General features: G+C 37.6%; 7 protein-coding genes across 7 annotated transcripts; 4 read left to right on the top strand and 3 right to left on the bottom strand.

The window, feature by feature from the left end:
- Positions 1-940: 940 nt before the first annotated feature.
- On the bottom strand, positions 941-2239 carry LOC118740096. The gene is made up of 2 exons (XM_036471589.1): positions 2185-2239; positions 941-2115 (listed from the first exon to the last, which is right to left on the bottom strand). Exons 1-2 carry the CDS (start codon positions 2237-2239, stop codon positions 941-943), a joined length of 1230 nt encoding a protein of 409 aa, XP_036327482.1.
- Positions 2240-6510: 4271 nt separating this feature from the next.
- On the top strand, positions 6511-7652 carry LOC118738939 (cell wall protein DAN4-like). Its single transcript, XM_036469991.1, has 2 exons — positions 6511-6756; positions 6870-7652. Exons 1-2 carry the CDS (start codon positions 6699-6701, stop codon positions 7538-7540), a joined length of 729 nt encoding a protein of 242 aa, XP_036325884.1. The 5' UTR covers positions 6511-6698; the 3' UTR covers positions 7541-7652.
- Positions 7653-10039: 2387 nt separating this feature from the next.
- On the bottom strand, positions 10040-11729 carry LOC118738933. Its single transcript, XM_036469986.1, has 2 exons — positions 11266-11729; positions 10040-11175 (listed from the first exon to the last, which is right to left on the bottom strand). The coding sequence occupies exons 1-2, from the start codon at positions 11294-11296 to the stop codon at positions 10160-10162; spliced, it is 1047 nt and encodes a 348-aa protein (XP_036325879.1). The 5' UTR covers positions 11297-11729; the 3' UTR covers positions 10040-10159.
- Positions 11730-14319: 2590 nt separating this feature from the next.
- LOC118740094 (collagen alpha-1(IX) chain-like) lies at positions 14320-19220 on the top strand. Its single transcript, XM_036471588.1, has 7 exons — positions 14320-14419; positions 16893-17335; positions 17402-17593; positions 17667-17966; positions 18025-18553; positions 18612-18713; positions 18778-19220. Exons 1-7 carry the CDS (start codon positions 14320-14322, stop codon positions 19185-19187), a joined length of 2076 nt encoding a protein of 691 aa, XP_036327481.1. The 3' UTR covers positions 19188-19220.
- Positions 19221-21898: 2678 nt separating this feature from the next.
- Positions 21899-23497, top strand: LOC118740093. The gene is made up of 3 exons (XM_036471587.1): positions 21899-21908; positions 22657-23096; positions 23273-23497. Exons 1-3 carry the CDS (start codon positions 21899-21901, stop codon positions 23495-23497), a joined length of 675 nt encoding a protein of 224 aa, XP_036327480.1.
- A 4338-nt stretch (positions 23498-27835) lies between these two features.
- LOC118738935 lies at positions 27836-29081 on the bottom strand. The gene is made up of 2 exons (XM_036469988.1): positions 29008-29081; positions 27836-28910 (listed from the first exon to the last, which is right to left on the bottom strand). Exons 1-2 carry the CDS (start codon positions 29036-29038, stop codon positions 27913-27915), a joined length of 1029 nt encoding a protein of 342 aa, XP_036325881.1. The 5' UTR covers positions 29039-29081; the 3' UTR covers positions 27836-27912.
- A 6545-nt stretch (positions 29082-35626) lies between these two features.
- LOC118740092 (uncharacterized protein K02A2.6-like) lies at positions 35627-39688 on the top strand. The gene has a single exon (XM_036471586.1). It carries the CDS (start codon positions 35627-35629, stop codon positions 39686-39688), a length of 4062 nt encoding a protein of 1353 aa, XP_036327479.1.
- Positions 39689-72089: the final 32401 nt, after the last annotated feature.

Genomic DNA, 72089 nt, shown 5'->3' with positions numbered 1-72089 from the left:
TCATCGGTCATCAGAAATTGAGTTTTTCACTATACTATTTAACCCAGAGAGTTGTCACCCGGAGAGTACAATTATCATCCTTAGAACAGTGAAAAGAACGGAGTGATGTGACTCAGGCAGACCCACTACACTACTTTCTCCTGCGATAAGGAACTGGAAGATGTACATAAGTACTTACAAACAACTATACGCTTGGATTCGCATTAGCTTGGCCTCAAGCAGGCATTGTCGCACAACCTATTTGAAGGTGCTTGACCGGCAGCTGTGGCTGTGTGGTAAGGGAAACCGCAAGCCACTACGAACTCAGGCCGAAAGAAACTACGGCCGAAAGAGTCTACCGGTTTGGTTGAATTACAGCCAGTTTTGGGGGTGTGGAAGGTTTCAACTATCTTCTATGTGCCAATGAATTAGGTTCCACAGGCCTATTTTTACAAATAAGGGTAGCCTGGGACTTCTCGAGACTGATGTAGTTATACATATTTTGCAACTGTCGTCCATTTCAGTAGAAAAGGATGCTTATCAGTGATGAGGATGGTAATTTTAGTAATATCTGGTTGAGGTTGTCCGCGGAATGAAGTATGAACTCCTCAAGTCTGCATGCAAATTAGTTAGAGTGGTTCCCGCAATCAAACCAGTAGAATCTTTGGCTTCCATTGCTGTAGGTCATTAAACGGTAAAAAAGACTGACGTATCACACATTACATTGGATAATCCCCAGACACAGGTCTTGCGGGTAGGTTAACTTTACTCGTACCAAAGCGTCAGAAGTTTTATCGGGCAATATTTTTGGATCATCTACCTATCCGTAGGATGGTAAGAAATCACTTGCGACTTACATTTTTTTAGTTATTGAAACTCACACATTAACATTCCAATTTTTATTAAATTCAGTAAATATGTAAGCACCTATTCCTAAAACTCTTAACTATGTAAGTAATTCTTAATTCTTTCGATGACTGCTGTGAGAAATCTTTCCCGCGTAAGTACGCTTCGGTAGATGCAAATTATCATTATATCCTGTCGAGATCGAATTTTGCATTGGCTCTTCCTCCTGCTCGTACAAGGAACTGCCGCCGGCCGACATTGATGGTTTCGCTACGCCAATCGAATATTTGAACATCAAATCTGCCAAAGGTGTAGAGATGATCTGCGAGGCAGACGCAACCGTCTTGAAGGTGATGCGACGCTTGCGCATATGCACAGTGCTATTTTGATGCACATAACTGTACTTGTTTGGTGCGGCGAAATATTCTTCCTTGATTTGTGGTTTGTAGCTAGGCATGGCAGCTCCATAGCCGCTCGACACAACGTGTGGCTTAAACTGCTGCGTTGTTGTTGTGGTTGCGCTTGAGGGCTGCGGCAACTGTACACCATAACCGCCCGTTAAGTGTAACGGTGCAGCGGTAGTGCTGGTGGTGGTTGTTGTTTTTGTTGCTGCTCTCGACGGCAACTTTGGACGCGTGCCGCCGCTATGCACCTTCGACGCGCTACCCATTATCATCGGCTTTGGCAACTCCATTGTGCTCGGTTTTGTACCCGCTGTGCCATGATAATACTTCTCCGCCTCACCTTTGCGATAAGGACCTATCATGTCATCGTCTTCCTCGAAGTTTGTCGCGCCATATGCAAACACTGGACTATTTGCATTCGTTTGTAGCGCCGGCGCACCATAACCGCTCATCTCCTTGCCAATAGCGCCATTCGCTGTGGTATCGCTCGTCACTGCATTATCATCTAAGCGATACTCACTCGGCATACTTGTAGCGATTATATGTTCCATTTGCTCCTGCAGCAGTTGATAGAGTGGCGGCGCTGTATCGTTGTATGGCAGCGTTTCGCCATCCGGCACATATTGATTGTTAATGTAGGCGCTTCGCCCGTCTAAATCGTTTGTGCCAACTGGTGTGACCGCGCGTCCTTCGTCGGCTGTCTGCGCGCGCGCAGTGGACTCATCGGCGTGCACCAGTCGCGGCGCTTGATATGTATTAGGGGGCGCATTTGTGGAGGTTATGGCGGTGGCAGCTCCCTCAGTCGTTGTAGTAATATTCCCTGTCACTGGCGCGCTGTTGGTCGAATTCACCGCCGCCGCTGAAGACTCCAAGGCTACTGCGCGAGCTGCAAAGAAGAAGTGATATATTAGGTAAAGAAGTAGGCAATTTTTAACCACACCCACTGCTAACTTACCCACGCAAATTATGCAAAGTAATAACGGTGTTGTACTGATAATTCTTGCAGCCATTCTGTTAATGTATAACTGCGCAGGCGCCGCTAACACTTTTATACCAAGGCTATACCGATGTTCCCTTGCTCCAAGCAAAAAAAAAAAAAAAAAAAAAATTAAAACAGTGCCTTTCTAATGGGAAAAGCAGCGTAGCTATTCTCAAGCTTTGCGGTGACCCGTCCAAAACTTGCGCTAATGCAAGTGGAATTAATAAATTAAAATAAAATAAAATAAACGAGCCGCGGTGTTGCAAATCTCTCAAATACTCCCTTTTAATGAGATTCTCATTAAGCGGAGTGATCTTCAATTCTTCATGTGGCACACACAATCCAAACAATCAACGTGCCGCGTCATTGCGCACAATCATTCATTCATACTTACGATTACTACCGATCGATGGCATATCTAATCGAGTTTAATCACTTTGTGGTTGTGGGCGAGAAAGTTTACGATGATGGCTCAATTCAAATATAGTAGGCACTTCTGTGTAGCCCTAGGTTCTAATTTTGCTTTCATCTGCTCATTACGCTCCTGACGTTTGTAATGAAATTGAGTTATTAGCCGTTGCTGGTGCTTGTGAGACTAATAAATAGAAAGCTAAGTAATTAAGATGAATCGATTGTGGTTTACCGGCAAGCTTCGGAGCGTAAATGCATTTTCATTGACAAATACAACGATTGCACTGGCTTGGACTTGTTGCACAGAAAATATGCGCACGATTACAGTGGAAGCACCAAAGTACCGGAGCACCTGTACGCACTTGGTATGAGCAACAGGCGAATCTTCGGAAAGTAGAGCGAGTGTCAATTGCGGAGTTTTTCGGTATCGGACCAAACTGGTATGGGCAGAGGCTATAATCATGGCTGCTTATTCAAAGAGCTACCTTCTTGAGCTCAACAGATCGTCACCTGCCTTTGCACTGACATTATTATTACTATTTTTGTGAATAAAATACTGGGACCTCAAGACCTATTGTGCACCACTTCACAGATTTATAGTGTGTCTATTAACACAGTACACGAGAGAAACTTCAGAGTGGAGCCTAAATATACAGATTTTACTTCGTCCTCGGTTATTAAATATTCACCCAGGTATGTTTTGTGTTTTTGTATCAGTACAGGACATTCTTCTAAGATGTGCTGTGCAGTCTCGATATTCGTCCCGCAAAATCAGCATCGCTCCTATGAGTAAATTCCCAGTTTAGTCAGGTGATAGTTCAGCCTGCAATATACTGTCAGGATTTTTGAAACAATTTTTAAGTTATTCTTGGATAAGCTCATAGATTCCTTAAAGAGTTTTAGTTTATATGTTCCCAAAAGTGCTTTGGGGCAGAGAGTGCCCCTTTTCTTAAGGCACAACAGGGCTCTGGGCCGATGAAAGGAGTTAATGCTCCTGCTTACTTTAATACCAATATATCCACTAACCCAGAGATCCCAAGCTCGATTGATTACACCTAGAGTATTCGGCTTGTCGAAACACTCCATCATGGTGAGATGTGAGGGACCTGATAGCCGCTTGGCCGGCAGTCAAGATCGCGATGTTTTGACTGCGGTAGTTGCGCTTGGTGGTGGTCCGCGCACTTTTCTATAGCGTATATTTCAGTCTAGAAAATGAACATACGCTTTCCCACGTTTCCGAGTATCTTAACCCCGATCAAACAACGCCTACGCTTTCCAGTCAATGAGCCATCACTGCACCAGGTTATCATGTTTTGGTTTAGCTCGTGCCATAGTCTACGAATATCGACGTGACTATATGCACATGTCCTGAAGCCCCAGGAAAAATCATTCTCCTGAATAACTGATTTCAACCATATACCCCGTGGATATCATTGAGGCGTGGTCGACGAATGGTGTGCGGATTATGGTCCGGTTTATTTGAAAATTATAGCTGTAGAAATTTAGTATACGAGAAATGAGAGCTGCGGTTCTAGAAGTTCGCTTGACTTCAAGAACGTGCAGTTGGACATGTCCCGGTTTGCGCCCGGCCTTCTCTGAGCGTACGACCCGAATGTAGTCAAGAATATCCATTCTCTATGTTTTCTCGGTGAGACAGACCCTAGCGTGCTGGACAGGAAATCATGCGCAGCGCAGTTTCCTGTAATATCCTGGTACCCATTTAAGTATGACTAGAAAATAATCAGAGGCCATTAAGAGAGAGGCCAGGCATACCCCAACTAGCTTCAAGGGGATTTATTTTGGAACAAATCTCCGTTAAGTATATGTTTACCTCACTTACCATTCTGACGTAATTGGGCAACCAGTTTATTGTTGAAAAACACAACAGTCATCGAGAAGGCCAAATATAAGGTCGAAGGAAAGAAGATCGCGAACAACTACCCATCCTTTAAGCGTTCCGCCAAGCTTCGACTCATCCATGTAAAAGTTCACAGGTGCTTATTTCCAACTTCTGCCTCGCGTTCACTCATCCCCAGATGGTATGTAAGTGGAGCTAGAGTTCAGTGGTGCTAGTAGAAGCCTCTAAGCACTCAGGGCCTCCAAATCTGACCGCAGCTCCTACTGCAGCAGCCTGTGGGATTGGTCCTAAGTACCCAACTGATTCCAATGAGGACTGCCCGATGTACCCGCTACAGCTCTCTGACTAGTGTATTCTTCTCTAGACGATTCCTCCAGACGAAGACTCTATAAAGTCGCCAGTCGAATGTCTTCCATTGGCAGAATGCACAAAATGAGTTCTGTCTTACCAGGATTAACAGCGAACTCACTGTTCGCTGACCACTTAGCCACCTGAGTTACTTGATTCTGTAATATATGTATCATAAAGGATATCTGGAAATTCGCTGGGCAGCCTTTACCCATCAGCTTCTCTAGCAGGCCGCATCCGACCACAATCCAAATAAGCGGCAAGAGAACACTACCCTGAGAGGTGCCCTTGTTTAGTCTAATGTCTCAGAGCATGCGGTATACTTTGAGCTTAGTTAAGTCACTTGGGACTCCAAGTATAATTGTTATAAGTCCCATAAATGCCGAGAAATTTACCCACGGCGAACTCTTTTTGAATGAGGGTTTTGCTCTATCCACTGACAGACGCTCACGAGGAATCGTTTTACTAATATATATGTAGGTCAATAAGCATCTCCAAGATTTTAATTAGAATAGAAAACCGATGGGTCCTTGGGATAGATGTGAAAGCTTTCGGAGGCCTTCGGGATGAACTTCACTTTAACTACTCTCCAAACCCTAACCAATGCTATTGTTAAACGAAATTTAATTCGCAGCTGTGGAGGAAAAATTTTTGTTTTGAAATAAATTAATATTCCCGGACTTTGAAGTTTTCCGAATATTTTTTATGGGGAAAATACTTCTTGGGTAGAATGGCTATAAAATCCTTAAGAATAAATATTTTTTTATTTATCAAAAATATTTCCTTTCAGAACACTTTCAAAAATAAAATTACGATGCAAATTTAACCCTAAAACTTTAGGAACTATGTATTTAAAAAAGAAAACTGCGTGATGTGGTTCCGAACACATAATGTAACTAATTTTTGTAAATAACGGTTGCAAAAATGTAACTAATCGAATTTTAAAGTCAAGTATGCATCACAGATTTATTGTTTGATGATTTGTGAAAAGAAAATTTCAAAATTCTACTTCACATTTCAAGCTACTACAATTTGAATCCAGTATTTACGGAAATATCGTAGTTTTTGAATTTTATGAAAATACCGTTTATGGGGAAAAATGCGAACCATCCTAATGGGAATATGTATGAAAGTATAAATACTGGATTCCATGGAACAACTACTTCTAAAAAAGTGGAGTTCCTCGACCTTTCGATTTTATTTGTTTGCTTGGAGTAGACTACTGAACATACATACATATATAAATGTGTATTAAGGCGATCCTTAAAATATCAAAATCATGGGGACTCCTTTGTTTTGTTTTAAGTACATAATGAAGCCATGCACGACTATTTCAAAATTGAAAAAAAATACATGGTCCCTACCAAGGTAGGTTTTTAATGGAAAAATACGAAAAAATTTTACTTCGAACTCAGCAAGTGTGAAATTATTTGGACGAGATTCAATAATAAGTAAACTATTCGAGATTTTGTAAAATTTTTGCAATTTAAAAATAAACACTGAAATTTTTTTTAAACACCTTTTTTTAAATATGAAATGGGGGATTTTATTTTGTCCGGGGAACAAATTAAAATTGTGCCCCATTCAAAATTTGTATGTTGATATTATAAGGATCACCCTAAAGTTTATGTATTTACATCTGATATTTGTTCAATAAACTAAAATTTTTTATCCATAGTTATAGGTGTTAACAAAGACAATCATTTAATGAATACTGCAAATAATGCTCCATCAGAGCTACGCAAGGTGCCACCACTACTAAGGCTGGAGTAACGAAAGTGTGGAGCTCATTTTAGAAAAATTAATTAGTACCTTTCTAGCGACAATTAACACTTCCAATGAAAGATTCGCAATACTCTTCTATAAAAGCCAAATGATTTTGGCAAATTTTCAACATTTTGAAAATAGCGAGATGAAGGTTTGGACTTACGGTGGGTTGATAATTTCGAAGAGTTAATTTTACTTTATATAAACCCCTTACTCAGTTCAACACTAAAATTTTATAAATTTATAAAAAATTAATCGATATCAAACTTTCATTCAGCGCCTCATATCCTCGCTATATTTTTCATATATTCTTGCACAAGTGCAGCGGCGCGCTGTTTGCCTGATAATGCCAACAAAAAGGATGATTCAACGCTCAAAAAGTCGGCAGCAGAAACATTCACTGGAACGCAGATCTCAATAGCCATCGTCACTGCAACAACCCCTGTCGCTGAGAGAGTAACGTCTACGCCTAGTATAACAGCAGCCTCAAAGCCAGCAGAAGTTACTACAAATGTTGCTGTGCAGGAGCTGCTTACTAACAACGTCATGCGCGTGCAAGCTCCAGCAATGCAAACGATTACAAAAGAAAATTTGCCTGCATCCAACACCAACGACGTTACTTCGGATTCAATCACTCCATCACCGCATAGTCTCATCACCGGCGACGTTGAGTCAGGCAAAGCCGCCGGTCCTATAGTTTTGGGTTTTATACAAACGCTGTTGCAGAAGAAGCAAAATGCATTACACAATTTCAGCACAACCACAGCATCGACCACATCTACCACCGCTAGTACCACCAGTACTACAAGCACCACAGCTAGTACAACCAGTACTACAAGCACCACTAGCACTACAAGTACTACTACCACGACGACCGAGAGTCCGTCGACGACTAGTACTACGTCCACTACCACTACCACCACAACGACTCCAGCATCAACAGGTTGATAGGAAAATACCATATCCATCGAGGATTCCACATGTTTCCCCTTAATCACTTTGTTATATACCTACTATGTACATACATATATTTTTGTTAAGGGACTATGTTTATCAAAATAAATTTTCGAATCATAATACATATATATAGAGCTACCAGATAGATATTTTATATGTAGAATTGGAGAACTCAAACCATTTTCGATCTTTACAAGATATTTTTTCATATCGATGGTCGTCTGCAATAACGAAACAACTCAAAACTAAAAAAAAAAAACCTTACTACTGCACAGTGGCACATGTCTCCAATCCTTGTCTAATCCCTACTAAGTATTTATAACTGGATAACTGGATGAAACATCCTATTTTCTGACTGCCTCCTATTTGCCGCTAATTTCAGCACCTAACTTTACTAAGACAGGCCCAATGTAAGTCTTGAGTTGATCTACTTAGATCAAAGGTATTTTGAGCGATTACAAGATATCTTTTTAAACTGATAAGGACGGAGAATGTGGTAACATTTAATACTCTCACAATCTCCATTTGTTAAATTCAAAGTCCGTGGAAACATCGCTTTTTTTGGCCTGACGATCCAGTTTAGCAATTTTTTTTATCGCTTTTTAAATTTTTGTCAAATCACTTTGCAAAATACTTTCCTTCTACGGAGTCTAGTAGTAGACAATCTTCTACAGTTGATATCAAAATAAAATTGGCGGCGTTCGAACATTATTTGTTGAGCATCTTCTACGCTTTGACATAACAAGTCGGTGGTAACACCGTACACAATTCTTGAAAGGTAATCTCTAAGGCAATCATGCTCACTACGGATCTGCGTTAACTGGAAATTATGTGGAAACCGCACTCCATACGACCTATATTATTCTATGACATTACAAACTGGTGAACCATATACTCCGTTAGCCATGCAGTTATTAAGTCACTGAATTGTCAAAGTTTAGCTTACAAGTCTACTATCCACATTGTGTGGGAGCCTAGACACAGGGGAATAGAAGGTAACTGTACAGCTGACGAGCTTGCGATGAAGGGAATCAAATTTTTTGACCTCAACTCTTCTCATAATGCGTTCATACCGCTATCTAGGTGCAAAATGTGGCTTAAAACACACTTAATCGGAAAGGCAAATAAAATATGGTCGCTAAAACCTACGTGTTGGCAAACTTGACAAACTGGCCCAGCTTCGACAAGGAGAGATCTAGGCACACATTTTGTTAAAGCGCCCTCTATTTAGGCAAGTGACCGCAATAATAATGAGTCACTGCTTGATGAGTAGGCATGCTGACAGAATGGGTTTGCCGGCCAATAAAATCTGCCTAAGCTGACGCGACGTGAAAGAAATTGACAGTCTTTGACATTACCTATGCATTGCCCTGCCCTATTGGGCATGAAGACTGTCTGTTTGGAGGACCTAAGCGAAGCAGGCAATAACGAATTCTCGCACCTAACATAACCCACAAGTTCTGCTTCTAGGCGAACGGACTGGATCGAAAACGAGCTCGTAATTGACACCCTCCAACATTGGAAGCAGCCAGCCGATAACATAACCCAGCCGGGAATTGAGGCCTCCATATTTCATATCTGTCTACTGATCAATATTTGATCTTAGTGTGGGAGTCTTCCAACTACTGGATGAAGTTTTCCAACGTATATTGCTGGCTTTTTTATCCCATTCTAGTGTTCGTTAGCAGCACCTAACGAAATGACGGTGCTCTAATATGAGGCTCAACGTCAACCCAATTAAAACGTCAATTATACTTTTTACCAGATAAGATGTACATATGTAAATCAGGATAGTGCAAACTGTGATAACATATGTGTCAAGGCTGGAGCGCTAGAGGTAGTCTTAGAGATGTAGCCTGTACACTTAACCATAGAGAAGGCGGCAAAACGATCTCTACTTAACTTCGCCTAGACCCTAGTCCCAGAGATGGAACACTGGGAGCAATAGTATTCGAAGATATTCAGTATAGAACTGTGCAAGAAATCTACATGTATTTTGGAAACGCATTTCCAGATTTGTACCTTACCTGGTATACAGTAAGCTGAAAGTATACTAGCAGGCATAGTTGGTCCGAGAGCAAGGATATCGGCCATGAACAGATAAAAGTTGTTGATTGTCCATCGGCAATTGGTAGATAAGTGTTTTCATTCCTTCCACTCGCTAGGCTAGGCTAATTCTGAATACGTTGCAAAGCTCTTCTGACCATGGGAGAACCGGAAGCTGCCAAAGGAAGTCCTTAAACCAAAGACAGTCAAAGGAGTGGCTTAAACTACTCAGTACGCAATTATCGACATCGATGGGTATTTTGATTGGAAACTGTCGGATAAGAATTCATGTGATTATGGTCTGGAAAAAAATCTTTGGAAAATTTTCATTGACACATTTCTTGTAAGCATGCAGTGGGTTTAAAACCGCCTACCTTTATTTCCTAACGATTCGTTAAACCTGTACTCCCCCCCCTTCCTCCTTTCCTATCCTTAAAAATACACATTAAAACACCAACCATTTTAAAAGGATAAATATTTATTTTCTAATATATCAGCCCGTTAAAAGAAGTATATGTATTGTTTAAAAATATGTATGTATCACCTAACTATGCCTACGTGCAATTACTTCTTAACAGCCAGTCTGTGCGTGTGACTCCTAACTTGCTGGAAAATAGAACCACCAGCTGGCTTCGACTGATTACTCTCAACTGGTTTGAGCACACTATTCTCCTCCGCCTTTGTAGCATCGTGAGCCTTCACGAGCTTGTCGGCTGCGCTAATTTCCTTTGCTGGCGTAGCAATGGGATTGCCCTCATCTTCAGGCTTGCCAACGTACACGTCTTCCGCCGCCTGAACTGGTTTCGTAGCAATGGGAGAATTCACTTCACTTTTAACTGGTGCAGCCGTCGATGCCTCATCCAACGCCTCGGCTTCAGCTTCCGCTATCTGATCGCCAATCTTGTCTAATGTCTGTAATGCAACATCCAACATTGCGTCTTCCTCCGAAGAGTCATCTTCCTTACTTTTTCCATCTTCTGGCTTCTTCACTTTTTCATTGACCGTCTTTATCTCCCTAAAGAATGGTGATCTTTTGAATTTGCGCGCCGCGTATGCCACTTCTTTAGGGTTCGTTTGCTTGCATTCTTCGAATGGCACATCCAACCAGAGGCCATGTGTGCGACACTTAGCCACATTCAATTTACATTTGTTATAGAAAACTGCCAACTCGCTAGGCGTTTTACCGCAGATTGGATCGTACGGCTCTACGCAATCGTCATCGCAGAGAAAGCCATCCTGTAATGCGATAGCGCTTCCACTAATGGCGGCTGTGTTTGCCTTCGTGCAGGCCTCACCTTCGCAAGCATACCAAGCAATGGGTATGCCCAAGTAGGGCGGACTGCGCAGCGTTGAGATTGGGTAACTGGCGGCGGAGTCGTTGAGCGGCAAGAAGGTGCGCTTGACGTAGTAGCCGTGTTCCTCGGTGGCGAGCTGTCCACCACTGCGGCCCAGGTCGGATGAAGAGGACCACTTAGTTTTGGTTTTAGTTTTACTCGATGGCGAATTGGAGGATGCGGATGATCTGTGTTTCTTATGCCTCTTCGCGTTAGCAGCCGAAATAGCGAGTAGCACAATGAGCACTGGAAGAGAAACAAAAGAAATTTTTTAGCTGCTGCATCTAAGCAAAGTGGTTTCGTAGGGTTCTATGTACATATTTGTGTTTAACTTACCGGAAATAAAACTGATTTTGTTAAACTTCATATTTGCTTGGTGGAATGCTTACAATTAACGCGTATTGTTTAGTAGCTCTTTAATCTCTAGTAACTGTCTGAATAGATGCGCAGGCGCAATACAACTGCGACTATTGCCACGCCGCGGGCTGCTTAAGTAACTTTAAAAAAACTCATCGTGTAACGCAGGGAAAAAAAACATACAAAACAAAAATAAGAGAAGAGTTTTAATTCAAACTGGGGATTCTTTTAGTGCCTCCTTCTTTTCTGGTTTGGTCAGCTTTTTTTTTATGTTCGACTCAATCTCTGTTTATTTACCACTTATGCTGGCTAGCTAGAGCGAGATTTTTCTTCTGTTTGCTTCTCCACTTTCTCGCTTTCAGCTCTCGACGACGACGCCGCCACCGAGGAGTGTTTGGGTGAAATTTGAATGCGCTGCCGCTCCGCTCAGGTGTTGATGCTTATGTACATATGTATGTTGTGCTGTACGGGCAGTCGGTCGATTGCCAGCTTCCTAGAAGTTTCAGCTTCTTAATACTTTGGGCAAACAAATGTTGAATGTAAAGCTGCGCTTAGTTGAGATGAGTAAGGCAGCCGGTTTTTTGTTAATTGGGTCAGTGGATTTTTGTTTTGATTTGCCGCCTTTTTGCTTTTTGGCGTTGTTTTGCTTGAATAAAATAATAAAATTGAAGAACCCAAAAAGAAGTTTTGAGGGAAATTGAAATGCTTTCGTTATTGATAAAAAGAAATTGTATAAAGAGTACCTACGAATGGACATACATATGTATGCATGTCCGCAGGTACTTGTGCTTTGCATCAGTTCAAGTCCATTACTTTCACCAATTCGTCACGTTATTGCTAACTTCATCATTTTCTGAGTACATATTGCGAAAAAGTACGCTTCAAATCCACGAAACTATAATATAAAAATAAATGGAAGTTTAACCGAAACTATTCACATGACCACTCTTACTTGTTCGCTGTCAGATTTTCGTCCGGTTGTCCTCCTTCTACGATTGCCATGTCTAGATGTTCCCTAGCGAATTCGTTGAAGGCTTATTTGAAGGATCTGGCCCCTTTTAGGCCTATTTGAGGAGAACTTGTTGTTTTCGTTGTAGCGGCATTAATAAGCCTCGCCTAGATCGGTTTACCCATCAATTGCTGTCGACAAGCTCAACTAACGCTAGATCCAGGAAAGTGCCTTTTCTACGGGGTTGGACCAGAGGGAAAGTGATACTAGCTGAATGGGCTTAAGTGGGCATATAAAGAGGTTGTTTGTGTCGTGGGGGTATTTTCACATGCTGGGTACTCATTGCCTACTTCCGGGGTCGAGTTTGGTTTAATAGCTGTTGATACGGCTACAGTATCCAGACCGTAATTGGGCCAGAGTGACGCACATCTGCGGTGGTTGCTAAAGCTCTATGTTGGCAATAGATAGAGATTGGGTTCTTATCACGGCATTCATAGGTTGAGAGTCGCAGAAGTGGAGACAGACTATGAATGCCAATGATAGCTCGTTTATCGGTTCCATTGTTTTTTCTATATAGGTCTGGTCTGCGTCCTTATACTTGAAAAGATGCCTGCTGACGTGCCTGGGTGGGCCTTCTCGGGTGCTTGCATCTGTAGCAGCCTACCAAAAATTGCTTGCTGAGCGTATTGGGTTACTCCGTAACGGAGTAAATTTGGGTCACGCTATGCAGATGGTGTTCAGGCGACATTCAAAGGCATCCTGTCGCAAGGCAAGCTTCGTCCAATGCTTTCAACTTGTCCCCGGCGACCAAACAGGCGCAGCAGAATTCATTACCGGCGAGAAAATGCTCGTCCACTGGGGTTAATTCGGCATCGTAATCTGTCTTCTACTACAAATCTGACATCGAGTTTGCTCGCTTGTACATGGCAGCTCTACATAATAGACATCACAAATTTAGGCGTATTTTCTTTCTTACTCAGTCTATGGCATTTATTGGCTGGCGGTCATGTCAGCCTAAGAATTCCCGACCACGATAACCAGCCGAGCGGAGGCATCTTCTCTAACAAGTGTCTGTACAGTACTTTCAAGATTCGACGTGGTCAAAAGATGGCAGTCGCAAAAATAAGACTTCCGCACAGTCAAGCAAACTATAAGCGCATATCCAGAAGCCTCACTATACTTCATGGTACTCTCCAAGATGATAAATACCCTTCCAACTAAAAGAAGAAAAATGATTTAAAATGGTTAAAAAATAAATATTTGGAGCTCGCAATCTTGGCAAATGGATGGACTTATAACGGCGCCTCCTAAAGGCAAATGGCTTTTAATACAAAATATTGTTCTGAATGTAGAACAACTTTAAATTTTTCCTACTCAAGGTCATTGCTAAAAAATACAAAAAAATTCAGCTTGTAGGCTGTGCTGATATGCTGCTATAACATAATCGGAAGTAAATATGTATTATGTGCTAATGTATATATGCCTGCTCACATTACTTTTATATAAAATACATATGTATGTAGTGAAATCTGTAAAAATTGTGTCATGCAAATACATACATACATATGCGACCTGGAATAAAAGAACATTATTTCAATTCAAAGCTTCGCCTTCTAAAAAGATCTTTAGGATTGCGAAATGGTCATCGTATGTAATACGAATGCATACATACATATACACTGATAGAGCAACTGTTAAAACGATTCAAAACTTAAATACTTTTTCCATAGCTACGGCTAATAAAGTGGGGAGTAATAAAGTGTGGCGTCTGTTCAGAAATGGCTGGCGAATGCAAGCGGAATTAGAAGATTAGAACAAAAAAAAAAAGCATTCATGGGTCTCGATTAAGTGACAATTGCGTAGATTAGAGGTCCACAAACATACACTAATATGTACATACATACATACATATTTTTATGGCTGGTGATGGGGCTATTGGCTGCCCGAGATGATTTGAATTATCATTTCCTCAGTTGCGTGGCGGTACTTGGTGATCGAGGAACTAAATTTTAAAAATATTACAAAAAAAAAATTTAGAAATGAAATAACTTCAGCAAAAAATTTTAATTAAAAATTTTCTAATAATGACTTTCGCAAAAGTAGCGCTTTCATTCCTTCTACTGGCGTTCACGTTGGCTTTTGGGCCGCAACCAAGTTTTGCTAGGATTTCAAAGAGGCAAAGTGGTGTGTGTTTGTGTGAAATATTGTTCAATTACACCTTGCGATAAAACCAAAAAAACAATTCCAAATACTCAAAGCAATCAATATATGTACTTACGAAACTGCGGGCCAAATATAGTAAAATTACGTTTTTAGTTTTACTCTCTGAATTCAGATTTTTTTAAATAACTTTGTAGTTTCAAAGTTACAGATTAATTGCAATAGTTATTTAAAAAAAAATCAGTGCAATGTAGAATAACAATATCGGTATCAACTGAAAATTTTTTATAAAAAATTTAAATAATTTTATTTTTTTAAGCTAACAAAGTTTGAAAGGCGAAATTCGGGATGTGGTCGACTGTATAGTAGTCCTTAATATATATATATATTTTTAACAATTATTGCAAAATTTTAAGGATATTCAAGGACGCAATTTTAAAAGGACATTTTCCATACCAACTCGTACTTATACAACAAAAAATTTGGTCAGCTCTAATTCTACAGAATTTTTTCTTTAATTTGCTGCCCATACTTATTTTCTACATTACGCTGATTTTTTTTAACAATGTTTGAAGTAATCGTATTTTTCAAATTTCAAAGCCTTTTAAAAAAATCCTGGCGCCAGAGAGAAAAACTACAAAAGCAGTTTTACTATATTTGACCCATAGGTTCGGGAATATATTGATGTTCTTTTTTTGTATAAAATTTACTGTCGCACCATGTTACGAGTGTTTTTAAAATTTAATAAGTGAACGCAGTACAAAATTCACGCAAAATTTTATTTATTTTTAAATGTCGTCGGTAGAATTTCGCATCGATATAGAAATATAAAATAAAAACGTTCCTATTATCGATTACATCTTCAACGTGCATACTACCTCGTTTAATCGTTCATACAGGCGAACGTATTTTAGGCGAGACTGGCATAATTTTGTCAATCGGGGTTTCTTGATTTCTAAAAACTTTGTAAACGAGGATATTGAATCTATGCGCCTACTATGGAGAATAATTAGACTCTGAATTACAAAAAAACGAAAAATTATATTCTCAAATTAAATTAGCTTGAAAATTTTTCTTAAAATGTTACATTTCACCATAAAAAGAAGGCAGACTCAAAAAACAAAGACTAGTCCTTAGTGTTCGTTTATGTTGAAGTGAATAAAGAACAGTAAATATGCACACACAAGCGTTGATAACCTTAATATTTGACACTATTTCCTCATTCATCGAAGAGCTTCATAAGACACATATGGCGCGCTAACACAAATGTACATACTGCATACATATGTACATATATATGTACATACCAGCTTTTACCCGCGGCCCCGCCCGCGTCTTATATTATACGATTTAACGTTATGCTATAAAATTTTACAGCGCACCTCAATCTGTTATACGGAATGCTATAGAATTATGCTAATCATTTTAATGCTCTTACTCAGATGGTTATTTTAATCGCGCTAGTATAGATATGGTGATTAGTTAAATAATTTTTGTATTTTTAAACAGGTGGCAACTCGCTTCAAAAATCCTTTCGAAATAAAGTTTTTAAGCTTCTCTAGATTTATATCTAATTAATTTGTTAACCAAATTGATTTTGAATTTGTAGAAAGGTGGCAAACCTATTCGAAAATATAAGTAAACAAATAAATATTTCTTAAACTCTTTTCGATTGACTCCTACATATGTACATACATATGCATGCAACAAAAGTTTGAATTTACTTATTAGCTAAATTAATTTTAACTTTTTAACCAGGTATCAACCCCGTTCAAAAATATTTTAGAAATAAAGCTTACTGAAAGCTGTGTTGTTTGACACCCATATTAAAATATTTAATTTAACTTGTTAATTAAATAATTTCTGAACCTTTAAACAGGTGGCAACAATATTTTGAAACATTTTTCAAATGAGGCTTTCTGAAACTTCTCTTGCTTTATAATTAATGAATTAATATTAAAATATTACGTTTAAGAACATCTAGGTAAATAGATGGCAACCTTTTTCAAACATATTTTATCAATAAAACTTTATTAAATCTCTTTCGTTTGACACCCATATTAATATATTTCATATGACTTATTAATTGATTTCATACCTAATTTATAAACAGGTGGCAACCTTCTTCTAAAATACATCTCAAAATAAAACTTTCTTAAACCTCTCGTGTTTGACACCCATATTAAAATATTTCACTTGAATTTTTATTTCATTTGATTCAGAACTTCTGAGCAAGCGGCGACCCTCTTAAAAAATTGTTTCGGGATAAATTGCTTTTGAACACCTTTTCTTTGCCACCAACATCGTTGTAACGTTTTATTTAACTTTTTAATAAATTTGTTACAACTTTTGAAAAAGGTGGCAACTCTCTACTAAAAATATTCTGTATCTTAACTTAAATTTCTCAACGTTTTCGATCGATCTACCAATCGTATTTAAAGTTTTGTTGTGCATGAGTTTTCTAAAAAACTATTTCCATAATTTCTTTATCTTAAAGACGACTTCGATTTGGCTTATGATGACAACGATTTTGTGCCCGTGAGTCCTTGTAGCGTGCAACGTGCTGGCGATCCCGATCTTACCAATTATGATATCATCTCTTCATATCATTTCGATGACTACTATCATCAGTATCAGGGTGTCCGGCAAATAGTCGGTTCGACTGGCTATCAGACAGCCTATCATTTTGAGGAGTACTCCAATATGACTATCGAGTCTCGGCAAGCATTCCCGAAAGGTGTGCCCGATGCATTTTCTTTTGAATGCACGTTTCGTGTACCCGAATACGATCCGCCAAATGAGTGGTACCTCTTTGAGCTCTCAGATTACAGATATGAGTCACAAATGAGTGTAATCATGAATCCGATTTATAATGCTCTGGAATTCTCGTTACCCAAATATGATGGTTCGCTACAGACGGTCACATTTGAGGAACTCGAAGTAATTTCAATAATAATTCCAGATGTTCATACTTTTGAGAATAATACTTTTTTTTATTTAAATCAGATTTTCGATCATTCATGGCACAAAGTTATGCTGGGCGTGACTCAAGATGCTGTGCGTCTTTGGGTCGATTGTGAGCCTGTACCAGATCGAAATGGCAGCTTGCATACACCGCTTGACGTGCGTAGCCCCATCGATTCGACGGAGGGTGTCTTCGCGGTAGCACGAGATTGCAAGACTAGAAGCACTGTGCCGGTAAGTTAAGTCAATATGGACTAATCTGGACTATTTATGAATATGACATTACGGAAACCGTTTCCCTGCCTAGATTGATTTGCAATGGATGATCTTTAGCTGTGATGTTGATAAACCTGAACGCGCAACCTGTGAAGATATACCTAAATACGCGAAAGCTCCTAAAGCATTGGTGGAAAAAGAACCTGTTCCCACACCACGTCCGACACCTCGTCGTCCTGATCTAACATTCCTCACGACCAGCACTTATCGGCCCTCGTTCTTGAGTTCCACACCTTCTGCACTGCAGGGCCAGGAGCTGCATGCATGTCCCGAAGTATGTCCAAGAGGACCACCAGGCCCGCCAGGACCACCTGGTATACACGGTGTACAGGTAAGTGAATATAAAGGAGGCAGAGGCAGCTGAAGTAAGAATTAACTTTGTGTTAAAGGGACCTCCAGGTGCGCCTGGCCAATTAAGTCCGTATGCCAATCAATTGGATGGCCGCTTGAGTAAAGGTGAGAAAGGGGAGCCAGGTGCTGTTGGCTTGCCTGGCGTAACAGGTCTAGCAGGAGAGCGTGGCTCGCCAGGAGAACCAGGCTATAGTGGATTACCGGGTACTAAAGGAGAGCCTGGCGATATAGGTCCTCCTGGACCTCCGGGACCACCGGGAGTTCTTATATCAGGCGAAGATAGTGATTCTTCAAGTAGTGCATCTAGATTACCAGGACCAAAAGGTGACGTTGGCCCAACCGGTGTCATGGGGCAAAAAGGAGAGCGTGGCTTGCCAGGATTGGACGGCAGTACGGGTGAGCGCGGCGAAATTGGACTGCCAGGCGAGAAAGGCGAACGTGGCTATCCAGGTCCAGTTGGACCACAAGGACCACCTGGTCCGCCCGGTGAGTCTGGCACAGTACAAAATGAAATTAGAAATATAGAAGAGCGTGAAATACGAGAAATCTGCTTAGCTGTTGTAAGAGGTAAGAGATTCAAAGTACTTTGTTTGAAGTCTTATGATTTGTAGTATTGGCGCTTTAGATTATATCAGCGAAATTTCTTCGACACTGACGGGTCCACCTGGGCCGCCAGGTCGACGTGGTTACGGACGTCCGGGACCACCAGGTAGTCCAGGCATACAAGGTTAGTAAACATTGTTTTGAAAAATACGTCTTTAAATTTTTTTACATCACTTAATTTTTTCTAGGCGAACCTGGTATTCAAGGTCCGCAAGGTGATCGAGGCTACCCTGGTCTTCCTGGTATGCAGGGATCACAAGGTGAGACGGGACCTCGGGGGCTGGAGGGCCAAAAAGGTGATCGTGGCGAAGATGGCGTAGGTCATCCAGGCCAAATGGGTCCACCTGGCCCTCAAGGACCTGAAGGCCGTTGCGTGGATGGTTTGCCCGGTAGACCCGGTGAACCTGGCGTGCCTGGTGCACCAGGCGATCCAGGCGGTCATGGACCACCTGGACAGCCAGGCGTGTGCCCGGACTGCAATGCTTATCAAGCAGCATATGCCTACCCACTGTTGCTTGCGCAGCAGCAACAGAATAATAAAGGTCCACCGAATTACTACAATAAAGGACCACCAGTGAATTATTATAATAAGGGTTAATATGCAGAAATTCGTTCGATGTTTTTTTTTATAAATGCGTGTTTAAAATGTGTAATAAAATTAAAAAGTTTTTTTGGAATTTTTAATGCGAGTATGATTTGAATTTTAGAATAAAACCGACTACATATATAAATTTAAGTTTTCTGAAGACCAAAGAGTAATAAAAATCTCGAGGAAAGCTAGAAAGTCGTTTGGTTGTTAAAGTAATGAGATATTGGCACTATATTTTTTCACAGCGGAAGTTCACTCCAGAGACATTTTATGAGCACATCTGCGGCATAGGAAAAGAGATCTTAGGCTCTAAGTTTCTCTATTTCGCAGCGGTAGTAACAAAAGGCAAAGTTTGCATTTTATGACTTCGGTAAAGAATTCGATTTTGGAGACCTAGTCCTAGCGTGAAACGCCTGAGCCAAGAGCCTTTCAAACCCCATCGGGCAAGCCGTAAGACCTTCACTGGTACTACGCTTTCGCCTGTTGCTTACCTAACGTCACTCTCAACGGTTTTCGGCTTTCCACTTTAACTCAACGTAAAAGTGGCTTTCGAAATGCACCCGAACCTCCGAGATGTAGTAAAAGACGATTTCGTCTCCTCCCGGTTAGAACTTCCCTAGGGAAGAGCCCGCGTTGGAAGTCGACTTTGATGTCAATGGAAGACAGGTTTATGGTTTGTTTATACATGTTGATTGGGTCTCCACCCAGATCCGATATCTAAACCCGAAAGTATTGTCGCCTTCATATGATCCCACGGTTATCTATGGAATTCATAAACTACAGCTGTTTGGTTGACATGGGGGCTTCTAAGGCATAAACCCGGCATTCACTTGTGCTTAGTATTACCTCAGCTGGTGGGACATATCAACCGCCAGCTCATAAATCCAGAGTACAGTTCGAATACCAAACCGACATCAGAGAGCAAAGCTAAGTTCGTTAGCGTTCAGGTTAAAGGCCGAGAAGTTCGAAAGCCATTTAGCGTTACTTAGAACGATCTGAGCGCAGATGGCCTACTCCATACTTCCCAAGGCAGACCCATAGGCAGACAAAAATATTTTGTAAGACTGAACGTTTCTTTAAAAGGCGTTTATTAAAGCCGATGTCGCCATTTGGGATCCCTATAAATTGCCAGCAGTCTCGTCTACTTTACTGACATAGTATGAGAGCAGATGCCTACATAGGTAGACATGATAAAAACCCTGATACAAAAAAGAAGGTAGTTTCATTGTGACATTTCGGGCGCCATATTAACTACATGACAATTAAGCAGATTGTGACATTTCATGCTACCATATCTAATCCTCAAAAATAATTTGTTTGTAAAAAAAAATAAATAAATTACAAAATTGAAAGAAAAGTTTTCTTCGATTGAAGCAACAAAGAAAATTGAGTTTCATACATCTTAATATTTGCAAAACAAGCGACTTCTGTGAAACACTGGTAAATATGTTGCCCACCCAAAAAATTATTTATTATTAAATTTTTTTATTACACAGCCAATCATCCAAAATAATTTTGATGTGCTTTGCAAACGGAAGCCCAAGTAAGATTTTTTTAATATAAAACTTACTGTAAAATATGACGAAAAAATATTTAAAATTTTTATCGACATGTACATTAGGGTAAGTCGGAATTTTAATACTCTCACCCCCTAGGATTGTTCTATACCGAAATATGCACCTATTTTTTCAAATTTTAAATCAAGAAACAAGAAAAATTGAGCTGCTTATTTCCTGAGTGCAAAAGCACGAAATACATATATCTGCAAGGGGACTGATGAAAAGTTTCAGCAAAGAAATTGAGAAAATTACAACATAGATTAATGTTTTGTTACATGTTACATATTATGTAAATTTGTGTATTCGGTTTAAAATAAATAATTGTTTAAAAACTCAATTTTATTTGATTTCCTCATCTCTGCACGTCGATATTCTTCAAAAGTAATTTTTACGCTTGAGAAAAACGTTGAAATTTGTTTATCGATCACATCAACTTGCCTTTTTTACTCTTGTATTGAATTCCAAATATTAAAAAAAAAAATCTCCCTTCTCAAAAAATTCCAATGTTGCAAAGCTATGCTTAATGTTAATCATGCTCTCAATTCGTCGGCCATGATTTTTTTTGACGTTTGCAAACATTGTAAAATTCTATAAAATTGAAAATAAAAAAATGAAAATGTTCGAAATTGTGGTTGTTTGAGATTAATTAATTAATTAATGAGAATATGTGTGTGAGCTTGAGTTAGAATTTTAAAATTATATTGTTGGCAAACGTCAGACTGCTTATCAATGATTTTACCTTGTAATGTTTTTATCATGTAGGTAGCCCTTAACAGATTGAGAGCAACATAAAAATGGCTGGAGAAGTAGTTGGGATGTAGTTTCGGAAAGATGCAATTGGCGATTGTGTATCTTCGGCCAAAACCAACAATTCGTTGTGGTACCTTTTAGGTAGAAGACATATATCAACATATGAAACAACCTTCTTAAAAATCATCTGGAACTCAGAGCCAACATAAAACTGAAGGCATCATTTTTTTATTATATCATCAAGATCACTCAAATGCGCTGATGCCGAGGTCTACTGATAGAAGCTTGCCCCCTTACCAAGCTCTTTTAAGCTTTCTATATTAAATGTGTAAAAAGCCTTAAAAGAGCTTTGCTCGCGGGCAGGCCGGTGCTAACCATCGTTCTATTGTACTAGATCAGATTGTTTTAAGGATGTTTATCGGTATAATTGTTTATATCGGGCATTCGGAATCCATTCTAGTTTAATCGCTCGTACTAATAAAAACTCAGCCTCATCTCAGCTACATAAATAGTTTAGTGAAGTGTTCCAGACAGCGATACTCGTCGATTTTTTGTAGAAATCATAGATAACAGAAATGCGCTATGAATAATGTATTAATAGTTTTTAATTGCAAGCATTCAACCCACAGAGCTTTTTGTTTTTAACTTCCTACGTTCCTTTCACTTTTCCCTTTTTTTGCCGTTGTATTCTTCGCCAATTTTAAAAACAGTGGGAGATCACAAATTAGATTCTGATCGTTGACACAATTTCGATTTTGTTTTTGGCTATTCTATAAAAAGGTGAGAGGAACAGCGAAAATTGTTAGTTGTATTGAAAGTTCGCAACGATGAAGCAGTGGCACATTTTATCAGGTGTGTGGCGCATCAAATTTATCTTAGCTTAGTTTGCTTTTGAGTGGCTAAAATACACAATGCAGCAAAAAAAACTCAGCCTTATCACAAGTTTCATTTTCCCCGAACCGGTTCACTTTTCAACTTTAGTTTTAGTGTATTTACTATGGGCGGATGAAAAATTTTCGAGTGAATTTTTTTTTAGGCGAAACTCAGGATAAGGCTGATTATGTTTTGCTTGTTTTTGTTTGTTTGTGTAAATTAAATAAAAAAAATTACAATAATAAAAAAAATATCTAATTATTTTGATTTCTTAAAAAAAAAAAAAAAAAATCTAGTTTTATTCCATATCAACTCGCTTATAACTGGAACGATTGCGCTACCCTATCAGCATTTAGTCACCATTGCTCCGGATGTCACCCTTGTACCACAAGAAACCGTTGTCGCCACGCAACTACAGGTGTCGCCTAGAGCTGATGGCACGCGCGACTATGAATTCAAAGATGTGCCGGTAATTTTAAGCGCGCGTAATATGGAATTGATGCCTGCGGAAGAACAAGTCGTTGAAAAAGAAAGCGTAAACGAAAAAGTACAAGAAAATGTAGAAATGATAAATGGAGAAGTAAAATTGCAGACAGAAACAGAAAAGTCAAATGAAGATGCAAATAGTTTGAATTCAGCGGGTGAGGCAGTACAACCCGCAGTTAATGAAATCGACGAAAGCACTAAAAGCTTGCAAGATGTTGAGCAGAGTCCCCAAAGTGTCGTTACAGCGGTGGTGAGTGAAGATAGTACACATTTTCGAAACTCTTAGGCCATATGTGTAGATAAGTATTTTAGTTAAGCAGTTTTTTTAAATAGTTATCAGTTTTAATACATTTTTTCCTTTTAAGCTTATATAAAAACTAACTTAAAATGTATCTATGAATGTAATATTAAAAACATATTTTTCAGATAAAACCCCCCAAATCAAAGCGTCCTGCAATCATTGATAGCGGTAATCCCATTTATATTACAATTCCGATTTATGTGAATTCTGAGCCTGGGTTGCCATTAACACTTTCAGTAGGTAGTCAGGAGATCGCACTCAAAGGAAATAATCGTCAAAGGCCAGCAAGTAGGAGGGGTGTGTTTCAGAAAGACGGTTCACCTACTTCACAATATAATAAGCTGCTATAGAATGTAATAAATATATAATAAAAAAAAAAACAAATAAAAAAATTAGAAAACTAATTTTTTCAGCTTTTTAATTTCTTGTAAAAAATTAAAAACGAATTTCTTTTAAGTGAATTAAATACATATGTATGCGCACTATTTGTAGCAGTGCCAGCAAAATCTTAAAATTACGAAACTGCTTAAAGTAATTTTTTTAGTATTATTTTTATTGAATTTATTTTATCATATTTAATTAATCGACCTCAAAAAAGGAGGAGGTTATCAATTCGTCGGAATATTTAATTTTTAATTTATTATTTGTTACCGCATGACTTTGAACCACGTAAACCGATTTCGATAACTTTTTTTTTGTATCGGAAAGGTGGTACCTCAAGGGTGGCCCATACTAATTTGGTCTAGATGCGATAATTAGATCATGAAGAAATGAACGTTACTTCGTTGGTTAGAAATTATTTGTTTACTTTTTATTTGATTTTATTTATTTTTTTATCTGATTTGGTTCTATTTAATTTGTTCTTTTTTCATATTAGATATAAATATTTTATTTTAAATAAAAAAAATATTTAATCTTATTTTATTATAATATATTTTTTTAATTTATATTATTTTATTTTGTCTTATTTTTTTGATTTTATTTTATTTTATTCTATATTATAATAATAATACTAGATTGGCGCTTACACATATGTTAGTGTTTGGCCGAGCTTCTCCTCCGATTTGTGGCGTGAGCCTTGATGTTGTCACACAAAGCGGAGGGACCTACAGTTTTACGCCGACTCCGAACGGCGATTGTATTTTTATGAGCTGTTTTTCATGGCATAAATACACTTGGAGGTTTGCCATTGCCAGCCGAGGGACGATCGCTGTTAAGAAAAAACCTTTTTTTCTATATTTTTTGCGATGTTGCTTTGACCAGGGGTTGAACCCAGGCGTTGCGGAGTGGAAGCGCGCACTGCTTACCACTACACCACAGCGGATAATATTTTATATTATCTTATTTTATTTTAATATTATTTTTTTTTAATATATTTTATTTGAAGTTTTTATGTAAGTTTTTTTGTTATATTAATTTTAAATTTTTTTAGTTTTTATTATTATTATTTTATTAATTTTATCTTATTTCGTTTAATTTTGTTTTTATACCCGAGCGCACTTGTGCACAAGGGTATATTAATTTTGTTCACATAACGGTTGTTTGTAACAGCCAAAACGAATCGAGATAGATATAGACAAATGTATACATAAATGATCAGGATGAAAAAAGAAATCGATTAAGCGATGTCTGTCTGTCCGTCCGTCTGTCCATCTGTCCGTCTGTCCGTGTACACGATAACTCGAGCAAAAATTGAGATATCTCAACGAAATTTGGTATGTAGGTTTCCCTTAATCCAAGGTAGGTTGGTATTGAAAATGGGCGAAATCGGACTGTAACCCCGCCCACTTCCCATATAACGGTAATTTCCAGAAATACTAAAACTGCGATATTTTAGTAACTACTGAAGATAATTCACTCAAAATTGATATTTACAATAACTTTCAGACGAGAAATAAGAGTATTATAAATTTTTGGAAAATGGGAAATGTGTATATCTTGGTAACCGCTGCACCAATTTCTTCCAAACTTGGCACAGTTGTTGGCCTTCGCACAACATACCAAATGGCCGAAAATTTTTAAAATCGCTCAATAACCACGCCTACTTCCCATATAACGGTAATTTTCAGAAATACGAAAACTGCGATATTTTAGTAACTACTGGAGATTATTCAATCAAAATTGATATTTACAATAACAGCATAAATAATTACAGCATAAAAAATCGCCGAAACTCTTTAAAATCGGACAATAACCACGCCCACATCTCATATAACGGTAATTTAGAGAAATACAAAATCTTCGATAATCAGTAAATATTGAAGCTAATTTATTCAAAATTGATGCTTTCAACAATTCTTTACCAAGAAATACGTTTATGGTAAACTTTTGGAAAATGGGCGTGGCACCGCCCACTTATGATCACATATAAGTATATCGGCAACCGTTCTACCAATTTGTACCAAACTCAAAGCAAAACGTTGAAAATTATTGAAATCGGACTAAAATAACGACCGCTTCTCATATAACGGTAAATTTCAGAAATGCTTGAAACTTCAATATTTCGAAATTGAAGGACGCCAATTTACTCAAAATTGATACACCCCGGCTTACCATCTAGCGGAAGGTTTCGGAAGGGTGAAAAAACATATATTTAATACTTGCGCCGGGTATTTAATGTTCGGCTCCGCCCGAACTTAGACTTTCTTACTTGTTATATCATATTTTATTTTATTATATTTTTATTTTCTATTTAAAATTTATTTTTTTTGATTAAAATATTTTATTGTATAAAATTTCCCCCCGAGTCTACGAAAAAAAAGGTTTAATTAATTGTAAAACATTTAAAAATTTCCATTGCTCTTTTGTGTTCTCATTTTCAGTCAAAACAGATGCACTCCGCCGTGTTCATTTCTTTCAGTTGCATTGCTTAGGCGTCTCTTGCGCATGCGTTTGCTTCCATATCATTGTCGTTGTTGACTCTTTACACTCCTACTTTAGATGTTATGTAATTTTGGTTTCCAATGCAATGAAATTCCAAAATTTAATAGTTGCATAGAACAAGTTTTTCTCCGATGCTCGATATCATTTTTCATCGTCTTCGAAAGGGAAAGTGGAAGCGTTTTTTGTTTTTTGTTCGGCTCATGGTGAGGGCTTTAAAAGTGAAAACTTGTTGGTTGACTCGACTTGTCATGTATGTATATTCAGTGATGATTACAATATATACATAATGCCAAGGCTAAATATCAGATACTTTTCAAGTTAACTTTATAGTTAACAGAATATATAGTTTTTGTGTGTGGCGCTTTGCTGAGATCAGCTGCGTGTGCCACCTTTATTCACAAAGTGCTGGACTATGTGATTCCAAATGGCAGTTTATAAGGTCTGATTATATTAAGCGCCGCCAAAGGTCCAGAGTCGTTTATATTCTATAAGTGAAGTGACCACAGGCATACCCGGACTACCAAACTACCCGATATGATATGTATATAGGAAATTCAAGACATTTTCCTTAGCTGTTGTAAGTCTATATTTCCGGTGAAGACATCAAACAATTGAGCAGCTTCGTTGAATTACAGTTGGACATTTACTCGCCTTGGAAACTTAGGGTCCTGCCTCCGTTTTAAGCAGCATCGGAATCATGCACAGAAGCTGAGACTAATCTCAGAGACGTAGTGATGCTGCAGGAAGTGAGAAAATGCACGAGATCCATACGCAAAACTCTGATACATAACATGGGGTAGTGAATCCCGCCTTCACTCGGTGGGCGGAGAATACGAAGTTTGCTACAATCCAGGCCTTTGAGACTGCTCCGCCCTCCGAGTAATGCGCTACAGTGTTTTTGGAAGATATTTCAGACTAGACATAATCTCTCACGGATTCTCTGAATCCATCAAGCGATCGGGATGATGTAAGGATATTTAGATATAGGCCTGACAAATGCTCTTCTGAGTAACTTAAAGAGGCTCCTTAGCCATGAGTGAACTATTGCCAAAAGCAGTCTAACCTAAATCAAAGCTTCTTTAAATCTTCGCCAAAATTACACTTTGAACCGGGATTTTAACCTGACATTGAAGAAAAAATCATTATTATAAAACATTTGCCAAAAGAAAGCTTTGAGGTACTTAATTACTCATTAAAACATTGAGTTGGGACTAGGGTTCGATTAAAATTTAGTGGAGGAAGCAGACCACTTAGTTATCGTGACAAAGTTCGGTCCATTAATTGAGTACTATTTGGATCGATCATCACAGAAGACAAGTCTGAGCTTAGTAAAGGCTTCACAAAGATCCAAAATGTTCTCTGCACCGGTCAGGGCAAACTACTCCCAGATTCGATAAGTGCTTCACTGCAGTAGCCAGTAAGAAAAGGTGAAGGAGTGCTTCGCTTTCCCTTGTCCTTGTTCCTTCCGTAGCTGATAATTAATAACTTCGGCTAATGGAATTGATGGCATGGTTGAAGGGGTTGGATAAATAAATCCCTGTAAAGGAAGGCTCTTTTCTGGCGAAAATATTTACCACTCCTTTGCTCATACTCGGCTGTGTTACGTTACCTTAATGCGGTATATCCGGTTCCTGCAGGAGTAGAGTTATGACTGCTTAGTTTCGTTGCCTGTAGGCAACACACATTTTTGGCAATGAACTTAGCTTTCCTCTTAAGCCACTATTAAGCTGTTAAATTTTCGCCTTAACTAAACAAAAATGTTACAAGTATTTTTGCTTAAATATTTGTCTTCTATATTTCTTTCTACAAAGCTATGCAATAAATAAGTTAATAAATAAGTGCGCCTAACTAAATTTAATACAACGAATCATAGGAGGTGAACTTAAACAGAGTTCGTAACTGGCTGCTCAACATTTGCTGGTTCAGCAACAATCGCTGGTTTCTCTTCCTGCACTGTTTCAAGTGTGGGTCCACCAGGAGCCGGTTTCGTTGAACCCACTATAGTATCGCTTTCTACTGGTGCTTGATTCACCACCTCCATTTGTGTACCAGCTGGTGTCACTACCTGAGGTTGCTTGGTAACCAATTCGGGTTCCTTCAAGATTTCTTCAACACCGGCAATAAGTTCCTCCTCTTCGGGTGTGAAAATAGCATCAGGTTTGATGGTGGTCGCAGTGGCGCCAGCAGCAGCGTTAGCAGCCTCATCATCGTCATCATCATCGTCGCCGATCACCTCTTCGATGGTCTTCTGTATGAAATGTTCGAAAAGTTGGAAATACTGCAGCGCATTGGTAGCCACCTGCTCAGTGGGTAGAGTGGTGACTTTTTTCAAGGCATCGCGAATGAGTATGAGCACGGACGTGTTGCGCGGCGGTGCGCTGGTGGTGACTGTGGCAGCGGCGGTATTTACAACTGGCGCATTAGCTCCGTTGCTTTGCGTAGTTTCCTTGTCTCCGTCTATTTGTTCGCTTGTGGCTGGCGCAGGCACGGGCACGGGTTCAGGTACCGCAACAGATTCAGCTTCCTTTATTGGTAGCGCCGACTGCTCTAAATTTGCAGCCTCCGCGGCAGGTGTTTCACGACGACGACGACGTCTGCGATCGTTATCGTCATCGTCCTCGCCATCCTCTTCGCTTTCCTCTTGTGAGTGCGAGTCTGAGGCTTGTTGCTGTTGGAGTTGCTGTTGCGCCAACTGTTCTGCTTGCACTTCAGCATCCTCCTCAGAGCCATCCTCATCGGAGTAGGCTTGACGTGCGATGCGGAGATGTGGCGCATACGCAGTTTTAGATGCTGGCGTAAGCGCGCCTACACTGCGTGGATTGCTACTGATGGCAGCTGCATCACTGTCGCCACAAAATACATATAAAACCGCTAATAAAACTGAAATTGGAAATTGATAAGCGAAGAGAAATGAAATTAATAAATTATTAAATTTGAAATTTTAACTTTCTTGTTCAGTGTTTTTAGCGAAACTCACCGACACAGCTATTGAAGATACGGACACCCATTTCAAATTATACGTTTTTCAGTCTACAGTTTGCGCGATCTTTATGAGCGAATTCAGCGCGCCGCCATCGCCTTTTATATATCCAAGCATAGTGCATACATACATACACATAAACAGACAGGCATTAATATAAATATGTATATGTACTTATACGTAAAATAAAAACAAAAATATCCCAGTGCTTATCTAAAAAGAAATGAAAGTAAAACTCAAAATCAATTTCGCTTTCGAACAGTGACAACGAATGGTGACGCTGCGCTACGCCTACCGCGCAGCATGCGATTGCCGCAGGAAATAGAGCCCTACGTATTCTCTCACTCAGCATCTCAGCAGCTTTCAAGTAGCTGAATATCTTTTACGCTCGACTTATTTAGTTGTACGTTCAGTTGCTCTTCTTGTCTTGGGCCGGCTTTGCTTTTTTGTTTTATTTTCCATTGCTATTTGTTTTCAAAAGAAAGCGAAATTGTCTGCACTTCTTCTTCCTTATATTTATGTAAATTTACTTTAGTATTTATGCTTGAATGTTGTATAATACTGGGCATATTGATTTTATGTATTAATACCTCAGCTGTTTACTGCCGCGATGTTTGGTTTAACTTAGTTTGCTAATATTGAAAATGAAAGACCAGCTTTTGTCTGGCAGCCGGAAAGATTGCGACATATTTAGAGACATCATTAGTGTACTTAAAGCAAAAACAAATAGGACATTTAGTCTTTGAAGATAAATTAAAAAGTAATTATAATACATATGTACATATAGTATGGCTATCGCCCATAATGACAGCAGCGAAAACTATCCTCCAACCACGCTGAATGGAAGAGATAGACTAGGACTAGCCCAGTTAACTCATACAGTCTCCTTAGAGATCAATGATATCAAGATATCTCGTTGAGTGCAATTAAGCCCAGAAAACGCAATCTAAGGGCATGGATGCCTCTGAAAAGACTTTGTATGCTTGCGTATATCTAAGAATTTTTTAAGGCAAAATAGTGACTTCTCATCTACTCAAAGCAAAGCAAAGAGCAAAGTTGCAGCCTTCGAAATTGTTTCTCTTCCAAGGCTGGAACTATGCGGCGTTGTTCTTAACTCGGCCAAAATCGACTAGGCGGTTACAGGGCCAAAGAAAAAGAAGCCCGATTCCAACTGGATCTGTCATCGCATGAACTAATTTTGTGGTCCGACACCTTTATCGTACTGAAAACAACTCTATGGATGTTGAAGCCTTACATAGCCGCAGGAGAGGCCATATCCTTCAAAACATCAACAATTCTACGTAGCGACATGTCCAAAATCTCGTAGAAGGCCCAGTATGGCCAACGAAGCCCTCCGCACTCTATTCCAAAGTTCCACCAAACTACGCTCCCGCTGAACAAAAGGTAAATTGAAGTGTTCCACGCAGCCGAAAGCACCGGTCCGTGAATCGCTTCTCCTCCTACTCAAGAGTTCTCAGAGAGGCAGCATTCACGCTCCGGTTTATACATCAGTAAGGCTAAAACGGTAGTTTTCCTATGTTTCAAACAACTATGTCGTATACGGCGGCTCATGGCAATTTACTCATCTCTACGCTACTGACATGGGAGCTCTCTGGAAAGCAGCAGCAAATAGTTAAAAAACGTTCTTAATGAAATTTGCGGCGTATCACAAATTTGCCTACATAAATATGAAGAGTTCAATACTCTCTCCATTGGTATTAAGGTCGTTCTAAACTTTAGACCGCATCCCCAATGTCCCAAGCTCCAGACCACCTACAAACTCTAACATCAGATCATTTCCTACGCGGGATCCCACTACCTCCCTTACCTGTGTCGAACTCTGAAAATCTCTCACTTATACAATTCTATTAGGTTGGGACTCATGTCTTCAATGACTTCCTTAGTTATAAATTGTTTTTTCACGCTTTCAGAGCTAGAAGTCTTTAAAAAAATTACGGCATCTTCAGCTAAATAAACCCTTTCTTGGCGAAGTTTGACCAGATTCGTAGAAGCATCGTAGAAGTAGAGTTCTTTAGTAGAGGACATCCTAGACGAATGAGGGAGTCAGACCTTTTCTTGTCGAACTAGGGGCGGGTTTGTCGAATCGTCCCACAAAAGAAGAAGAACCATGGGAGTTTCTTGGAAAAAATGCATGTGCTGGAAATAAGAGGGGGCCTTTTGACTTTCTTCTCAAAGAAGACAAGGTCTGAAATGTAATGTTCCCTTGTTTGATCCCAGATACATAAGCTGGTATACAGGTGGGCCAAAGAGCTATAGCTTAATGTGCCTCAGGCCAAAGCTAATATCTATATCTGGTACATAGAAAAAATTTGAAGAGATCATTTACAGTTGTTTATACAGACACCCATGTCCTTCTCAATGTCTGGAATGATCATCTCTTCAAGGCAAATAACACGCCGAAATCGTAATGGGTTATTGCGTGATTGCCGGTATCAACGGGTTGGCCAGATTCCAGGCCGTTTAACTGTAGTGGACAAAGATAGAATTCCAAATTTATCTTGAAAACAATGAAATGTCAGAGTACATTGTACAATATCGTTCGGCTGTGACCAAACACATATTATTTAATATCAATTTATCTACAGCTGAATATTTTAGTACCAGAATTTATCTACTCTGGTCTTTTTAGAATTAATTAGCGAATCTGATAGTATCTTGGACTCTAGAACTTAGGACCTTATCAGCAGGACAAAAAAAGATCTCTAAGATCTGTCTGATTGCCCGTCATTGACCAGATAAAGACTAAAAAACTCCACATTAAATTACATAGTCACATCTTTTAGCATTAGTCCTTCTTCGGCGCCTGTCGCTTTAGCTTACAACAGGGAAGGTGAAGGTGTTTTGTGCATTGATGGCAGGGGTCTCGTTAGCAATATGCAGAAGATCTTCTAAGTCGCAGCGTTTCTTATTCCTTAAATCTATTGGCTAATTAATGAACACACAACAGATCGTTTTCGCTCTCTGTCGGTGTACATTTTCATTTTTTTATTTTTACCCACTAAGCACTTCAGTTAATGAACGCTTCGAGCTAGGTTCAGTGAATAATAAGTAAGGTAAAGCATTCGAGGCCCCCTCGGCGCTCAAAAGCCTGTGACTTCCCCTTGCTACTTAGCACTTTTTTTTTCTTTAAATACATTTCATCATTACCAAACGATATTTCTTATGAGCTTCACCTTTTCAACAACTTTCTTTAAGTTCACAACTTTTGTTAGCTGTTGAACTTTCTTCTTTCTTCAACAGCAACGTCACTGGTTTTATTAATCGATTTGAATATTCATTTAAATTTTTCGTTTGTGTTTTCTTCGGTTTTAATTTTTAAGCTTTTTGGTTTTGTGTAGTCAAAAGACACAATAACACACATTAATTGCTAGTAAGTGACAGAAGGTGCATTAACCTCACAAAATATCAATAATAAAAAAAATTAAAAACTTGAACCAAAACAAAAATTAAACCTCAACCACAACACAGCCGAATATCTCCAAAGTAGTACAATAGCTGTAGCCATTCGACAAGATCACTTTTTTTTAACTTATGCATACATAATTAATGATCGACGTTAAGGTGAAGAAAAAGCAACAACAAAAAAACGCCACTAGCAGTTATCACAATATGATAGGAAAAAGTGAATGTAGTAGTAATTAAAAAAAAATACAAATAAACAAGTTGACGAAAGTGGTGGGCAGATTGCCGTGAGCGTAGAAATTGATAAGAGGGTAAAGGGTTGAGTGATCTTCAAAATCGAATTTTATGTATGAATACATACTTACATACATACATATATGTATGAATATGTAGGCACATGAGTATACCAGTTTATGATTAAACGTATCATTATAGTTGTATTGTGGCGAGATTGGTGTGGGTGGAAGAGGAGACAGGCTCATAAGATTGTAAGTATGCATTTGTCTGTAGAATTGCAATGGAATAATTCACACTTCTCTTAATGCATAGCTTATTAAAAAATAAGTATGTAGTTTTACAATTTTTTGGAGAGAATAGCTAACAGATAAAGCATTAAAAATTGGGGCGAGTCATCTTGTGCTATATGAAAAGGGGGGCCTTTCTGTAATTTCTTTGACACAAAAAAGCGCATATCTAATAGTCTTTGAACCACAGTCGCTTTAAATAGTAGCCCAGTGGATGCTGGACTAGAGTGTTGTCTACTTCGCCTGAAGACAAACACACATAGTAGATGTGCAGTAGTTTCAGAGTTAATATGGTGAAAGTAAATCTATATGAACTCTGACGCGCTCTAAAATAGTGGCTGCTGCCGAATATACAGTGGGGAGCAGCAATGAGTAAACGGTGATTTTTGTTAAAATATTTGCAAGGTTTTTAAAGTAAAACTATGGATCAAGCTTTAACCAAAAGCATATAAATCAAGCTTTCAAATTTTATACGAAGCTTAGAAAAATTTAACAAATTTTCATTAAAATTTTAACTTTTTATTCGGATTTTTTTTTTAGAATTTTAATGGTTATTCATGGAAATGCGTAAATTCCTGGTAACCGCGTAAACCTCGTATATAAACCGATTTTCCATACAAAATCAGGTAAGTTTACGGGGTTTAAATGGTTACGAGGCATTTGCGCGTTTAGATGAATTGCCCTTTAATATAATAAAGTGATTTTTGAGAACTATTTTTTGTGACGGATTTTGCACTTTTTTAGATATAAGCATGAGTTTCTAACGGAATTACACTTGTTATATGAAAAATCCATAAAAGCCGTCAGCAAAAAAAAAAATATAAAAAATCATCGCGATTATGGTTCATTATAACGGGTGATTTTTTTGAGGTTAGGATTTTCATGCATTAGTATTTGACAGATCACGTGGGATTTCAGACATGGTGTCAAAGAGAAAGATGCTCAGTATGCTTTGAAATTTCATCATGAATAGACTTACTAACGAGCAACGCTTGCAAATCATTGAATTTTATTACCAAAATCAGTGTTCGGTTCGAAATGTGTTTCGCGCTTTACGTCCGATTTATGGTCTACAGCGATGAGGCTCATTTCTGGTTGAATGGCTTCGTAAATAAGCAAAATTGCCGCATTTGGAGTGAAGAGCAACCAGAAGCCGTTCAAGAACTGCCCATGCATCCCGAAAAATGCACTGTTTGGTGTGGTTTGTACGCTGGTGGAATCATTGGACCGTATTTTTTCAAAGATGCTGTTGGACGCAACGTTACGGTGAATGGCGATCGCTATCGTTCGATGCTAACAAACTTTTTGTTGCCAAAAATGGAAGAACTGAACTTGGTTGACATGTGGTTTCAACAAGATGGCGCTACATGCCACACAGCTCGCGATTCTATGGCCATTTTGAGGGAAAACTTCGGAGAACAATTCATCTCAAGAAATGGACCGGTAAGTTGGCCACCAAGATCATGCGATTTGACGCCTTTAGACTATTTTTTTGTGGGGCTACGTCAAGTCTAAAGTCTACAGAAATAAGCCAGCAACTATTCCAGCTTTGGAAGACAACATTTCCGAAGAAATTCGGGCTATTCCGGCCGAAATGCTCGAAAAAGTTGCCCAAAATTGGACTTTCCGAATGGACCACCTAAGACGCAGCCGCGGTCAACATTTAAATGAAATTATCTTCAAAAAGTAAATGTCATGGACCAATCTAACGTTTCAAATAAAGAACCGATGAGATTTTGCAAATTTTATGCGTTTTTTTTTAAAAAAAAGTTATCAAGCTCGTTACTAAAATTTACTGGGCTACCAAACTGCATACTCAAAAAATTTCTAAGAATTCAGAATAAAAAGTTAAAATTTAATGAAATATTTTAAAATTTTTCTAGGCTCCGTATAAAGTTATATATGGGGTATTCCATGAGTAAGTGAAACTTTGTGTCCAATTGTAGAGTAGCTTATTGAACATGGAATGCTTGATGAATCAATGCTCAATACCTGAAATTAACGTTTTTTCGAAAAAAAATTTAGTTATATTATTTTATTACACTGTAAATATACTCAAAACTTCAACATTAGAAAAGTAGTTGAATACGACAACATATTTTAATATAGAAGGCTCTGCAAAATCAAGTATTCACAAAGTTATTATTTTTTTGAAGGGGGGAATAAATGTCTCGATCTTTCTGCGCCCCGAAGAAGCAATATTGCATTGAAGAAAAATAGGCATTTAAATTATATAATAGGATAAAATCACTACGGTTTAGCATGTCCAACCCGTGACTAAAAAGTTTTAAACTTCGTATTGCTTAGTTACTACTTTAGGGAGTTTTCTATAATTTCATAACTAGAGTGTGTTTATACTAAGCAGCCCTATTTCATTTCTTTTATTATATTATTGTTGTAAGATTACTGTGGTGTAAACACAACGTTAGCATTAACCTTTACTAATAATCGATTACTTTGTACTATTACTGAACTTTGTAAAACACATCCCTATATTGAATATATAAAATAAAGTTCCTTTCCAAAAGTAAGCTTGAACGTAACACATGGCGTCAGGTGGGGTCAATTAAAATAGTTGCACAACGAAATAACTCAAAAGCTAGAAACGCGCAACCAAAGCTAAGCTATTAAATAAAAATAGTATATACTACGTGTATAAAAAATTAAAAATGGTAGATGAAGGCAACGCTACCATGTCAGAGGCACAGCGAGTGCTATCTATTGCTACTACCATAGCACCTTTGAACATAAGAGCGTCAAATCTGGCGGCGGAATGGAAGGCTTGGAGTACGCAGTTCAAAATATTTCTGCGTGCATCTGCTTTAGATAATCAAACCGAGCAAAGAAAAGTTGCACTTCTCTTGCACCATCTGGGTGCAGAATGTCTAAACATTTTCACTTCGTTTAATGTCGATATAGACAGCGTCCAATATGACGACTTATGGAGCAAAATGGAAATGTATTTCACTCCAAAAGTCAATATAGTAATAGAGCGCCACAGGTTTTTTACAAAACGTCAATCCTCGGAAGAGACAATAAGTCAGTACGCTGCCGCATTGCAAAATCTTAGCAAAACTTGTGAATTCGGGGATATACGTGAAGATCTGGTAAGGGACATTTTTATATGCGGTTTATCACAAAAATACAATAAAATAAAGGAGAGGCTCTTAAGCGAAGGCAACATAAAATTGCATAAAGCGATTGAAATAGCTAATAGCATGGAACTAGCAAAAGAAAATGCAGCCATGATACAACGTGAGCCAACCGAAAGCATACAGGTAGCAGCTTTGAGAAAATCTGCATTGAACTACAAGGAGAAGTGTGCTAGACAGGCTCAGCAGCAAACATCAAGAACGTGTGATAAATGTGGGCAAGTACATAAAACCAAATGTCCGGCAGAAGGTAAAAAATGCTACACGTGCGGAAAATTGAACCATTTTGCAAATGTCTGCTTCACAAAATGGCGTAAAGGAAACATGGGGAATAACGGGCAAAAGAGATATGTGAGAAACGTATACGAAGAGAGCGAGACAAGTGCAGAAGAGGAAGAAAATGAAGATCACGAGTCGCAATTTTTCGTGGGCGGAATACATGTTGAAACTGTCAGGAACAAAAACTTAACAACAAAAACGAATGTGATAGGAGTGAGTAAAATTGTTAGCAGTGGCAGAACTGGTGCGGTGAAAGACTGGAACATTGAGGTGGAGATACACAACGCGAAGCTGAAGTGTCAAATAGACACGGGGGCCCAGGCGAACTTACTATCGATCGAAAACTTTAATAAATTAAATATCGGTAAGCTAGAAAGTAAGATATGTCATAATATTTTAACATTCAGCGGGGAAAGATTGCCTCTACTAGGAAAAGTCAATGTAAAATTGTTGTATAAAAAAGTAAGTTATTCTGCTGAATTTTATGTCCTTAATATGAAATGTAAAAATGTGATCGGTCTTGAATTGGCTATTAAAATGAATTTGGTAAAAATGGTGACTACAATAAGCTGTGAATCAAAAGGCTGCGAGAGCCTGTTACAAAAATATGAAGAAGTTTTTAAAGGATTAGGGCAGTTGGAAAGTGAGTGTCATTTGAAATTAAAGGAAAACTATCAACCAGTAGTAGATGCACCACGCAGAGTTCCATTTGGACTTTTTGAGCCACTAAAAAGGGAACTGTCCAGTATGATGAAGTTAAAGGTTATAGAGCCAGTTAGTGAACCGACCGAATGGGTCAACTCAATAGTTTTAGTGGCTAAGCCCAACGGAGATTTACGTGTGTGTTTGGACCCTAAAAATTTAAACAAGGCTATAGTCAGACCAAGATTTTCCTTTCCGAACATCGATGAATGTAAGTCGCAAATGGCAGGTTCTAAAATATTCAGCACATTAGATGCTAACTCAGGTTTCTGGATGATACCATTAGATATAGAATCATCAAAGTTATGTACATTTAACACGCCTTTTGGGCGTTACCGATTTCTGAGATTACCGTTTGGTATCAATGCAGCGCCGGAAATTTTTCATTCAGAAATGATTAGACTATTCGGCCACATTAAGGGTCTAATAATATATATGGATGATTTTTTGATCCATGCTCCGAACGTTCAAAAACATAATGCCATTTTAGAGTCAGTTTTGGAAAGGGCACAAAGTGTTGGGCTAAGGTTCAATAAATCAAAATCGAAATTTTTAAAGAAGGAAGTCAAATTCGTTGGACACATATTTAGTGAAAAAGGCGTTAAGCCAGATGAAGAGAAAATTAAATCTATAGTTGAGATGCCGGTACCAAAAAATGTAAAAGAATTACAGCGCTTTTTGGGAATGATTAACTACTTGGGTTGTTTTATTGATAGTCTGTCAGCAAAAACGAAATATTTACGAGACCTTTTAAAGAATGATGTAGTATGGCATTGGGACAATAAACAAGAGGAAGAATTTCAAAATTTACTTAAAGAAATTACAAATGTACCGGTTTTGACCTACTTTAATCCTAAAAAACAATTAGTCATGTCAGTCGATGCATCCAAATATGCTGTTGGAGCAGTCATTATGCATGACAGGAACCCTGTTGCCTATGCATCTGCTTCACTAACTGAAACACAAACAAATTATGCCCAGATCGAAAAAGAGCTCTTTGCTATCCTATACGGATGTACACGCTTCCATCAGTATGTTTATGGACGTCATGTCCTTGTAGAAACGGACCATAAGCCGTTGGTTACACTTGTCAACAAACCTTTGTATAAGATTCCCGCGCGACTGCAAAGATTCATGCTCAGATTATTAGCGTACAACATTACTGTCGTTTACAAGCCCGGAAAGGACTTGTTTATTGCCGACACGTTATCCAGAGCGCCACTTAAAGATTATGCACTGACGGAAGTGGACAAAGATATTGATATTCACTGTAATTTAATTATTTCGCAAATTGCTTTGCCAAGTAGTCACTTAGATGAGTTTAGAGAGGCAGCAAAAACAGATAAAATTTTTCAAAAACTCTTGTATTTTACGAAGAATGGATGGCCCGCAAATAAAAAGCGAATTGATAAAGAATTGATGCCTTATTATCAAGTTAAAGATGAGCTTGTTGAGATAGATGGGCTATTGCTAAAAAATAACAGAGTTGTTGTACCAAAAAATCTTAGACCGAAAATTTTGTATTACTTACATGAGGGACATATGGGTATACAGAGATGCCAGAATTTGGCTAGAAACTCTGTGTACTGGCCTAATATCAATAATGACCTCCACAATGTAGTCTCCAGTTGCGAAATTTGTCTAAAATTTCGTAAATCTAATCCTAAACAAAAGTTGTTGTGCCATGAAATGGTCAACATTCCTTGGTACAAGCTGGGTGCTGACTTGTTCGAATTTGATAAAAAGACTTACTTGTTAGTTGTTGACTACTACTCAAAGTTCATTGAATGTGAAATTTTAAGTACGGGGTATTCCAGCACCCAGGTTATAATGAAACTCAAGTCAATTTTTGCCAGACAGGGAATACCGGCTGTGTTCATAACGGATAATGGCCCGCCTTTCAGTTCAAAAGACTTTGCACAGTTTTGCGCAGATTGGTGTATTGAACACATTACTTCCAGTCCTTATATGCCAAGATCAAATGGTTTAGCAGAAAGATCTGTTCAGACAATCAAAACAATGTTGTACAAATGCAAAGAAAAAGGAACAGACCCATATACTGCGCTTCTGCATTATAGAACAACACCCAAAGACGATCTTCCAAGTCCATCCGAGTTACTGATGTCGAGAAAGCTGAGAACCAAATTGCCATCACAACAAGAAAATTTAAAATCAAAATTAGTTGATGTTAATGAGTATAGACGACAAATAAACAAACAAAAGATTAAAATGTCACAAAATTATAATACGTCCGCAAAAAATTTGAAACCAGTAAATCCGGGAGAGAAAATTTATTTTAAGAAAACACCAACATCAGTTTGGTGCCCGGGTACAATAATAAAAGATTTAAAGGAGCCAAGGTCATTCATGGTTCAAGACCCTGAGGGTGTGGTCTACAGAAGAAACCGAGAGCACATATTAAAGCCGGTACTGAAACGGAGTATTGGGGACGCTTACGCTAATGGGGGAGATAAAGAAACCACCGCTTTTGATTCACAGCCTCTTGAAGGCACCACGATAGAATTAACTGATAATGCTTCCGCTGTTAGAACGAGGAGTGGAAGAAAGATTGTACCCCCAACCCGATTAAATATTTAATACTTATGTATATAAATTCAAACTTTTCGTTTTATAATCTAAATTTATATTTGCTGTATAATTCAAAAAGCCTTTTATACTACATGAATTAATTTTAATGTTAAGCCATACACATAGCTTTCTAGGAAAGAGAGATGTTGTAAGATTACTGTGGTGTAAACACAACGTTAGCATTAACCTTTACTAATAATCGATTACTTTGTACTATTACTGAACTTTGTAAAACACATCCCTATATTGAATATATAAAATAAAGTTCCTTTCCAAAAGTAAGCTTGAACGTAACACAATTATAAGTACCTACTTAAGAGATTTTGAAACGTTTTATCGTGTCCCGCCCGTGACAATCATTTATAATTTTTTTCTAATGATGCCTAACAATAAAAAAATAAGTTTAACGTTTCAAACCTATGTTTAATGCCACAAAACTCTGAAGTACAGGTTGACTAAACACCATAATACTGTTGGTGGGCTAAGCGATGTAGTAAAAAATTTCGCGTGGCCAGCTCGAAAAGTCAAGATAAGCATTACTATCTTAGAGACGCCAGAGAATTCTATGATGATGGTTGCTTAACAACAATTAAAAGTCAATATTAACAATTACCTGAAAAGTTCCAACCAAGAAAATCTAGAAGTTCGCGAAACTTATAAATTCAATCCAATAAATAGCCTTTAAGTGACAAAGATATACATATGTATCTGCTTACAAGTATTCTAATGCAGATAACTTTTCGGATTAGACATCGATACACAAGATCTTTTCTGACGTTCTATGGTTTTAAGGAATAGCTAAATTTGAGCATGATTTGTCCATGAAATCAGTTTCCAAAAATAACTCAACTCGAGCCACTCTTAAGCCGGTTACTCAATGTCTGGTCAACACTAACAGCAGGTTAGACATCTCTATCGACGTGATAACAGTAGTCGATATACATGTTTAGCCTGTAGTTAGTATTAGTCAGACATACATAGCTATTCTAAACAAACTTGAAAATCATTAAGGCACATTCGAAATTTCGTTGCAATCAAATGCACCGTGCAGAAGTGCATTAGGAAAATGCATATAAAATTTCATGCGTTTGCAAATAATCCTTTCTTCCATGCATTTTAATACATCAATCTGGCGACTTCTAGCTTTCGTTTGGTATAACTATTGCCCCTAAAATAGATCCTGGGGTCAGCAGTATATCGTGCGTCTTACAATGACTCCACTGTCATAAAAGTAGGTCAATTGATCTTGTATTTGACCTCTAACATTTATCATACCTAATCTCTTTGATATGGATCTCACTAGAAGCTTCCTTTCATGAAGAAAATCGTACGTGTCCCACCCGTGACAAAAGTTGTCCCACCCGTGACAGGAGAATTTTGAATTTTTTAATAATAAACAAATAATTCTTATTATGGTTTGTGCTTTGTTGGGATTGCTGGTTCTTTTCTGTATAGTAAAACATCTAATCCAGATAGAAATGTTAAGTAAATTCACAGACTTTCCTTAAAATATATGTTCTCCAAAAAGCAGTGTCTTTTCTTTGTCCTACCCGTGACGGAAGAAACAGCTCAGAATTTTCCAATATAAAATCAAGTTGGAATATTTTTCGTATTTGGTAATAACTCGTATATTAGTGAACTAGGTGTAGCTTTATCAAAATGTAGAATTGCTTAGTACTTTATACTTAAATTAAAAAAGAAAAACTATTTTTGCTGTACAAATGTCCCACCCGTGACGATGGAATACCCCATATGTTATTTTGGTTAAAGAATGAACTATATTTTTATGAAAAAATAACAAGCAAATTTTGACTTCAAAAACCTTGTAAATATTTAAATCACCGCGTACTCATTTCTACTCCCCACTGTATATAGATTGCTTAGAACATCTTATGAGATAGCCGATGCAAATGCGCTTAGCACATCATTTGACTTTCTCTTATCGACGTTCACTTCATGATCGCTGAGTGGTTCTTTGGTAAACAAGAATGCGGCTTAGTTAACCGAAGCTGAAGCCACAATGTCTTCGACTTCGTTATTAAGAAGCAGGGCTACCCATATTGACGCTCGGTTGTACTCTAGAAGCCTCTCCGAGATTTCTGCTGGGTTTGGTAGCTGTCATTCGCGAGGAGATACCCCGGGCTTCAATTACTTTTCGGCGAGCTCCTGGTTTGACTTCGCCTACTGTCGTTCCAGTTGCAGGCAAGTTTGTACATTTGTAGATTAACGTTCCCCTGGAACCAGCTAACGCCTGCATATGTTGGGGGCAGTTCACAGTTGAATAGATTTTTTTTTTTTGCTCATGAGGCTTAAATCTACTCCCCTTCTATGGAACAAAATGTTCTTTATTCCTTATAAGTTTGTTGCTTAAGCCTTTCGTTCTACATGGTTATGCATGTGTGTCAATAAGTAGTTGGCGCCAAATGTGTTAACTGACCTCAATCTAAACTTTATTTATTTGCTATGTGTATGTGTGTTAGATTTACTCTAAAGATGGCGCTCGAGACGCATTTAACATATTCTTGTAGTTAAGTTTACAACCAATTTTCATTGTGACTTGGGTATTTATACAGTTATGTAGTAGGTGTTAATGACACCCTGTGAAATTTTTAAATTAACCGACATTTTGTGTGTGTAACTATAGTTGCGTTTTTTTACTCATTTCCAGTAAAATCCAGTAAAAGTTTTTACGAATTTTCATGTTTTGGCGTTTTCGTATGCAAAAACTTGCAAAGTAGGGGAAATTGAGAGAGCGAAAAATGACAGCTGAAGTTGCAAGTTTTTACTGGATTTTACTGGATAAATTTTTACTTGTAAGAATTTGCCAGTACGAAAAACAGCTGATCGCATGTTGCTGTATGAAATTTAAACTAATAAGGAAACTGTTTGTGGATTTTTATTGTGGAAATTTTCAAAACAAACATATTTAAATATAAAATATATCGTTTTATTGGGAATATGCTGCGAATAAACAACCAATTTATCAGCTGTTCATGAAACTTGCAAATTATTACTGGAAAAGCGTTCGCGTACTTTTTTTGCAAATTTTTTCTATGAGAGCGAATTCTTAGAAATAAAGTTACTGGAGAGTTACTGGCAAGTTACTGGATAATTTGTAAAAAAACACAACTTATTTGAGATGCATTTGAGAATCAGTCCATTTCTCAAATCTCAAACGTTGGTTCTCAAATGCATGTCAAAGAACCGTTAATAGCGTTCTCGAACTAGTATGGAATTTTAATTTATTTTGAAATTGTAAAAATTGAATTCCAAATTTTTTTTTTCAAACGTGAGTGGAGTGAACGAAATGGAAAGGTAGATGAGTTGGAAGGTCTTCTCCGAGATTTACAGTTCAATCGTGCAGTTAAAAACTCCATTATTTTTCTGCACAATTCCTTTTCAGGTCTTTAATCGAAAACGGCTACAGCAAACCATTGGAGTATAGAGGATAAATCCGCTGCGCTATTCTTTTCACTAAAATGACCAGCAGCGGAAAACTTGCAGGCTGTTCCCGAGTGTGAAAGAGACATCTAAAATGCTTTAATGAGTGCTGTGGAAAGACGTTATGGTAGCGAGCACAGCCGAGAGATTTACCAGATGGAACTCGAGAAACGTTACAAAAAAGCCAATGAAACTTTGCAAAAATTCGCCTCCGATATTGAGAGCTTGGATCATTTAGCAATTTGAGCTGTATCTAGTGAACACCTCAAAGGGTTAAAACTCCAACGATTCACTAAAGGAATATGGGACACGTTTAGCAAGCGAGCGACCAATGTAAATCCAAAGCCAACATTTGCAGAAACTGTCTCGTATGCTCAGACTCACTAAACGGCAGCACTCCCAACTAGAGCAGCTTATAAAGCCTATAGATTGCAGGTAGAAATCCCGGACATGGCAAATGAAATTCTAAAGAAATTAATCCTACTACTGGACGAAAAAAGGGAGCCAGGTCACTTCGCCCGCGATTGCAGCACAATTTCCAACAGGAACAACAACTCAGCAGGACACAAACGCAGGGCTGAAGAAGGTGAACCAAATCCAAATAAGTCGGTAAACTCACACGAGCCAGTAGGAATGTGGGCGCGCTGGCTCCCGCAATTGAATACCCCATAATCTCCATATCACAAATAGGCAGAAAAGTCAGCAACGTCACTGTAGGTGGATAGGTGGACGGGGAAGAGCGACTACTAACTGTGGATACAAGCGCATCGCATTCCATCAGTCGATCTGATTTGATCATAAGTTGGTAAGGCCATAAGACCTGCAGGAAGGCTGAGAACAGCAATTGAGGGCACTGAGGAGTTTTAGGCGAAGTAACATGCAAAGTCGCAATCGAGAAGGTTGCAATATTACACAATTTTATAGTGGCGAAAATTGTGGACGCAGGCATCAAGGCATCAACGTCGACATGGTGTATAACATTATCGAAGTGGAACTTAGATTTGGTTATTATAGCCCATACAGCAGCAAGCGTGTGATCCTAGAGGACCCAAAAAAAATTTCATCTTCAGTTCGAGTACGTAATGAGTTCAATGCACCGACCAAGCTTCGATGAGGAGCTGTAGTGGGACAATGTCAAGAGGTGGAGGCCATCATCAACTGAGAAGAGGTACTTGAAAGCGATTACATTAGCGACAATGGCATTGCTTAAGACATTAATGCATGGAAGGAAGGCTCGATAGGAAATCACCAGCGTATCGCTAAGGAACTTCTCCGCAGATACTTCAACATAACCGACAAGGATGGTAATAAACCAGGCAGAACTAATGGTGATCCCGTTTCTAGCAAAAAATGTTGCCTTTTGGTTGCCCCTTTCTCCCTTCGTGTTCGATTCTAAATTAAAGGCAAAAAGTCAGAAAATTGTGTGTGCGTTTCTTAAAATGTCACATGCTTTGTCAGGGGAGATGGTTGCCGGGGAAGGGCAACATTTTTTGGAAGAAATGAAATCACCATAGCTTTCTGAAACATCGCATTGATATTGTCAAGGCATTTCGAAATTGATTTGCTTACTTCTTAAACCAAGAAAACTGGTTTAACCCGCTTCGGAAAAACCGAGTCTATCGCCCTACAAGGTACGCAATGCAGAAATCACCTCAGCTAATCCACTTTTTCTTCCAGCTAAACATATTTGTTGTTAACCAAAGTGGCATTTGCCTCAAGAAAATTTCATCAACTGCAATGCATATGTATGTACATGTGTATATAGGTACATATGGATATGTAAATATATATTTCATATATCAAAAGCCAAAATAAACCTAAGTTTAAATGCATACATTGACATGTAGAGATTTGCTTGGAGATTAATTGATATGTATACACTTATTTTTCTCTATTGAAAGAAAAAAGATATTTACATCAATACTTACGTATACAGACATTCATATGTATGTATGTGTATCAGCCTTCACATAGAGTGCGAATTTCTTCTCTATATGTTCTCTGATATTTGCGTCATTTCAATGCATTGTAAATTACGTTATCGCCTTTGGGCAAATGCATATGCATCCATGAGAAATTACGCATTGATGCATTTGTTATTGTGTTTTTTTTTTGGGATTCAATTAAAATATTTCAATTTTCCAAACACTTCAAAATTGCACATAACAAAAACATAACTAACTATAAAGCAATGCATGCATATTCATGCGTGCCTAAATATACATACATACATATGTATGTACATACATTACATTTGTATATAACTTTTGTATGTATGTATTGTGGTTTTAGCGTGCTTGTGTTTGTTTGCCTAAGGAATTTAAGGCATGCATAATGCAACGAATATTTGCATTCAATTTGCCTTTAAAATTAACTCGTTGCAACTAACTAACATTACCGCACAAAAATGCATAATACTACTCACACATAAGCAAGCAACTACCACGAGTATTAGATTGCTGATAGTTTTAACTAAATACAGTCATACAATAACAGTACACAGTTTCTGTTGGCTTCTACGATTGGTGGTAAACTATCAAGTTTATCTTGATTGTATTTTTGGTGACTGTAAACTTTGTAAACCAACAACTGAAAAGTACCTACATATACGAGTACTTATGCTACATACTAAATAGAGCTTGAAGTTTTTTTAAAGTGTTCGTATGTGTATGTACTCATTTACATAAATATATATGCACATACATATGTATATATGGATGTATGTACTTGCATACATTCCACTTTGAGTGTTCACTCTTATTTATACAATTACATATTTGTTAGTAAAGCATATTTTTCTTAGACATCCCTATTATTGCGAGTATTATTCTTGCCTTAACTTTGACTCTTCTATTGAAGATTATGAATATGAAAACGCGTGCATACACGCAGTCACAAATATATGTACATGTATGTATCCACATATATACCCTGCAGAAAAAAATTATCAATAGTCAAAAAAAAACACCACTTGTAGATAACGTTTTTGTGGCATTTCGATAAAATATATATCTTTTAGCTAACTACAAGAAGCTAACTTGAAACTTGTTGAAAAGTAATGCAAGAGTAATGCAGACGCAATCGGGAGATTGTTTTCTTTAAACAAGTTTCTATTTAAGTACCCTCATACAAATTTTACTTTGAATTAAATAAATAAAAAATTTTATATTATCATTTTGAAGTTTTGTGTGGGGGAAATCGAATATGGGACCGCCTGCACGAGCATATATAAACAAATATGTTATGTCAAGTAAAGTAAATAACTAAAAAAGTAAAAAATAAAGAAAACACAATTTTTTTCTTATTGTTATTTTATGTTCAAAATTATTTAGTTACAAGCTAGTTGACACCTAATGCAGACCTTGACTATCTCACGGCCATCAACATACAAATATAATTTCTTTTCTCTTTTCTCGAAGAAAATATACAGATAATAGTGATCTTTAGTTCCCTTCTAATCAACTTCAAGTTAACTTATATACAGTTAAATTTCCTGCAGGGTAAGTACTCAAGTGCTATAAAAATATTCATGGTTATTTTTGTGTGTATTTCTCATTGCCACTTTCCTTTCATTGAATGCCACCACATGCCCATTTTAAAATCAAATATGTATAAGTTTTAAAGCTAATATTTACTCTGGCAAAATTCAATTTCCTTTCGCATAAAATGAATTATTTTAATCGACACATAGCTAGTTATTTGAACGTAAATAAAGAGGCATAGTTTTCCAGATATACAGGGTGCTTGAGAGATGCTTTATTGAATTAATTTTTTCAGAAGAGTTGTGGTTGAAAAAGGAGCTGTGGAATGGTATGAAAAGGAGAAGAGTGTGGGTGCGGGTAAATATATTGATGGTGAAAGGCACTTAAATGCTATCTGCATCGCAAATCAGTGATAAAGATATTGAAATTGATGGATGATAATGTTAGACCGATAAATATATCGATTATAATATCGTTAACAACAAATGATAAATTTATCGATAAATTTATAATGCACATATCTTCTTATTTTGACTGACATCGAAAGCGAAATCTATAATAATAAAGAACACAACAGCACCAGTGTACTTATCGATTGCTAGCGATAAATTTATCGGAAATATGTATATTTTCAGAGGTAAATATAGTTTCGATATATTGATTGCTACTAATCGATATATTTGCAATTGTGTTTTATCGTTATTGTTATAGACTCAATCAAAATTTGTGTGTGTATAGATTTATCGGTCTAATGTAATTATTTACCGATTTCAATACCTTTATAAACACGTTTTCTGATTTATTTGAACTCGATCTGATGATCAAAGCATGAAGCATACGAGTTTTGCATAGCATCCACCTTATTGGATCGCCCCTTTTGAATTTCACGATTCTATCATCGGAGTCGAACTCTAAGCTCTCTAAAATGTTTTTTATCACCGTCAATCTAGACAATCTTTTCTAAAATTCGTCCCAAGAATTAAAAAAAAAAATATTCAATTCGGTTAAAAATTGACTCTTCCCGCCTTTTTTTTGAATGAAATCAGTCGATAAATTCCCACTGTGCGGCGATACTGTTCGGCGTCATTTTAGCAATGCATCTTAGATGCAACGCAATATCAAATTCCACATTGCCACGTACAGACAGACCACCACTTTTCATGTTGTCTGGTCTGTGGTGGATTTATCGGGTAAGACCCAATCAGTGCACTTCATCTCATAGCGTAATACGCTCGATAGTACCTTATACGCGGAGTCCAATAGACTAATCCGGCGGTAGTTGGCGCATGTGGCAGGGCCTCTCTTCTTGTGGATTGATCAGAGTAAAGAGTTGGGGCGAATATGACGTCTTCTCATTTGGTTTCAGTGTAATTAAGCATGGTGAAGGAAGTGCTCTCTCCATAATTTTATTGCTTACTAGGTAGCTGGTTCCGCTTACACAGATTTCTCCTCGCCTTGGAACTTAATGCTGCAAACTACCTCGATCCTTTATCTGATTTTTCGTTAGGCTGAATCTTCTCCTAGTTTTTAAAGTCACCAAGCCCATCAAGTTTTAAAAAAGGGATCTTTGACTTTTTCGTCCTTCTCTTCTGTTGGGCGTGTGTACGTACAAATACAAAATAGCATCGTAGCTCCTTTACATGGCAGCTGTGATAGACGTCGCAAAATCCTATGGTCTTCATAATTTTACCCTCCGATCGCATCGCTCGGGAAGGTATGATGTCTTCATGAGAACACCAATCAGAGGAACTTTCTTCATAAAGGGACCGGACATTCTAGATGCATGCCCTTAAATCGATGTTCTAAAAACTTTTGCAGGGGTCATCATAAAAAGTATGGAAGCTCCTCCGAGGCATGTCTAAGTTTCCCGTTGGAAGGGAGTTTTACATGCTATGTCCCAAACTCAGCGCACAACTAGTTCCTGAGGCCATTTTGCTTTGGTAAACGTTTACAACTATATAGAGCGCCGCTTGATCAAAGGTAGACGAACGACTTGCCGCCGCCCGTTTTGCTAAATAGATTCCAGTGGACTCTTAAGTAAATTACTTCGGAGCGGCACCACTCAAGCTCCTTGTCTACCCTCCGTGCTGTGACTCAAGTCTCCTCATGGCTTCCTTACGCTGCCGTTTAAATAACAATTTAGTAATTTTTTTTCTCCCTGGACACCCTTTATGTAAAGCCTCAGAAACTAATCGATAAGTGTTTTTAGAGATATGCACATGTATGTTTGTATACACACACAAGTAAGTTTGATTGGGAAATTGAACTTTGGCTTGTGGCTGCAGCCACAAAATGTGAAGTGAAGAAAGTATAAATACGAAGTCTCTGTCCACTTTACGATTATTATTTGAGAATTATTTTATTTTTTTTTTTAGCTGTAAGAGTACTTGGCAGTGACACTGGCATCTTACATATACATTAGTATATACATAAGTATATGCATCAATATGTATTTACTAAGACCACTCGATAGCTACTAAATCAACTCTTTGCTTGCATGTCGCACAATTGAATCGTTAGTTTTCTTATGAATGCACGACTACTTATCATTTCTAAAGAGACGATGGTATATACTCTGTAAGAGCGCTGACACGAAGTCTATGTATATATACTTGTCATCGTAAAAGAAGATAATCGAAGACCGTAGACCACCTGATCGATAGCGCTTTTTAGTGCAATTTTTTAGTACGAATATTTGGTACTACATACACATCTTCTTTTCAAATCCATATTTGTCTGTCCGTCAGTCAGTCTGGCGGTGCGCTGTGTGCCGTACGGCTTTATATATCCCCTAGTCAATGCCGAACGGAGTGAATAGCTTCCAAAAAGCTGTTGAATGGCTTGAATATACGAGAAACTACGAGGGTAATGAAGGAATGGTAGGTAAGCTATCGTAATAACTATGTGACTGAACGATTGAACAGTTGCACAACCGGAATGGTGTTCATATCAGCTGTTTTGCAGCAGCAGCCGCAGCAGCGCCTTGCAACTGAGCAATGCGCAATCAGTGATGCGCAAGAAACGACTGATTGAGATGTTAACTAGCTGGAAATTTTGTTGTTGCTGTCGTATTGGGTGGGGGGGCGGCTTAAATCCCCAATAACTATGGAGGCTATGTGTGCTAGTAAAATGAAATGAGTGGGCGTGCGAAGCAGAGCTAGGAACAGCTTTTTGTTGGTTGCACAGCGGTCATACATCTGTCTAAACTGGCTGCGGCATTGACAGCTGCAACAGTGAATAGGGCGAAATTAGATGCAAAAAGTTGTCTGCTTCGTCGACTTCTAATGCTGCATGGAGTCTTATTCGTTTTCAGCAGTTGCGCTTTGATAGTTTCATATTGCAGTTTTTTGTTCAAAGCCATTTGCTGTCCATTGAACATCAATGTCCACCTGTCGTTTTCTCAGTGTGGCAGCAGCAACGTCAAATGGTGAACAGCAGGCGTTGGCAAACAAATTGAGCAGCAGCGTCAGATTTTGTTCTTCTCTCGCGATGTTTTTTTTATCAGATACTCTGTAGTTAATCAAAAATACTCTGATTTGAATTTGGGGTGTCCAGCAGGAAATTGGTTTAGAAGGTAAATAATCTTTTTTCTGAAGGTGAAGTTAAAGATAGAGCTATAATTACATTAAATTAGAATTTACATGCACTCTAGAACAGGAAAGGGTCAGATCTTTAGCTACGAAAGAATGCTCGCAAAGTAGAGATATCCCCTCTACTATGGCCCGTCATGGTAAGCGAACTACTCTGCCTTCTAAATGAAAAAGGCTTCGAGGTTCAAGGATACGCGGATGTTATCCTAATCAGAGGCAGGTTTGCATTCACTATCTCCAACCTCCTTCAGAATGCGCTGAACATAGTTGCCAAATGGTGCTTCCAAATGGAGGGTTAAACGTAAAATCCAAAAAGACTATCTTACCCATTTTCTTTAGGAAAAGGCAAAAAGACAATTGTCTGAAACCATTCCTTTAAGGAGAAAAGATACAGTTCTCTAAAGAGGCCAAGTATTTGGGAGTTATATTTAATGAAAACATCTCATGGAATCCATGTCTACATAAAGCTATTCAGAAGTACAGGGCCTCTTCCCTGGTGGAAGAAGGCAAGGTACCGCGACTAGAGTGCGTGGGCATCACTGGCGCGATGAGTACAACTCCAACCACGACTCTCGTGGCGCTTCTATACCTGCTTTCGGTTTACAGCAAAACTCATCTCAGAGGCCAATAAGGAAGAAGCTCAAACACCCTTCTACTCTCAGGGTCATAGAACAAAAGGAAGGGATGCGCTTAAGCTTCTGTGGACATGTGCCTTCCGAGATTTACCTTCAAACATAATTTCATGATATTTTTTCCCAACAGAATAAACTGGGACAATGAATGACCTCAAGCCAGGAAGGAAAGCCACATTTGGTATACTGACGAATCCAAGAATGACCATGGCGTCGGAGCAGGAGCATACGGCATAAAACCGAGAAGGTTCCTTTTCACAGCAGAGCTGCACTCCTCGTCCTTGGACCACATGAGATCATCTCAAATCTGGGGTGGGACTGCCTTCAGATTTTAATACTTATCGTATCCTGGAAGCGGGTTTAGCTCAGTGGAGTCATGGCACATACTCGTGGAGCTCCGCCAGGCGAAACTACTATATTTGGCTGAAAAATTACTGATCTAAATAGTACAGAAGGTAACAGAAGAGCTAAGGCCTTCATTCTGGATATAACAAAAAAAAGAAGCGAAGCACTCCTGTACCTTAGTAGACACAAAGTAAGAATTGTTACATACATACTTTCAAACTGGCCCCTGTTGGGTAATGCAACACTTGTCTAACATAGGAGTTACAAACCCTGACCAGTGTAGGGGGTTTCACGAAGAACAGAAAAGAGCAGAGCACAATATGTCTTACTATGAAGCCCTCACTAGGGCTAGACTTCGCTTCTTAGGATCACCGTACCTAGAATCACATGATCTAACTGGCGTTCAGCTAAATGACCTTGCGTGGTTTCTCAGCAATACGTGGATCAAAGAAGACTTGTAGCCAATTAGAGGTTTGTTACAGTAGAAAGTTCGCGGCTGCGGTAAATAGGTTACTGTTCCCTCCTCTAAATCAAATTCAATCTAAATTAAAGTAAACAAAAAAAAAAAACAGTTGAAGTTAAAGTTAAAGTTAAAGTTAAAGTTAAAGTTAAAGTTAAAGTTAAAGTTAAAGTTAAAGTTAAAGTTAAAGTTAAAGTTAAAGTTAAAGTTAAAGTTAAAGTTAAAGTTAAAGTTAAAGTTAAAGTTAAAGTTAAAGTTAAAGTTAAAGTAAAAGTAAAAGTTTCGTTGGTATTCCAAATACCGCCCTTGTCATCGCCCAACGGGGTCTGCTAGCGGCAAAAGTAAATACATATGTTTGTCTCTGCTTTAGTGGATTTACATTCAAAATGATTTTCTACGGCTATTCCAATTGAAGCAAACTGAAGCATGAGCACAAATTGCACAAGTCAGCAACAGTAATAACAAAATGAGCAAAAAACGGCTATTCAATACTTACTTCGATTTGATATCACGCAGTTTTATTCACAGCTGTCTTTCGCTCACCTATGTATACACAGTGACTCAAACAAATGTTCACATGATGGCTTGTTTTACATATGCAAGTAAATTTTTCATTTTGATTTTTATTTTTTATATTGTTCATGTTTTAACCAATACCATGTAAATTAAAGTTTCAAACTTTATACAAACTTTAGAGGAAGTCATACAACTTTTAGAATATTTTTGCACTTTAGTCAATAAAAATATTATGGGCTATAAAACTGCATGCCAAAAAATGTTCTAAACTTTCAGATTAAAAAGTTCAAAATTGATACATACGAACATTTTTTGAACTTTTCTAAATTTTGTATTAGGTTTTATTTATATTGTTTTGGTTAAAGTATGTACAATATTTTTATTAAAAAATAACCAAACAAATTTTAATTTGAAAAATATTGTGAATATTTAAACGAAATCAACATGTGATTACTTGTTTGAGTCACAATAGATGCTAGGTATTTAAGTGAAGTCGCAGTCAACTAAGTAACCAATGTAATCGACAAACGTCCAACCAAACAAATCAACCGACCAGCAAACAGTCGGCGCCGTATGTACAATGAGTAGAGAAATAACAAAAAAAAAAAAAACCGGCAGAGGAAGTGAAGTCAAATTTGAGTTGGAGAAAAGATGGTTCCATGCAAGTTTTCTAATGCGCCAGCAAAAAGTCATAGCATCTTCTACTCGGATGCATTTGAAAAGAAAAGATAACTGCAGTCAATTTCTTCACGCTAAGTAAGTAAACCGTTACTGTGTTTTTGCAAAATGAAAGGTGTGCAAAAGTATCTAGATAATAAATATAGATATGCATTTATACGAACATACGTATATTTTATTTACGGCATAAACACTGATAGAAAATATATTGCATTTTATGAATGGTGGGTGATTCATATGCAGCCTGTCTTTAGCAAATAGAATATTGACGATTTTAATCTTCATTTGTTCATAAATTGTTCACTCGAACTTTGTACTTTCAAACACTTTTACTGACTTGTGTTTTGAAAGTGTTTATACTTTGACTTTCATTCATTAAATACAGGCACGTCCACCTCTTTGTCAATTAACTTAAATATTGAAATGAAAAGGATGTTCGGAACGGTGAAAAATGATGATAGAGTATGCTCTGGCAGGCAGTTTAATCAGATTTTGAAATTAAAAATATTTTTGTAAGAATAATGTTTGCTTAAATAAATTTAAATTTAGAAATTCATCTTTGATGCTCTCATGAACGACCGCAAATCACAACCTGCTCTATTCAATACCATCTCAACTCTTAATATTCTTTAATAAATCAGAGTAGGTACTATCCGACCACATACGGAATGGCCATTTTATTAACTCTAAACGATCAGTTAGAGAAGAAAACGAAAATTGTATTCATCTTAGAAAGACAATGTTAGGTTAGGTTAGAGTGGCTGCCCCGCGCAGAGCACACGTGGGCTGGAAAAGACCGTTGTGATACCACTGACCGAAGCCATTTGATTCTTTCCCTCATTTAGTAATTGGACCACCGAATGCGTTTTATGTAGCACAAAAAGTTGAGAGCGTTCGCCGAGTTCAAATCGGTTAAACAATTTAGAAAGTATCTCTTGAAGAATTTTTTTACGCAGTTTCTTCCATGCAAATTATGTGCGACATTTTTTTTTTGTATGGAAGAAACTGCGAATAAGAAATTGTCAAAAAACAAAGAGGTTCTACTAAAATTAAATGCGCTATAAAACTGCATACTTAAAATTTTTCGAAAAAATCTGATTTGAAAGTAGAACTTCATACTAACTATATTTTTATAAAAAAACAATTAGAGAAGAAATCCGAATAAAAAACTTTGCATTCATGGCGAAAAATTCTCTGTGCCAATATTTTTTCCCGGCACTGCATATGTGAAGATATTTTCAGATAAATAAATATTAACAAACTATCTATTAACAAATTAACAATTAAATAAGAGGGGTTTAATATATATTATAAAGTTGCTGAATTTATTTTTTATCTTTTTTGCCGATAGGCTGCCAATTTTTTTTGCCGGTCGTGTGCATATTGGAAGTGCTTCTTTGAAACGGAAATAAAAACTTCTTCGTGGGAGTTAAATTTTTGACGAAAAGCACCTAAGAAAATAAAGTGAAAGATTAAACTCCATTGGAAACCGGAAAATTTAATTAAGTAAAAAGTGGTAATAAATAATATTATGATCCGTACTTCTTATTGCCGCAGTCGTTGCCAAACCAATAGCGCTGCTTTTGGTACCAGTTCCCTTCCACGAGAAAAGTTTTGGTACCTCATCTGTAATAATTTTTTTTTAATGAATCATTTATTGACGCTAGTACGGATAAGGCTTCGGATTTCGCACGCCTTTTTAATTGAGAAGCCATATTATCAATAAAACATTAAGTTCAATAACTGCAAAGACCTAATAAACTAGCAAATTAAAAAAATAAATAACTATAAACTTACGAGATAGGGGAATTAAACGTTTAAATCCTTTAGTGTTACTCCGCGCAGCCTGTGAAAGAATTGCAAAACTCGTTAAATTAATTTGTATTTTTGAATTACATATGTAGTAGCTACTTACAAGAAGTTTAATTATAAAAGAAAGTGGTAGATCGTCCTTGGCGTTTGCACCAGTCTGCCAATAAATCACATACTTAATAATTTTCTTAAATTGAATATTTAACCAACTACTTATAAAATATTGTGATTGAAGAAAAATTGTCAACAAAACTAAAATTTTTTCTTGTGCTGACAAATTACTACAAGCCTCTTTCTATTATATTTTTTTGTTTTATCGTTTACGAGCTTTTCTCTAACTATTTGGCGATACGAGAATCCCTCGTAAAACATAATGTTCGTAAAATGTACGTTTTCTTGCTGGCTGGGACTGTTATCTAAGACATGTAATTAAATAACCAAAAATAACTGTTATTGCAGATTATTTAGATAAAAATAAAAAATAATTGTTATTATGGATTTACAAAATAAAAGTCAGAAGTAATGGTTATTAAAGGAGTAATTAAATAAAAATAAAAAAATACACATTCGGTAGCTTTTCGTTAAGTTATCTTAAATGAAATTTCAAAATTGAATGAACCAAGGGTGATAAAATAATTTAAGTTGAATTAAAATGCCTTCAATTAATTTCAAGTCTTCATTCAACACATACATATGTACATAAATTCCTTTTAGTTTCCGCATTTCTCACAGTCTGCTCCAACTTTTTTTTTATAACTTTTTTTCTCCCATCAAATGTACCATTTATTTTAGGCCAAATGAAAAGTCACGCAGCTCACCAGACAAACAGCCAGCTAAGGCTCTACGCAGCCAATCTGCCGACGCGCCGATGCATTCAAATGCACCCACAAATACACACAGTCACATTTATATGCATGTATGTATGCAAGTATTTTGAACTTAATTTACACAGTTGGAGAGAAAGCTGTGATCTGAAAAAAAAAAAATAGTGCATTTGCAACGCTGATGTTTTATCAACATTACAACGTCGTTGTCGCTGTCTGCGTTTGCATTGCATAACTAACGAGCCAAAATGAATAAAGCGACTGAAAGGCCAGACATAATGAACAATTCTGGCTTTCACCAAGTGTCTGTGTGGCTATATTACATATGTATGTATGTACTTGTCGGTGTGGCTGTGTGTTTTTGTGTGTGCATTTAAGTTTGTGTGCGAATTTGCTTAATATTAAATTTCGCTTAAATGCATCTCTGAATAGCTGCATAGCTGCTTGGACGAAAGGCATGTACGATTTTGTCTTTGACATTGCCAGCGTCTGCTTCCTTCGTTTTTATCTTTAACTTCCTTTTAAGGCTGCTGCGTGTTTATTTTGAATTTTGATATCTTCTTGCTGTTGGTTCAAATTGTGGTTGTGCCTGGTGGCGGTTTCGTCTCGGTATCAAACGAGCAGGGGTAGGCAAAAATTGTTGAATTGAAGAATTTGAAAGCTGACTCTGTTTGATTTGCATGCTTTTTATTGATTGTCTGGTTGACAATGTACTTAATACATATACTAAATGTGAGCACATACATACATATAAACCTATTTGGCATAAAGAATTGAAAACTTTCAAGCTTACTGCAATAAATTGATTTGGTCGTACTGGGCGTATGAGTGTGTTGGCAATATCCGTATTTTGAAGTTTATGCTTGACGTTATTGCATGCAATTTGCTTGATTGATTTCATCATTTTATGGATTTTTTTCCACTTAAATGAGCATTGCAAAGAGTTATAGCCACGAGGCATAAAAATATGATTGCGGAAGCACTTTTAATTCATTATTCTCTGTGAAATATTTATTCTTATTGGAAATACTGATTCGATTTTTGAAAATTGTTGCCAGGCACATATTCGTAACTCTAACTTTTTTAGTTGTATTCATTAGAAAATGATTGCCTCGAGCTTTGCTGCTTTAATGGATTTGAGAGATGGTTATGAACTCAGTCGCTAATCGTCAGTGCTGAGAGAAATAAGGTACCTCGGATGTGAATCAATCATCAGCTGCAGAGAAAGGGCGTAGAAAACGGATTGTATGGTAGCCAATATAAGCTTCAGTTCCCATTCCGAAGAGAATAGAGAAAAGGTCGGTAAAAAGGATACTAGCTCCAGCTCTACGTCTGGAGACTGACTCCTAGCTGATGAGTTGAGCGATTCGAGGGAGTGAATAACACAAATAGACCCTTGGATATATTTTGATAGCCAGGCAGCCTTATTGGCAATAGGAAAAAAGTGGACAGAAATAGATGGAAAATATCAAAAGAATTTAGGCCTGACTAAACCAGAATTAGAAATTTCGATCTGCCTAAAGGACGAAGGGAAAAATGATTAAAAATAGCAACAGCTGTCATGGGGAACTGATTTCTGGGCTAATATGCGGCGAGATTAGAATTTCTCCACAATTTAACCTGACGCAGCTGTCTACTAGGAGATGCATACAAAAGTATACAACCTTTCCCAGCCTTTGCAGGCGCGCAGGAAAATGAAGGTTTGCAATTCTAAAAAGGGCAAATGATATTACAATACGGTGACTACCAAAATCACTCAGTGATAGTAACAGTGGAGTTATCTCTAAAGACAATTTTTCCTTGAATGCGAATATAAATGACCAACGCAAAGTTTCGTTGTGGATATCTTCCGTTATCTCACAATATTGAGGATTGACGAAATCACCCCTTCTGCAGAAACTTGCTTATCAGGTTCCAAAAGATGAACGTCGAACAGGAGAGGGTACTTTTAGGTTTAGGTGCTTTCTCACCCTATATGTACGTCGATGTATGTAAATGACCAAAATCATGAAGTGAGATGAGAAGGAAGCTTTGGCTCACCCTTGGCATTTCCGCCTCCAACAAGGCGGGTGTCTCTATCACTTTGTTGCATTTGGCTTGAGTAACTATCCCAGGCAGAAAATTGAGGAGTCCATAGCACTCATTCATCTGAGCAGCCCTAATCTGGCTGTCTGTAGAAATCATTACTTATCTATTGTCTAATGAAGACACATTCGAGAAGAATGATTTTTCGGAAAATGATTTTATATGCTCGCAGTTATCGAGAGTCCAAGGGAATCGAGAGAGATTCTAGAATTTTGTAGCGTTTGATAATTTTTTGACCGAGCTTCTCTATGGTGCGCCTCCGAATGGATGGCGGATTTTTTGAGAAGCCTTTTCATGGCAGAAGCACATTGAATGGCTTAGCTTTGTCTGGCGAAGGCCAATCACTTAAAAACCAACTATTTTTGAATGCTGCGCGCACAAAGAATCGAAGTTGGGTCCAATGGGGTGATAGTGCGCATTCCAAATCATTTGGCTGCGACGCCGTGCGGCTACCTAAGTATTGCGATTCAGAGTGTTTGAAAATAGTACCATAAGTAAGAGCCAAAATACTCCAGATTATGTGGAATCTCGATGACAACAACTAATATAAACCACCTAACTCTTGTAAATTCCAAATGCTTACTTTTGAAAGCGTTAAATTCCGGCGTTAATATTTCAATGAACGACAAGGCTTAACCAGCTGTAAACTAGAAGGAAGCACCGCAACTTGGCTATGCAATTCGGTTGGTAGTACCAACATCGATTCGCATACGTATACGATATCGATAGCTACATAAATAAATTGATAGCGATATCAATAGATGTATTACAACGATAAATAATCGAAAAATCTAGTATGATTTATCGATTAAAGTTTCAATAACGTACATACAATATCGAAATTTTAACGATAACCACATTGATATATGCATCGACTATAACTTCAAGCGGAGATCTACGCTAAAGAGAGTCTAGCTAGCATTTTACTTGGTAGTAGAGTTCCAGAAGGCAAAGACATTATTTTTGTCGACTGTCAGGCAGCACTAAAGGCAATAAGATCTGAAATAGTAAAGCCGGGAATTGTATGGAAATGGAAGGAAAAACATAACTCGGCTGATGAGATGGCCAGATGCAGTTCAAAGATGCCAATAGAACAAGCGTGGTACCACCGTTTAGTGATCACATTAGGGAAATTGATGATCACACCGTGGCCGCGACGAATGACTTGTGGAACAAACAGGAAGACTGTAACACCAAAAGATTATTTTGGCAGCGGCTTAGTAGGAAAAAGACAACTGCCATACTGAAACTGAACTTGGGTTCAAGCTTTCTTAACAATCGCGAGATAGTGGAGGTGGAACTATTGGATCTTATCGGCTTCATTGGCGTTGGTAATTGGTTCAGTATAATAGTAGAATCTGTAGTTCCAACAGGATGCAGAAACGGCGCTTATTGCACGAGCCACAACTGTAGGCTGCCTTTCCAGACTTATATTCTCGAAGTCACGACCCTATGTCAACAAGCTCCAGACGCTTGAAGCCTATTGCCAGAAGTTCTGGGAAGAGTGATGAAAGATGACAAAAATCGAACCCGTATGGTCAATAATTCAGTTGCGGCCCACTTTGCCGATATCACCTAATGGCCTTATTCATAAAAAATAAAATAGATTTATAGAGCTCTATAAAGTGACATCTTCATAAAAAATTTTGGTTTATAAATCATTAAAAGTCTTCTTTATTTTTTATTAATTTGGGTGTAAGACTTTCATTCATACAAAAATTACAGCCAAAGAACACCGGGTTTTGTGTTTTACAAATGCTGCATTATTATATAAAATTATTCAAGCGAAGAAATAACAATTTGTAAAAATTTAAGCAAATTTACAAAAACTTTAGCATTCAAGTTGAAAAGTAATACCCGGTAGAGTACGTTTACAATGTTTTTTTTTTTTAATAAAAATATTCAAATAAAAGCGGCTGTGAGAAGAAAAACAGATATTTGCATTGTTTGTTTGTTCGCTAGTGAATATACAAACAAGAAATATTTACGATTGAGTTGATGGTGAATGCACATACATACCTACATATGTATGTAGTTGTTTAATGCAGCTGCCATTGTCATTGCAACACATTTCAGGGTATTTAATGCAGTGCTGCAATATTGAAAAAGTACGTGTTTTATATATTTATGTATACGAAAGATAAACAAAAAATAACCCGAAAAAATTGAGTTTGTCAATGGACGACAATGCAGATGACGGCTACTGAAACATAGCCAGGTGGGCTGGCGCGCCGATAGGATGGATACATGTGCATACGAGGAAAACTCAACGCGCTGTCAGTTGACAAACGCATTCCGCGCCGGAAAAAACCAGCGTGCTAGCCAACCGCAAATAGAGTTAAAAGGGGTCATCAAACGCTATTGAATGGCTTGTTATGAAAAACCGAAAAATCATGGCGACCAAATTTTGAATTACAAATATGATTTTTTTTTCTTGCTGCACACCACTCGCTGTCAATGTTCGCTGATCTTTTGTTACATAGTATTTCTTATGTGCGGTAAATATTTGTATTCAGCCAGCATTATTTGCAGCCGGGAAGCTTATCAAGCCGCCATTCTTGCCAAATGTCAAATGTATTTATTCCTTGTTCAATTCACTTCAACACTTCAATTCAATTCAATGCACTGTACTTAAAAAGAGGGATCTTTGACCGTTAAATGTTTCGTGTAAGGATCCCTTTTCGTGCTTTTTCCGTGTTCAAATTTAAATTTTTTGTTTTTATTGTCGCCCATATAGTTGGCAACACTGTTGCATTTGACCGTTGATTGGCCCGTTTCAGTGGAGTAAATGCAACAACAATAGCTGTAGGCAATGTGTCAATGAATAAAAGTTGTATTTCGCACTAAAAGTGGAATTGTTTCTAAAGAAATGCAATATTACTGCGCATAGTTTACAAACAAAAAAATTGGCAAGCGTCAGCAACAATAGCAATAACAAACGGTAGAGGTGTTGAATACAAAAGTTAAATAAATAAACAAAAAGTAAGTCCATACATACATTTTTTCTGCAATACAATCAGTGCGCTGTCGAATAGCATCATCGAATACGAATATTGGTATGAGGAGCAAAAAGTTTGTAGTGCCAGCCTTACGCTATATATTTAGAAGAAGCTTTTACTTTATGGACGAACGAGAAGAGCGGACAACAACTCATTAACGAAACAGGAAGTTAATGGCTATATTAAACATTTTTACATTGTATTATTTTCATTTCATTTTCCATAAACTTATACATATGTACATATATTCATTTACCCAATTTTGATTTTTCAGCTAGGTGGCAACTTTATTTAAAAGTATTTGGTTTTTAAATTATTGTTATCCTTACATTCAGTTGATGGCAATATCGCAATAATTGAATGCACTAATACATTTTAAATTTATTTAAATTTTTGAAATTGATGGCGCTCTTAAAAAATCTCATTGTATACTCGCAATAAACAATTTTAGTTAATTTATGCGTTGAAAACATGTAGATTTTTTGCGAGATGGCAACGCCATTTTAAAATGTTTATATCTGCATGCAAATTACATCGAAAAAACAATTTTTTCTTAAGCTTATATAGTAATCTCCAAGCAATAAGCGCAAAGGATTGAAAAACTTCTCCTTTGACTCATAGTCGGTCAGAGTCAGGACTATGGGAAATTCGCCAATTCAGGCACGGGATGATATGGTATCTAACGTGAGCTTCGAAAACTTACAAGTGAGAGCCCCTTCCGCAAGAGAGTGGAAGAGGGGAAGATTGACCGATAAAGGGGCAATCTTTCTCTACATCAACGGCCCAAAGATAGATATCTATGGGGAGTGGTGTGTACTACGAGGAACTCGGCGTCTCCTTGTTTCTCGCGCTAGGGAGGGATACAAGCATCTTCCGAGCGCTTAGTTTTAGGAAAAGAAATTGGTAGAATAAAGATAGCAATAATAGCAACAGCATCCCGGATCATCAAATCCCAGCTAGTCCTGAAGTGTAAAACGGAATTATGCTCAGTGTCTGATTAAATAAGCGTCTTTCTTGTCTGCGTTCTTGGCTTTGGGAACATTGAAGGCAATGAAAAGGCCAATGAATTGGCGAAGGCAGTAGCCTATCTGGAGGAATCCGAGGCTCTTGCACTGGGATGCCCACTCGGAGTCATTCAAAAGGAAATTGGTTTGCTTTTTCGTGGACTGGCAAGAAAAAAATGGTCAGATATATAATGACTTACAAAATAGCCCTACAACTCTGGCCTAACTATAACAGAACGAGGAGACTAGACCTGCCTAATAGATCAAGGACAGAAGGCATTTGATGTAGCCTAGCACTTTCAAGTGCGGTTTGTTCCATCTTTCAAACGGATTAAATTTAGTACCACCCAAGTCAGCTAGTCTGCGCCTAGAAAGACTGCCATGTTCACAAACAAAGTGGTCTGGCGTTTTCTCGTCCAACTCATAAAAGCAACAAAAGTTTGTTTCAGAAAGATTAATTTTACTGAGGGGATAACGAAGGGAACAGTGTCCCGCGGAGTACCCTGTGAGAGTTTTGAGAGAGTGAGAGTCTGCCTAAATTAAGTGGGTTTTTTGAAGCTTCTTTTGAAGCACAGATACTATAAATCATTTAGCTTGTCTCTGCTTTGGACATTCCATCCAGTGCTTTCGTGAGCTCACAAAAGGGTTCCGGATCATAAAATAATTGTATCGCCAGGCAATCGGCTTTCTCGTTGCCGTCATGTCCCTCATAACCCGATACACATCCTAATGGAACTATATTGTTGACTCCCAGAGCAGTTAGGAAATTGAAGCAGTCACTTACTAGCTGATAACTTATATTTAGCAGACATGTCAGGAACTATTATAGGTGTTATCGGCAAATTCATCAGTGAATCAAGATGGTTTGACCGAGAAATCTAAATAAACATAGGTATTTGTCATTCCCAATGAAGTGCATTAAAATGGCGCAAAATGTCGTAGTTGTATCACATAGTAAGTTACTGTGAAGCACTACAACCAATTAACCATACTTTAATCAGGATTCTTTGTGTTTAAAATGACAAATTATATTGTGATAGAATTTGAAGTGATTAAATGAAGTATGATGTGCTGTGATGCCATGTGAAGTGGCGTGATATTTGTTAGATGACTTAATACTATATAATATGACGTTAAGGGAAGGGATGATAAGGGGATGTGATGTGTTTACAATAGGAAGATGTAGTGTGATGGAATTGAACTGATTAGAAGAAGTATCATGTGATATTATGCGAAGTGATGTAATGAGATGACAAAGGATGAGATGATGTGTATAAAGGAGTGATGTGATTGAACAAGTAGATTGGGATGAGATGTGATCTGATGAAGTTAGAAGAGATGTGATAAAAATGAGATGAGAACCGATTTGATGTGTACTGGATGAGGTGATATGTAGAGATGAATTTAGGTTGGTTGAGTTAGGATGGCATATGGTATGATAGGATGAGATGAGATGTGGTTTGACAGCAAGTGATGATATAAGAGTACTTGAGATGGAATGTGATTTGATGAAATGATGCCATGAAATGTGATGCGATATGGTGGTTAAATGGAGCGATATATTATTTGACGTGATAGGAAAGAATAAACTGCGAATAGGGTAATACGCGATGACATGTTACGAAATATAATAAGATGTGATGACGTGGCTCATGACGTGATGAGATTAGATTTGTTATGAAAGGATGCGATGTAATAAGAATAAATGGTATTGGTTGTGACCTGACGACATTATTGAATGTACTAGGACGAAATGCCTTTAAACTAGGAAGATATTTTGTGTTATTTAATGTAATGTGGTGAGCACCCGGTGGGGTCGTATGTGATATGTACGGATAAACTTAGGCAGTCCTGCATATATTGAAATGAAATAGGATGAGATGAGATGTGTTAAGTTGGGATGTGATGCCATGGGTTATAATCAGGGAACGGATTTTTAGGACCTAAAAACCTATAAAAAAGGCAAATTAAAATAATGAAATAGGCTGGAAATGGCAAAATAAAGTAGCGGAATAGGCAGGAAAAGGCATTAGAAATAGCAAAAAAGGCAAAAGAACGCACTAAAAAAGACAACAACTGAAAAATAACACTGGTTTACAGGAAATATGTTCAATGGATAAGTATTTGAGATATATTCAAGTGAACATGGCGTATGAGTAACATTCTTTCGTGGTCATTTTTCATAAAAAAAATTTTTGCGCATTTTCATATGACCACTTATTACTTCTTTATTTATCCATCGATTTTCTTCATTATCATTTGATTTTTTTTGTAATAGAACAGGCTTTAACACAGCCTTGAATGTACTAAACGTGCGCTCGACGTGAGTTGATACAAGTGGCGCGGAACGTTTGAAACTTGTATATTATCACGAACAAGAGCTTTTTCCCCGCTGTAATCACTTGTTTAAAGGTACAATAGGCAAAAGAGGCAAATACCTTAAAAAGGGCAACATCAACTAAGTATATATGAAATCAGAGAAAGCTAAATCGTGGACATTCTCAATCGAATATACTGTATTCCTTTAGCAGAAGAAGAGGCAATTTCCATAAAATTCGTTCCCTGGTTATAATACTTTAAAAGTTATAAGATCCGACGATCAGAGAACTAGTGATACAACAAATCGAGTGGTAATGGCTATATTTCTTAGTCATTTCAGTTGATAGCTCCGCGCCATGTGTGCGATCACGAGGACTTGCTATTCATTATCGACTTTTATGCGCAAAAAAAATCCTTAGGCTAATAGCGGATTCTTAATCATACAACTTTCTATGAACCTCAAACACGAATATGCGTGCGAACACAAAACGATTTCGATTTCAACATCGATGGAACTCAATTACGAGTCAAATTACGCATGCGAATACGAATTTCAAATTCGCTTAGCAATTTCAATTGCATGAAGCTATTTAAGTTTTCTGCATAGCATTGCATTCATGCTTAATGTTTAAATAGTAAAGAAATGAAAAAAAAAACGTTTACACAAAATTGGCAGTAAAACAGCAGTGACAACAAAGAAAAAATGTATAAGCACCAACAGAGTCATAAAAAAGTTGTGAAATTCTACGTAATGTAATAAAATTTTTGAAAAATAAAATAAAACAAAACCAACTCTGGAATGAAAGTAAAATAAAACGCAACTGATGGTCAGCCGTGATTAATTGTATTTTCCGCTTTATTCATTGACCCACAGTAAAATGAGTTTGCCCATAAATCAGGATGCTTTTCATACATAAATACATACATACATACGTATGTATAAACCTATAATATTGGCTTTTCGTATTTTAAAGCGAATTAATGTATGTAGATACATTTGCTTATTTACATACATATTGAAAGCATCGAAAATGCTTTAAGCTCATAAATTTTTATTACTTTCCTTAAGCTTTAATGGCGGGGTGGCGGTCAAATTTGTTATTCAAAAATTTTTTGTAACATTTATGATGCATGGAGCTGATAAAATAGATACGATTATACTAAAAGTTTACGATTTTCTAAAAAAAAAAAAAATCAGAGCTGCACGGTTTATCAGGTTATCAGAATGATGTGTGGGATCCCCAAACAGCCAAATAGTTCACTACTTAAACAAAAAATGTATTCTCAGATTTTTAGTCCATTTTAATTGGTTTCAAACCCCGGGCTAAAGAAGCTTAAAATAGATGCCCAAGCGGTGGCACACTTAGACTATAAGCCCCAATCCTCAAAACGAAGTCTCGTTTCTAAAGAGCTTCTTGTCTATCTTCGGCCAGTAACACAAGCACTTCCACACGCGCCAGTTATCTAGACGCATGCTATGTTAAACTCTGCCAAAATCGCTTAAGTGGTAACAGCACCTATCAAGAAGCAGAAGAAAAAAGCTACATGCAAACGAGAGCTTTGCAAAGCCTTCCACAAACTTCAGCCCATCCATGTAGAAGTTGAAAGGTATTTTGCCTACCGTTCACCCTTCGGTAAAGGGGATGTGAGTGGAGAAAGAGCTCCTACGATGCCGGTCTAGCCACATAGTGATCCACATTATTAGGGATGAAGGCGAAGCCTAGTGCATCTCAAGTGAAGCAATGCCTTCACTCCTTGAAGCAGTAAGGAACCACTGATGTCTTTTTCTCTATCCCCTAAATCCTAAGCTGCAACGACAGATTTCCATCGAAAAAAAATACCAACTTGACTCTATCAGCCAGCGTGAGGACAACGCCTTCAATGAATGGCAGAGTCATGTGGGGTATCCTCTACTGCCTAGTGAACAAGACGAGCGTAACGCGATTTTGCTGATGTAAGACTAATTTCGTTTGGATTGCTGGAGAGCCAACAGTTTACAGACAATATAGACATCAGGTTAAAGTGACATTGGATAGAGGGTATTCAGGAGTATACTCCACAAGTCCAACGTCATCCGCATAGGCAACCACTACCCGCCAACAGATCCTCTTCCCTTCCTCCAGCAGGTCGCTTACGACTACAACGACCATGATCCAAAAGAGGGCTTAGATAACACCACCCTATAATTTCTATCCGTTTTCCAACGGTAAATATTGGCTAGAATGGTTTCGAACCCAACCTTAACAAGGAATGTGATGACTGACCCGCAAGGACATTGTTAAGTCTTTTGGTACAAAGTCTTCCTCCATCGACGTCATTGATTTCTGTGTATATTTTCAGGTTTAGTTTTGGTATAAGAATTACTTCCAAATACTTAACGCATGTTGAAAGAGAGGGAGGAAGAGAGAGAGAGAGTATGCGGTTTTAAGGACGGCAGGTTAAAAATAGCAAATTGTTGCTTTGTGACTGCTGCTGGTAGTAGCATAGAAGGATATAGGCCCACTTTACCTAGGAAAGTACAGGCAGAGCAGGACTTGGAAGTACTTCAGAGTTCGCACTCTCAACAGTTTGCGGGTGAAAGAAAGGACTGATGCGTTTTTTTGAAACCGGCCTTAATCACTTAATACGGCGTTTCCACGACTCGTAGTTCGCTCTATCATTCGTAACTCGCTCTCCCATTCGTCATTCGCCTTGCCAATTACCTTCCGCATTACGTAATTCGCCATACAGAATTTTGAGAGCGAATTACCTCATTTGTAGGTAATTAAGATTGCATTACCATGCGAATGACGAACGAACCGATGCCTTCTCTATTATTTATCGGAAATATATCGAAGCTTTCACCGGCCTGGTCCCATTTGCTGTCACTTTTTTAGCTTTAATATTTGCAGTACACAAAAATAATAATAAATTCCGAAGAACAAGAACAAGAACTAGAGCTGTCGAATGAATTACTAATGTGTGTCGTGGAAACAGGGCAATTCACGAATTACTTAGCGAATTACTTATTGAGCGAATTACGAATCGTGCAAACATCGTATAAGTGGTTATCGCGCCAATTTGGTACTGTTAGTAGTGAGTGCTACCCCTTTGCGCCGTAGTAGAGTATTTGAACTTTTTATCACAATGCATAAATAATTGCTATAATAGAGTATTTAAATATCTGCTCGGCCTAATTGTGCATGCGAAGTCTTTAAAACATATCTACCTACATATTTAAACATATTTAGCATTTCGTATACTTACATACATACGTATGTATACCAAACATGAAGAAGTATTAAATTTTATTCAAAAATAGTGTTGACACACAGCCATCAAACATTCGTTAATTCCACTAGATATTTTTTGATTTAACGCGAAAAAGTTGAAACTTTTTTCTGTGCCCTTCTTTCTGTTAAGCAGGAAAAAAACAACTCCCTTGCCAATAGTGGCGATTGAATTATTCCTATTACTACGTAATTTCTATGCTCTCTTGTTTTTGCAGCAGAAAGTGTTTTGATAAGTGGTTGAGTGGCTTTACATTTTAATTAATTTGACTGGTTTTCATTAAAGCACTGGTGGTAGTTTCGAATTTAATTACAATTTGAACAATAAATTGAATTGAGAAGTATTTCATTAAATCATACAAATATTTTTTTTTACGTAGATTGCTGTGCTATTCTAAAATGATGTGCAAAAAGTGTTGAAAAATTACTAAAAAAACTAACGTAGATAATATGGATGTATTAAAGCAAAACGTATGCCAACCTATACATATGAATATCTTTGTATATGTAGGCATATTCAAGTGCACTTTAAAGTTTGATTTATCGCTATGAAGGCTCTTCAAATTGCATTTTTGGATTTCAACAACAACTCTTGCTTTAAATTATTGAAAATGCACATACTTAATTATATTCATTTTTATTTCCACGATTTCCAGTCTACACTTAATCTTTTAAAAAGGAGCGTATGTATGTATGTACATTAAAACGACAACAAACCAACAATATCTAGAAATACCACTCATGGCCGTTTTTTCAAGTAGCTCTTAAAGTGTATCTGCCCTTTAAAAAACTTTTTTTGAGAATAAAATTTGTGATTAAAAGGCAGATACATATCTACTTGAGTAAACGGCCCTTAACTCTCCGTCAGTTATTCGAATTAATTAAACAACCAGGTGGGTACCAAACCTTTTTCAGCTGTTGGGGAGCAATTGAATAGAATTTAAGGCTGTTCTCTAGCATCGTGCATTGGCTATATACCGTGGTTGTCAGGCCTATTTTGCTTTACGGAGTCACGATCAGGTGACCAAGCCTCAACCAGATTTTTCTTCATTTGTGGAACCCTACGCACAACTCCTTCAGAGGCAATGTGCGTCCTACTCAACATCTTACCAATAGAGATTATGGGAAACTATTCCCAGAGTATGCCGCCATGAAGCTGCGGGAACTATCCGGCTGGAGAGTCACCAAGGGTGGCCACACCGCAAATCTAAATAGATTGACCTAGCGTGCGCGGGGTTCTATGTACCAAGTATAAACATTGCAAAGAGGGTTACATTTTCTATTCCAGATAGACAATTTTGGTAACGAGGTGTTCAAAACTAGAGAAAATAATAGGAGGTCAAGTCTTCTAAGCACAATTGGGGCTGGAAAAATATTTTCGCCTACCCGACCATTATAGTGCCGACAGAGGGAGACCGATCGATGGTGTGCAGTGTAAGCCCTTGGGTGTCTAGCCAGGCGGATACCTGCCCGCCTCCGTATGTAGCGTTGGACTTGCCACATAATGATGCTCTGCTGTGGTCGACAGTCCTTTCCGTTAAATTTTGTCGGCGAAAAGTTCCTGCAAAATAACTTTATCTAGCTGCGTATTAGAAGATGACATGTAGTTCGCACATTTATGATTAGAGAGGAGAGGATCTAGCCAACTCTTTCTGTGGGTGTAACTGATGGGAATGAGTTTATATATTGGCCACGACGATACTTAAGTTTTATTCCGCAGAACTAAAGATATTAGGTTAGGTTAGGAACATTGTGATGACATATGCAATCTTCGTTCTTCCTCCTACAAAACTAGCTCCTCCGCCTGATATACATTAAACTGGTCACGAAGCCACCGAAAAATTGTTTCTAACTAGTTCCAGCTCGGGAGGAAAGGCGCCACCTTCGCACTTTCCGTCGACCTTGGAGCCTTCCGTATACATTAAGGTGGAGCGACAAAAACTCAGTTTTTCGATTTCGAAATTCTAATAAGGCGGAAGAGTAGTGTAACGTTATGACATTGAACTGTGTTAAACCGTTTTCCGATCGTATCGCCCCAATAACCTTAAAGTTTTCAAATTTTTATTAAAGATTTTCTAAAAAGATTCAGTATAATAAGGTGCAAGTTTAAAGTTGTTTATAAAATCGCGTTGATTTTTAGCAATTTTGTTTGCTGACAGTGCCACGCAGTTTTCCATACAAAGTATGTTCAAAGATACTTTCCGCAAACCAGACCAGGGCTCCCTTAAAATCGGACGTGGAAAAGTTGGCAGTACGCTTGAATCTTTGGCTTTAACCATTAAGTTTAGAACTACATACATAAATTAAAAGGGAAATTCTTTCAGTACCTGTCAAACATTTTGTAAGGCTCTCATGCCATAGAACAAAATATCCACAAAAAATGTGTTTAATACGAAATTTTATTCGAATCTCATATTTTTCTGAAAAGAACACCCTTTATACTCGTATGCACCAAGTGCATTTATTACCTCTTAGCAATTGCCCAAGATATTTAGAAGCCAGTAGCGGCATCCCTTTTAGACACACTTCAATCAGTGCTTGATTATAAGCTAAACAAACTTTTCCTACGCTTCGCTTCAAGTGCAAGGCATACAAATTATTGATATACATACATACACACGTACACATAAATTTATAGTTTTAACGGTGTATATGTGTAGATGAGAAACTTTAGTTTAAAAGGACTTGAAGGCAAGCATGAAAAGTGGAAACAAACTTGAATTTTATGCAACAAAAGAATGAAGAACAGCTGAGTGTTACTCTAAAGTCAAACTAACTAAACAAAAGTCAACCAAGTGGCAATTTCATATATTAAAGAAACGAGTTGCTGCAACAGAAGGCAGAGTTTTTAAAGGGGTGTAGGCATACCAGTTACAGGCAGCAAGATGCAAATAGGCATAGTGTTTGTTTTGCATGAGCTATTAGTGGATGTGCGCGTGTGTGTATGTGTGTGTGGATGGTTATGGGTATATGCAAATGCCGAAGTTATTCAACCAACAATATTCTAGTTGCAACAGCGACATATGCAAATGTCGTGCATATCTAACAGATACGCGCGCAAGGATATAAATTTCCATTTGGTTGGGGCGGAAAGGCGATGCATGAAACGCATATGTATGTGTGTATATACATCTATCAAAGTTATCGCCAAACTGCCAAACAAAACTAGAAATTATGGCTAATGGCGGAGTATAGACAACTGATTTGTTGGTTATGTGGCTGAGCATACAAATGTGTACGAATACACTCAAAACTATGCTACATACATATGTATGTATACATATAACATTCGACCAGCGCATATCTGCCTTTGGCATTACCAAAGTTAAGGGGATATCTGCCTAAAAAAGCATTTCTGTCTGCTTGCCATGTTCTGCACACTCTGCCTACGCTGCCACCTCAGGCCATATACATATGTATGTACATATGTGCATATGGATGGAAATGAGGTTGGTCCAAAAATGCATGTGAAAACGTAAAACCGAAATTTTTATACCGATAAAATTATACTCCTGTTTTTTTATTTATTTATTATTAAATCAAAAAATATTTAGATGTCACTAAAAGCGCTCAAAGTTTTTCATGTATATTATATGGGGAAAAAACAAGTTTTCGTAGAAATGGCACAGAAAATCAATATTTTTTGGCCGTAAAATTTTGTTCTCTTCAGTAGACTGCCAATACACAATTGTTTATAATACCATTTTTTAATAATATCGATTTTTTATTGGTCCACATTGCAAATTTTGAGGTTTTTAGGGGTCATATAAAAAATAGTTAAGGGAGAGCATTGAAATTCCGACATTACTTTTTGTTTTTGGCCACCCTAATGTACATACATATGTCATAGTTATCTACCCAAACGTTTTTGCCATATATCACACTGGCAATACTGGTTTGCCTTGTACGATTTTGGAAAACATTTGACAATAAATTGACAATCGCGTTTTCCGCTTTATTTTTCCTTTTGACTAATAGTTATGTATGTGTATAGCCGAATATAGTGTCAATAAACAAACAAAAAATTTTTTTTTGACAAGTTACGACAGCAGCCAGCAACAACAACAGTCATGCGAATATGCAACAACAACAACTTGATTTGCGTTACTTTGGCAAATCGCTTGTGCCCATCAGCGACGCTTCGCATCCACATCAATATTCAGTTACTTTACTAATTTATTAGCGAAATTCAGCAAATGTGAATGCGTTGCCGCTGGCGAATAGTTAATTTTTGGTGGGCTTTTGTTTTTATTGTAAGCTGGACGTACATACATATGTATGTATGTATGTATTTGATGTGCATGCCACTTTACGAGCAGAGATATACATACATATATGCGGCAGGGAGGGCGAATTTTGACGCGACAGTCATTTGCATTTACTAACTAAGTTTGCATATTTTAATAAAATTCAGTAACTTTTTGGTAACAAAGAATATATATTGAATATACGATTTGAATGAAAAAAGCTTTCTGTTATAAAAAATGGTATATTTCCAACAGCAAAAATGAGACAAAACTTGGTTTGTTTTCGCAAAAAAAAGAAAAAAAATATCTTCAACTCAATTTGACGAGTGTTAGCCCAAAAATTGTGTAGAATCAGATTTTTCGCCAATTTATTTTCAGCATTTTTTCAAGGGTTTTTTAATTAATGCATGCCAAAAAAAAATCCTTCTTCCTGGGAGGTAATCATACTACATGAACTGTTTTATTCATGCAGAAATAAACAACGAACCAATTGCTGGGTGCAACGCATGGTTATCTAAATTTCACAAGAAGTTACGAAAACGCTCAACTGAGCTTAAAATACTGGCTTAACAGTCGACCGAGATTTTAATGCGCAGATACAGAGATAGAGTCTTCGCAAAAAATTAGAACAAAGCGGTACATACCGAATCATGTAGTTCCTTCTATGACGAAATGCAGCATTGTGAGCGCCCTCATCGGCTACGGAA

Source organism: Rhagoletis pomonella, unplaced genomic scaffold (assembly GCF_013731165.1).
Source record: "Rhagoletis pomonella isolate Grant_MI unplaced genomic scaffold, Rhpom_1.0 Rhpom_scaffold_00005, whole genome shotgun sequence".
Lineage (NCBI taxonomy): Eukaryota > Metazoa > Arthropoda > Insecta > Diptera > Tephritidae > Rhagoletis > Rhagoletis pomonella.
This window is presented reverse-complemented; position numbering and strand designations above follow the sequence as displayed.

Excerpts from the sequence above, each read along its gene's own strand:
- LOC118740096 (XM_036471589.1), bottom strand. The coding sequence starts at position 2,239 with ATGGCTGCAAGAATTATCAGTACAACACCGTTATTACTTTGCATAATT. Across the intron at positions 2,116-2,184 it reads ACTTTGCATAATTTGCGTGG|CTCGCGCAGTAGCCTTGGAG; the intron begins GTAAGTTAGCAG and ends TCTTCTTTGCAG.
- LOC118738939 (XM_036469991.1), top strand. The coding sequence starts at position 6,699 with ATGATTTTGGCAAATTTTCAACATTTTGAAAATAGCGAGATGAAGGTT. Across the intron at positions 6,757-6,869 it reads GATGAAGGTTTGGACTTACG|CGCCTCATATCCTCGCTATA; the intron begins GTGGGTTGATAA and ends ACTTTCATTCAG.
- LOC118738933 (XM_036469986.1), bottom strand. The coding sequence starts at position 11,296 with ATGAAGTTTAACAAAATCAGTTTTATTTCCG. Across the intron at positions 11,176-11,265 it reads CAAAATCAGTTTTATTTCCG|TGCTCATTGTGCTACTCGCT; the intron begins GTAAGTTAAACA and ends TTTCTCTTCCAG.
- LOC118740094 (XM_036471588.1), top strand. The coding sequence starts at position 14,320 with ATGACTTTCGCAAAAGTAGCGCTTTCATTCCTTCTACTGGCGTTCACG. Across the intron at positions 14,420-16,892 it reads GATTTCAAAGAGGCAAAGTG|ACGACTTCGATTTGGCTTAT; the intron begins GTGTGTGTTTGT and ends TTTATCTTAAAG. Across the intron at positions 17,594-17,666 it reads AGACTAGAAGCACTGTGCCG|ATTGATTTGCAATGGATGAT; the intron begins GTAAGTTAAGTC and ends TTCCCTGCCTAG.
- LOC118740093 (XM_036471587.1), top strand. Across the intron at positions 23,097-23,272 it reads AAAGTGTCGTTACAGCGGTG|ATAAAACCCCCCAAATCAAA; the intron begins GTGAGTGAAGAT and ends CATATTTTTCAG.
- LOC118738935 (XM_036469988.1), bottom strand. The coding sequence starts at position 29,038 with ATGGGTGTCCGTATCTTCAATAGCTGTGTCG. Across the intron at positions 28,911-29,007 it reads TATCTTCAATAGCTGTGTCG|TTTTATTAGCGGTTTTATAT; the intron begins GTGAGTTTCGCT and ends TTCCAATTTCAG.
- LOC118740092 (XM_036471586.1), top strand. The coding sequence starts at position 35,627 with ATGGTAGATGAAGGCAACGCTACCATGTCAGAGGCACAGCGAGTGCTA.